At 45.4% G+C, this 70,778-nt stretch overlaps 4 protein-coding genes across 12 annotated transcripts; all 4 read left to right on the forward strand.

The window, feature by feature from the left end:
- Positions 1 to 673: 673 nt before the first annotated feature.
- Positions 674 to 2,460, forward strand: LOC116364968 (snake venom metalloprotease inhibitor 02A10-like). 2 transcript variants are annotated; one of them, XM_031817734.1, is made up of 4 exons: positions 674 to 978; positions 1,069 to 1,904; positions 1,985 to 2,019; positions 2,100 to 2,460. In XM_031817734.1, the coding sequence occupies exons 1-3, from the start codon at positions 706 to 708 to the stop codon at positions 1,992 to 1,994; spliced, it is 1,119 nt and encodes a 372-aa protein (XP_031673594.1). In that variant the 5' UTR covers positions 674 to 705; the 3' UTR covers positions 1,995 to 2,019; positions 2,100 to 2,460. The 2 variants fall into 2 exon arrangements, with proteins under 2 accessions (XP_031673594.1, XP_031673593.1); XM_031817733.1 differs by having other exon boundaries at positions 674 to 1,904; positions 2,100 to 2,329.
- A 6,919-nt stretch (positions 2,461 to 9,379) lies between these two features.
- On the forward strand, positions 9,380 to 12,010 carry LOC116364971 (autotransporter adhesin BpaC-like). Of its 3 annotated transcripts, XM_031817743.1 has the most exons (3): positions 9,380 to 10,133; positions 10,191 to 11,135; positions 11,391 to 12,010. In XM_031817743.1, the coding sequence occupies exons 1-3, from the start codon at positions 9,506 to 9,508 to the stop codon at positions 11,459 to 11,461; spliced, it is 1,644 nt and encodes a 547-aa protein (XP_031673603.1). In that variant the 5' UTR covers positions 9,380 to 9,505; the 3' UTR covers positions 11,462 to 12,010. The 3 variants fall into 3 exon arrangements, with proteins under 3 accessions (XP_031673603.1, XP_031673602.1, XP_031673604.1); XM_031817742.1 differs by having other exon boundaries at positions 9,382 to 11,135; XM_031817744.1 differs by having other exon boundaries at positions 9,383 to 11,054.
- A 12,465-nt stretch (positions 12,011 to 24,475) lies between these two features.
- On the forward strand, positions 24,476 to 27,850 carry LOC116364970 (mediator of RNA polymerase II transcription subunit 15-like). Of its 3 annotated transcripts, XM_031817741.1 has the most exons (6): positions 24,476 to 24,609; positions 24,707 to 24,759; positions 24,848 to 26,499; positions 26,590 to 27,425; positions 27,506 to 27,540; positions 27,621 to 27,850. In XM_031817741.1, the coding sequence occupies exons 3-5, from the start codon at positions 25,549 to 25,551 to the stop codon at positions 27,513 to 27,515; spliced, it is 1,797 nt and encodes a 598-aa protein (XP_031673601.1). In that variant the 5' UTR covers positions 24,476 to 24,609; positions 24,707 to 24,759; positions 24,848 to 25,548; the 3' UTR covers positions 27,516 to 27,540; positions 27,621 to 27,850. The 3 variants fall into 3 exon arrangements, with proteins under 3 accessions (XP_031673601.1, XP_031673600.1, XP_031673599.1); XM_031817740.1 differs by having other exon boundaries at positions 24,815 to 27,425; XM_031817739.1 differs by having other exon boundaries at positions 24,848 to 27,425.
- Positions 27,851 to 51,386: 23,536 nt separating this feature from the next.
- On the forward strand, positions 51,387 to 63,532 carry LOC116364969 (mediator of RNA polymerase II transcription subunit 15-like). Of its 4 annotated transcripts, none has more exons than XM_031817736.1 (6): positions 51,387 to 51,516; positions 51,615 to 51,667; positions 51,723 to 52,542; positions 61,112 to 63,109; positions 63,190 to 63,224; positions 63,305 to 63,527. In XM_031817736.1, the coding sequence occupies exons 1-5, from the start codon at positions 51,488 to 51,490 to the stop codon at positions 63,197 to 63,199; spliced, it is 2,910 nt and encodes a 969-aa protein (XP_031673596.1). In that variant the 5' UTR covers positions 51,387 to 51,487; the 3' UTR covers positions 63,200 to 63,224; positions 63,305 to 63,527. The 4 variants fall into 4 exon arrangements, with proteins under 4 accessions (XP_031673596.1, XP_031673598.1, XP_031673595.1 ...); XM_031817738.1 differs by having other exon boundaries at positions 51,756 to 52,542; XM_031817735.1 differs by lacking the exons at positions 51,387 to 51,516; positions 51,615 to 51,667; positions 51,723 to 52,542 and adding exons at positions 59,956 to 60,085; positions 60,184 to 60,236 and having other exon boundaries at positions 60,292 to 63,109; positions 63,305 to 63,532.
- The last annotated feature ends 7,246 nt before the right edge of the window (positions 63,533 to 70,778 follow it).

Here is a 70,778-nt window from a genome sequence, read left to right on the forward strand (position 1 = left end):
CGCTGAACCTCAGTGGCATCCAGCCAAATTTCCCCAGGAGCAACCCGTCCAAATGCCGCCAAGCAGAAGGAACTGACCGCCTTCACCACAACTGTGGCAATCCGCTCAAATTCCCCAGCAGCATAAGCAAACCGGCTGCCAGATTCAGCAATTGTGGCAACTGGCCCCCATTCCCCAGCAGCCTCATGACGTGTGGTATCAGCTAAAATGGTCCAGAAGCAACAAGCAGCTGCAATCAGCAGCAGAAGGAACTGACCACCATGCCCAAGAGTGGCATCCAGCTCATTTCCCCAGCACCAGAAGCAACCAGCCTCATGTTTACCGCAGAAGAAACTGCCGCCAGTACACCAGCAACCTCAGCAGTGTGGTATCCAGCTAAAATGCCCAAGAACAAACCAACCACTGAAACCCCAGCAGCAGAAGAAACCGACCGCCTTGGCCCGCAAATGGTGTCTCCAGCACTCAAAAGCCCCCCGCTGCAGAAAGCAACCGGAGCTGAACCTCAGCACGCAGAAGAACAACGGCACATGCCCCAACAAGCAGGGTATCCAGCTCCAAAGCCCCAGCTGCAGAAGCAAACCGCTGCTGAACCTCAGCAGCAGAAGAAACCGGCCACCATGCCCAGAGCAGCATGGTATCCAGCTCAAAAGAGCTGCAGCAAGCGCAACGGCTGCTGAACCTCAGCAGCAGAAAGAACCGGCCACCATGCCCCAGCAAGCATGGTATCCAGCTCAAAAGCCCCAGCTGCAGAAGCAACCGGCCGCTGAACCTCAGCAGCAAATTGAACCGACCGCCATGCCCCAGATACCTCAGCAAGTGTGGCATCCAATGCACATTCCCCAGCAGCAACAGGAACTGGCCACCATACCCCAGCAAGTGAGGTATCCAGCTCAAATGCCCCAGAAGCATCTGGCCTCCATGCCTCTACCACAGAAGCAACCGACCGCCATGCCCCAGCAAGAGTGGCATCCAGCTCAAATGCCCCAGCAGCAGAAACAACTGGCCCCAATGCCTCAACCACAGAAGCAACAGGCCACCATGCCCCCGCAAGTATGGCATCCAGCTCAAATGCCTCAGCAGCAAAAGCAACCAGCTACTGAACCTCAGCAGCAAATTGAACCGACCGCCATGCCCCAGCCACCTCAGCAATTGTGGCATCCAGATCAATTTCTCCAGGAGCAGAAGCAACCATTCACTATGCATCTACCGCAGAACGAACTGACCGCCAATCCACCACAACTGTGGCAATCCGCTCAAGTGCCCCAGCAGCATAATCAACCGGCTGCCATGCTTCAGCAAGTGTGGCATCGGGCACAGAAGCAACCGGCCCCTATGCCCCAGCAGCCTCACGACGTGTGGTATCCAGCTAAAATGGTCCAGAAGCAAGTCGCTGCGGTGACCGCCATGCCGCATACGCATCAGCAAGTATGGCATCCAGCTGAATTTCCCCAGCAGCAGAAGCAACCGGCCTCAACGCCTCTACCGCAGGAGCAACCGACCGCCGTACCCCAGCAAGTGTGGTATCCAGCTCAAATGTCCCAGCAGCGGAAGCAACACACTGCCATGCCACAGCACCAACTGACCCCCATGCCTCAGCAATTATGGCATGTAGCTCAAATGCCCCAGAAGCAACTGGCCCCAATGTCTCAGCAGAATCACTACGAAAGCACTGATGATGGTGCCTCTAGTAGCACTCAGGCCAGCATCGTTGAACAGTCGGGTGTCATCCCAATCTATTCCTACAGTTCCAAATCGCACTACGGGAATGGCAGGACTGTATTCTCCCTAACCCGCTACACTCCTAGGGACGCTATGCCTGTTGACAGTGGAAATGCTCCCAAGGACAGTTTTGTTCGTACTGGTGCACCAAGCGTATATCCATCACTAGTGAAGGATTCTGCAAGGTAATGGTTCACTTTAACCTGCTCTGAACTTTGCTCTCTGAATTTGAAGTCCTTTGTACTAACCATATATCTTTCAACAGGAAAATGTAATGGATTCATCCTCTAGAAGCTAATGGTGAGAATTGTTTTTGACATTGGTTACTTAACATTCTGTGTTGCTGACACTGCATTTCTTTCTGCTTTTGTTTTGACCAGGAAGTATCTGGTGCTCTTGCTACTCTAGCGTGAGGGAGTACATGAACAGTGCTACTTTCAAAAATGTCTCTGTGAAATAATGGTTCTCATGTCCATTGCTTGCTAATTGAGAACAGGTGGTGTGCAGTCTGTAGTAAAAATGACTGCCCAGTTAATTCTTTGGTTTTCTAGTCTTTTACCTTTGCTACTGGTTGTTCAAAATAAAAGCTTGGGTCTACATTTGTCAAGGGGTGAGTTGTCAGACATTCTTCATATGTTCATACTTTAGATGTAGGCATGCATTGTATACAGTGAGACTGTCTTCAACCTCAGTAAGCTAACATATAGGGAATGGTTTTTAGATGGTCAGACCATGGCTCATTTAGCTACTAGAATTGAGTGACCATTTAGTTTCAAACTTGCATTTGGCCTTATACTATAGCCCATACCACAAATAGCAAAGGGTCAAATCAGTTTAGGAGTCTTCCATATCTAGTTGACTCAAATGTTATTTTGGATGCTTCAACCCCTGTTGGCACATCTACCTCCATACTTCTGTTTGTATGGGTTACCTGTCTTACAATTGTGGGGTCATAGAGGGAAATGTAACTATGTTCGGGAGTCAATTTCCCATAATGGTCAGTTTGTAGGCCAAACCGTTCTGACGCTATAGATGTTTTTGAGACTGCATTTTTGGGGTGTCTGACCAACACCACCGTAGCTCGGCCCCTGTCCACCGCAGATGCGTAAGGGCGACAGGCGGATGCAGTGGATTGAGACGCAGCCCATTAAAAATGTTCTAGCTTCAACTGGATTTTGATGGGCCTTTTTCTTTGACTGCCTCAATACTCTTCACCTGTAGCCCATTCCTCCTAGTCCATTTATTGTACCACAGGCTCCTATGGAATGGATTCGGTGTATTTGATTTCTACAATGCCTGGCACGGTTTAACCGATCAATTAACAAATGTATTCTGTATAGACTGTCTTTAAACATGCACATTTTCTTTACCAATTAATAATCGAACTGCGTAGTATGAGAATTAGGCCCTTAAATGGATCCATTAAGTTCCAAAGAGGAAGCTGGTAGGCACTAACATGACAGTTTAGCTAGCATAAGATGTCACCCAGGACTTTTGGACTTGACATATTTGCCTGTTGTAGTTGACTCTGTTTGGCCAGACTCATGAACATGAATGAAATTGTATATGCATTGAATTTTTCTACAAGAAGTTGCACTTTGCTTTTGGACAATCTCTTGTCTAGCATACGTCAACAAGACAACTTCATTTAATTTGTCACAGTATGGAATTTTTGGACACGATCTCAATGTGTGTGCAACCTTTTTGCACAACACATTTCTACCGGACCACTGAGGTTGCACCTGCAAAAGCCCCTGGCAGGAACTTCATTAGCCTGCATTAAAAAGTGCTCTTGATTAAGCTCACCCAGGGCAATGGATAGTTAGATTTCCCTCTATAAAACCATTGAATTGGTCCACGATCCTCTAGACCCAAATTGCTACAGACCTAATCTATCCTACCCTGCCTATCTAAGGTCTTTGAAAGCCAAGTCAGCAAACAGATTACCGACCATTTCGAATCCCACCGTACCTTCTCCGCTATGCAATCTGTTTTCAGAGCTGGTCATGGGTGCACCTCAGCCATGTTCACTACGCGCTGTGGTTGGTTTCCTCTTCTCTTCCAGGTTTTACAGGTAGCTGTGTTTTAACTGACTAGGATAAAAACATTTTTAATATTTCTTGGATTTGTTGCCTGTTAATTGGAGAGAGAACCTGCTATCCTCCACCCAAAGGTGTGTTTGTATAGCACAAAATAATTCAGTTAAAATAACACTTTATAGTGCCAATAACTTATTAAATGATGGCATTTTACTATGCTGAATTATCTTGGTTCCTAGGTACTTATCGATATAAAAAGACACCAGCTCCTATTCTAAAGCAACAAAAGGAATCGGCTCCTATGCCCCAGCAAGAAGGCCTCCCCTCCCGAGTGGTGCAGCGGTCTAAGGCACTGCATCGCAGCGCTAGAGGCGTCGCTACAGACCCGGGTTCAATCAGGGCTGTATCACAAATGGCTGTGATCGGGAGTCCCATAGGGCAGCGCGCAATTGCCCCAGCGTCGTCCGGGTTAGGGGAGGGTTTGACCGGTGGGCTTTACAAGTAGCCGGTCACTGTAAATAAGAATTTGTTCTTAACTGACTTGCCTAGTTAAAGAAACTAAACTGTCTCTGTGTCCCAGCACACAAAAGGAACCGGCTCCCATGCACGCCTCGGCAGAAGCAACCAGCTACAATGTCTCAGCAAGTGTGGTGGCTAGCGCAGATATCTTCGGTGAAGCAACCAGCTGCTGTGCTCAGCAGCTGAAGCAACCAACTGCCATGCAACAGAAGCCTTAGCAAGTGAGGCATCCAGCCCAAATTCAGCCAGCAGCAGAAGCAACTGGCCCCCATTCCTCAGCAAGTGTGGCATCGTGCTCAAATGCCGCAGAAGCAACTGACTGCCATGCCTCAGCACCAGAAGCAACCAGTTGCATGCCACAGAAGCCTCAGCAAGTGTGGCATCCAGCTCTGACGCAAAAGCAACCTAAGCAACCTCCGCGAGTGTGGTATAAAGCTCCAAATCCCCAGCAACTGTGGCATCTGGCTCAAATGCCGCAGCAGCAGAATCAACGGGCCCCTATTCCCCAACAAGTGTGACATCTGGTTTAATGCCCCAGCAACAAAAGCAACCGGCCACTGAGACTCGGCGGCAGATGCAACCGACCGCCATGCCTTTGCAAGTGTGGAGTCCAGCTTGAATGCAGCAGAAACAACCGACTGCCATGTCTCAGCAGCAGAAGCAACCGGCCCCCATTCCTCAGCAAGTGTGGCATCCTGCTCAAATGCCGCAGAAGCAACTAGATTACTTGTTGGTTATTACTGCATTGTCGGAACTAGAAGCACAAGCATTTCGCTACACTCGCATTAACATCTGCTAACCATGTGTATGTGACAAATACAATTAGATTTGATTTGGATTTACATAGTGCCAACTAAAGTTTGGTGGAGGAATAATGGTCTGGGGCTGTTTTTGGTGGCTTGGGCAAGACCGCTTTGTTCCAGTGAATGGAAATCTTAACGCTATAGCGTACAGTAACATTCTAGACAATTCTGTGGTTCCAACTGTGGCAACAGTTTGGGGGAAGGCCCTTTGCCGTTTCAGCATGACAATGCCCCTGTGCACAACGCAAGGTCCATACAAAAACAGTTTGGTGTGGAATAATTTGATGGGCCTGCGAAGAGCCGTGACCTCAACCCTATCAAACACCTTTGGGATGAATTGGAACGCCGACTGCGAGCCAGGCCTAATCAATCAACATCAGTTTCTGACCTCATTAATGCTGTTGCGGCTGAATTTTATTTTTTTATTTTACCTTTAACTAGGTAAGTCAACAACAAATTCTTATTTTCAACGACGGCCTAGGAACAGTGGGTTAACTGCCTGTCCAGACTTATTCATCAACCTCAGTCTGAGCCTTAGGGAGAGTACTAAGCTAACATAAAACCTCTTAAGGAGGCTGCGAATTTTCGCAGCTTTTTGTTAAAAATCGCGCTACATTTCAGCGTCCTGCTGCTCATGCCAGGAATATAGTATATGCATATGATAAGTGTGTGTGTATAGAAAACACTCTGAAGTCTCTAAAACTGGTTAAATCGTGTCTGTAACATAACGTGTTTAGGAGTCAAAATCCTTCGAAAAACTGTTCACAAAAACACAAAAATAATATCCATCCGCCAGTCAATGTATTGTCTAAGGCTGAAAAAAATACATGGGGATCCCCTGTAAACGCCTACAGCTTCCACACGATGTCGCCAGTGCTGTCATTTTGGGGCTGCTTTATCCTTGGTTTGGTGACGTGTAGGCTCTTCCTTTCTTGGGGCTCACCACAGGATGTTATGAAAGTGAAAACATGGAGTATGATTTCAAGACTTGCTGCTATCGAATACAGATCGCCCCGTGATCAATTTAATAGATTATTAACGTTTATTAATACCTAAAGTTGGTTTAGAAAAGTAATTTGAAGTGATTTGTAAAAGTATATAGGCAACTTTTGTAATTTTAAAAAGTGACGTTGCGTCTTGTAAAGGGGCATTTTTCTGGATCAGACCGGTCTTCAGCAAATCACATTTTGGGTATACAATGACGGATTTAATCGGGAAAAAGACCCAATTGTGATGTTTATGTGACATATAGGAGTTCCAAGAAAGAAGCTCGTCAAAGGTAATGTATGTTTTATATTTTATTTCCGCGCCGGCTACCGCAAAATCTGTTGTTTTGTTGACGGTCTGGTATTCGGGGTGTTGCATGCTATCAGATAATAAATAAATAAATAAATAAAGCATTTTACAAATCTGACTTGGTGGCTAGATTCACAACGAGTGTAGCTTTAATTCAATACCTTGTATGTGTGTTTTAATGAAAGTTTGAGTTTTATCGAAAACAATAGGTGGCGCTCTAAAATTTCCGCTGATTTGATCCCGCCACAGGGACCTCGTCCATAAGAAGTTTTAAGGAATTGTTTTAAAGGTTCAACCATGATCAATTAGCTGCATGAATCTTTGGGACACTTTTAGCTATCAACATTTTATCGCAATGTTTTGATAAAATATTGAATTTTGCCTTTGCTACCATAGCCCACAGAAACACATTGAATAACACCTTTTCATTAATGGAGAAGTTTTGTAGTCTATCCATTATCTTGGTGATGGCACATATTTAACCCTTTATGTATGTTGGCACAACTACCTCCATACTTCCATTAGTTTGTATGGGTTACCTTCAGATGAGTACGTGAAACTTGTTGGGGTCGTAGAGCAAAACGGAACCATGTTTGTGAGTCTCCCCTTTCCATAGCGGTCATAATAGTTTGTAGGCCAAACCGTTCAGACGCCACAGACGCTTTCGTGAGAAGATGGAGTTCAGTTATGTCACATGGTCTGACAAACTCAGCTGTAGCTCGGCCCCGTACACCAGATGCGGAAGGGCGACATGGGCAGGCAGATAAAGTGGATTAAGCAGCCCATGCAAAAACCTGATATTTCTAGCTTAAATGTATAGATTTTTGTTGTTGTTTCCCATATTGATTCACATGAGCGTCAATAGATTTTTAACCTATAGCTCATTCTTCCTGCAAGTGCATTAATCGATCCACAGCGTCTTAAAAAGTGGATTCAGTGTACTTTGATCTTTACAATGCCTGGAACGGTTTAAACTATCAATAAACAAAGATATTCCCAAACAGACAACAGAACATCAATAAAGCCTCCTTCACTCATGTTGCCAAACACCCTCGTAAAACTGACTATCCTACCGATCCTTGACTTCAGTGATGTCATTTACAAAATAGCCTCCAACACTCTACTCAGACTGCATCCAATTTGCTATCACAGTGCCATCCGTTTTGTCACCAAAGGCCCATATACTACCAACCACTGCTACCTGTATGCTCTTGTTGGCTGGTCCTCGCTACATATTCGTCGCCAAACCCACTGGCTCCAGGTCATCTATAAGTCTTTGCTAGGTATAGCTCCGCCTTATCTCAACTCACTGGTCACCATAGCAACACCAAACCCTAGCACGCGCTCCAGAAGGTATATTTCACTGGTCAGCCCCAAAACCAACACCTCCTTTGGCCACCTTTCCTTCCAGTTCTCTGCTGCCAATGACTGGAACGAATTGCAAAAGTCACTGAAATTGGAGACTTATGTCTCCCTCACTAACTATAAGCATCGGCAATCAGAGCAGCTTACCGATCGCTGCAGCTGTACACAGCCCATCTGTAAATAGCCCATCCAACCAACTACCTACCTCATCTCCATGTTTGTTTTTGTTTATCTGGTCTTTTGCACACCAGTATTTCAACTTGCACATCCTCATCTGCACATATATCACTCCAGTGTAAATTGCTAAATTGTAATTACTTTGTCACTATTGGCCTATTTATTGTCGTACTTCCTTACTTCATTTGCATACACTGTATAAAGATTTTTCTATTGTATTATTGACTGTACGTTTGTTTATCCCATGTGTATCTGTGTGGTTGCTTTTGCCTCACTGCTTTGCTTTATCTTGGCCAGGTCGCAGTTGTAAATGAGAACTTGTTCTCAACTGGCCTAACTGGTTAAATAATGTCGAAATAAGAACAAGTCCATTTTTCTAAACCAAGTATTGTTGGTGAAATCATCTAACTACATAGTATGAGAACTCAGACCTTAAATGGATCCATTTAAGTTCCAATGATGAAGCCGGCAAGGCACTAGCAGGGAAGCTTAGCTAGCATAATGTGTCACATGGAACTCATTTCACAAACATTGACACAAATTAGCACAATTGCCTGCTGTAGTCGACTGCCTGTTTGGCCAAAGACTCATGACACGGGATGAAATTGTATATGCATTCTTTGTGAGACACAGAGTAGGTGAACGGATGATCTCCACATGTCTGGTTCCCACCATGAAGCATGGAGGACTAGGTGTGATGGTGTGGGGGTGCTTTGCTGGTGACATGGTCTGTGATTTATTTAGAATTCAAGGTACAATGGCTACCACACTATTCTGTAGCTATACGCTATCCCATCTGGTTTGCGCTTAGTGGGACTATCGTTTGTTTTTCAATAGGACAAATGACCCAACACATCGCCAGGCTGTGTAAGGTCTATTTGGCCAAGAAGGAGAGTGATGGAGGGCTGCATCAGATGACCTGGCCTCCACAATCACCCGACCTCAACCCAATTGATATGGTTTGGCATGAGTTGGACCATAGAGTGAAGGAAAAGCAGCCAACAAGTGCTCAGCACATGTTCGAACTCCTTCAAGACTGTTGAAAAAGCATTTCAGATGAAGCTGGTTGAGAGAATGCCAAGAGTGTGCAAAGCTGTCATCAAGGCAAAGTGAGGCTACTTTGAAAAATCTAAAATATATTTTTGCACAACACACTTCTACCGGACGACTGAGGGTGCACCTGCAAAATCCCCTGGCAGGATCTTAGTTAGCATGAAATAAAGGTGCACTTGATTAAGCTCACCCAGTGCACTGGGTAGGTAGAGTTCACTCTTTGAAACCATTGGCTTTGTCCATGAATGCGCAAACCCTTAAGCACACCAGCTGAATGAAATCAAGTGCACCTAATCTCAATTGGGAAATTGGACCAATGGAAATTATGTTCAGTGGCTTGCAGATGTACCTAATTAACCAGCCAGATTAGAAGGGTCTAGGATTCCTTTGTAAGGCGCAGCAAAAAAGACAATCAGATACAATATCAGGGATCTTCTGGTAAGGCTTCTGGCTACCATTAGTTCTGAATAGAGAGGATTTGACGAGAAAAATGGCTGTGGTGCCTCGGTAGTGGAAACAACTGGACACAGTGCCATGCCAGCGGCCACCCATAATGCCTCGGAAGTGGCCACCCACAATGCTTCATCAAGCGTAACGACTGGCCTAAATACCTTAGCTGAAGCAACTGGCCACAATGCTTCATCAAGCGCCATGACTGGCCCAAATGCCTTAGGTGAAGCAGCTGGCCATAGTGCCTCGGCAGCGGAAGCAACTGGCCACAGTGCTGCGCAAGCTGCCACCCAGAATGCCTCTGGAAGTGTGGCAACCGGCCCAAATACCTTAGGTGAAGCAACTGGCCACAATGCTTCATCAAGCGTCACGACTGGCCTAAATACCTTAGCTGAAGCAACTGGCCACAATGCTTCATCAAGTGCCACGACTGGCCCAAATGCCTTAGGTGAAGCAACTGGCCATGGTGCCTCGGTAATGGAAGCAACTGGACACAGTGCCATGCCAGCGGCCACCCATAATGCCTCGGAAGCGGCCACCCACAATGCTTCATCAAGCTTAACGACTGGCCTAAATACCTTAGCTGAAGCAACTGGCCAAAATGCTTCATCAAGCGCCACGACTGGCCCAAATACCTTAGGTGGAGTAACCGGATCCCGTGCCTCAGAAGCAGTCACCCACAATGCCTCAGCAAGTGTCACAACTGGCCCAAATACCTTAGCTGAAGCAACTGGCCACAATGCCTCAGCAAGTGTCACAACTGGCCCAAATACCTTAGCTGAAGCAACTGGCCACAATGCCTCAGCAAGTGTCACAACTGGCCCAAATACCTTAGCTGAAGCAACTGGCCACAATGCTTCATCAAGCGTCACGACTGGCCTAAATACCTTAGCTGAAGCAACTGGCCACAATGCTTCATCAAGTGCCACGACTGGCCCAAATGCCTTAGGTGAAGCAACTGGCCATGGTGCCTCGGTAATGGAAGCAACTGGACACAGTGCCATGCCAGCGGCCACCCATAATGCCTCGGAAGCGGCCACCCACAATGCTTCATCAAGCGTCACGACTGGCCTAAATACCTTAGCTGAAGCAACTGGCCAAAATGCTTCATCAAGTGCCACGACTGGCCCAAATACCTTAGGTGGAGCAACCGGATCCCGTGCCTCAGAAGCAGTCACCCACAATGCCTCAGCAAGTGTCACGACTGGCCCAAATACCTTAGGTGAAGCAACTGGCCATGGTGCCTCGGTAATGGAAGCAACTGGACACAGTGCCATGCCAGCGGCCACCCACAATGCTTCATCAAGCGTCACGACTGGCCTAAATACCTTGGGTGACATATCCGACCCAAGTGCCTCAGCAGAAGCAGCAACCCATAATACCTCAGAAAGTGCCACGACTGGCCCAAATGCCTTACGTGAAGAAGCTGGACACAGTGCCTCGGCAGCGGAAGCAACTGGCCACAGTGCCATGCAAGCGGCCACCCATAATGCTTCATCAAGCGTAACGACTGGCCCAAATACCTTAGGTGAAGAAACCGGCCACGGTACCTCATCAAGTCGGTACCTCATCAAATCTGGTTCAAATTCCTCGGCGGAAGCCACAGGCGCCCTTGCCTCGGCGGAAGCCACAGGCGCCCTTGCCTCGGCGGAAGCCACAGGCGCCCTTGCCTCGGCGGAAGCCACAGGCGCCCTTGCCTCTGCGGAAGCCACAGGCGCCCTTGCCTCTGCGGAAGCCACAGGCGCCCTTGCCTCTGCGGAAGCCACAGGCGCCCTTGCCTCTGCGGAAGCCACAGGCGCCCTTGCCTCTGCGGAAGCCACAGGCGCCTCTGCGGAAGCCACAGGCGCCTCTGCGGAAGCCACAGGCGCCTCTGCGGAAGCCACAGGCGCCTCTGCGGAAGCCACAGGCGCCTCTGCGGAAGCCACAGGCGCCTCTGCGGAAGCCACAGGCGCCTCTGCGGAAGCCACAGGCGCCCTTGCCTCGGCGGAAGCCACAGGCCTTGAACAGGAGAGCCAACTCCTCAAGCAACATGGATTTTAGCAGCAGTGGTGTTTCTCAGGATTTTGGGTCTGATGGTGACAATGAAAGCACCCAATGTCTCAGCTCCAGCAGCGTTCAAGGCAGCATCGTTGAATAGTCAGTTCTCATCCCAATATATTTACAAATCTGTGTATGAGAATGGCAAAAATGTCTACTCCCAAACCTGCCACACCACTGGGGAGGTTATACCCTTTTGATAGCGGAGATACTCTCAAGGACTGTAGTGACGTTGGCATCTCTGAACCAAGCATATCCCCACCTGCTAAAAACTCACAACCTGCTAAAGGAGCCCTGCCACAAGGGAAGTCTACTGGGATGTAATGTGCAACTTTTACACTCACCTGCACTTTGCGTTCTGATTTAGAAATCATTTGTACTAATCATCTATCAACAGAATTGCAATGGTAGATTCATCCTTTAGATGACAAATCCAAGTTGTTGCTGACACTTTCTTTAAGCTTCCACTGTATGCTTTTGCGTCGGCCAGGGAGATGCTGCCGCTCATGCTACCCTGCATTACTTGTAAAACAATAAAATATTGTACCTTAAGTGCTTCCTTGTGTTTTGAAATACTGTGTGTTTAATGTCTACCTTTGGCTAGCTGGTTGAGAACCGTGTTGGTTGCCAGTGCAATTTGTAGTAAAAGGGAATGTTCTATTCTTTTGGATTTGAAATATATAATTTATTTTTTATCTTTGCTGCTGGTTGACAAATCCCAAGATTGGCTCTACGTTAAAGCCACTGACCATCAATATCCCATTTGGGATACTAAAGTATTTTTGTGTTGACATATAAACATCTAATCCTGTTTTACATAAACCTGAGAAAGCTTGTACCCCGGAGATGGGCTACTGTGGCATGTAACCCTCAATTCTGTTTTTGTGGTGAAACGGAGCCTGCGCATACATCTCATGGTTGTCTGACTCTGTCAAATTCATTTAAAGTGGGCTACTTGCTCAGTTTGATCCACCATAACTAAGCTTAACGGCTACTTTCACCCCTAATTTAGACCAGTTTCTGCTTACTTCCTTTTGGTAGGCCATTTGTCAACTATATTTTAAAACATGCAGCTTCTCTTCTGTCAACTTGTTGCCCCAGAAGACTAAAGTAGTGCTCACAAATGTCTTACGTTGATAGAATAAATGCATTAGCAATCTTAACAGGTAAAATGATTTAAGGACCAGGTAGCATGCTAGAACACAGTGGAAACATTGGTCCTGTGCCAAATGTCATTTTGACAGATTTTAAGGAAATGGAATGCTGAGAATGTCAACTTCAGTTAGTCTTGGGTGTGTATTGAATGTGATTGAAATGCTGTCTGCTTGCAAAAGTGTCAAAGATGACACATTACATGTGCATTTTCGCCAAGAGGCTGATAGAAATATTTATCCACTCCTCTTCCCAAGACAATTTAAAGATTCCTTTTTATCATTTCACTGCAACTGAAGTTAAAATAAACTCTGCAAAAAAAGAAATGTCCTCTCACTGTCAACTGTTTATTTCCAGCAAACTGTAACGTGTAAATATTTGTATGAACATAAGATTCTACAACTAGGACAAACTGGAAAAAGTTCCACAGACATGACTAACAGAAGTGGAATTGTGTCCCTGAACAAAGGGGGAGTCAAAAGTAACAGTATCTGGTGTGGCCACCTGCTGCATTAAGTACTGCCGTGCATCTCATGGACTGCACCAGATTTGCCCGTTCTTGCTGTGAGATGTTACCCCACTCTTCCACCAAGGCACCTGCCAGTTCCCGGAGATTTCTAGGGGGAATTACCCTAGCCCTCACCCTCTGATCCAACTGGTCCTGTCTTGCAGGAAATCACGCACAGAACGAGCAGTATGACTGGAGGCATGTCAGGATGAGCCTGCAGGAAGGTTACCACATAAGGGAGGAGGATGTCTTCCCTGTAACACACAGCGTTGAGATTGCCTGTAGTGACAAGCTCAGTCCGATGATGCTGTGACACACCGCCCCAGACCATGACGGACCCTCCACCTCCAAATCGATCCCGCTCCAGAGTACAGGCCTCGGTGTAACACTCATTCCTTCAACGATAAATGCGAATCCGAAAAACACCCCTGGTGAGACATAATCATGACTCGTCAGTGAAGAGCACTTTTTACCAGTCCTGTCTGGTCCAGCTACGCTGGGATTGTGCCCATAGGCTACGTTGTTGCCGGTGATGTCTGGTGAGGACCTGCCTTACAACAGGCCTACAAGCCCTCAGTCCAGCCTCTCTCAGCCTATTGCGGACAGTCTGAGGACTGATGGAGGGATTGTGCGTTCCTGGTGTTGATAAAAAAAAAATGTACTTCACCTTTATTTAACCTGGTAAGCTAGTTGAGAACAAGTTCTCATTTACAACTGCGACCTGGCCAAGATAAAGCAAAGCAGTGCGACACAAACAACAGAGTTACACATGGAACAAACAAGCGTACAGTCAATAACACAATAGAAAAAAAGAAAGTCTATATACAGTGTGTGCAAATGGCATGGGGAGGTAAGGCATTAAATAGGCCATAGTAGCGAAGTAATTACAGTTCAGCACATTAACACTGGAGTGATAGATGAGCAGATGATGATGTGAAAGTAGAAATACTGGTGTGCAAAAAATGAAATAAAAACAATATGGGGATGCGGTAGGTAGATATGGGCTATGTACACCTGCAGCGATCGGTTAGCTGCTAAGATAGCTGATGTTTAAAGTTAGTGAGGGAAATATAAGTCTCCATCTTCAGTGATTTTTGCAATTCGTTCCAGTCATCGGCAGCAGAGAACTGGAAGGAAAGGCGGCCAAATGAGGTGTTGGCTTTGGGGATGATCAGTGAGATATACCTGCTGGAACTTGTGCTACGAGTGGGTGTTGTTATCGTGACCGTTGAGCTGAGATAAGGCGGAGCATAGAGCCAGAGGGTCTGGCGACGAATGTGTAGCGGGGGCCAGCCGACTAGAGCATACAGGTCGCAGTGGTGGGTGGTATAAGGGGCTTTAGTGACAAAACGGATGGCACTGTGATAGACTGCATCTAGTTTGCTGAGTAGAGTATTGGAAGCTATTTTGTAAATGACATCGCCGAAGTCGAGGATCGGTAGTATAGTCAGTTTTACGAGGGTATGTTTGGCGGCGTGAGTGGCGGGTGCGGGCAACGATCGGTTGAAAAGCATTCATTTGGTTTTACTAGCATTTAAGAGCAGTTGGAGGCCATGGAAAGAGTGTTGTATGGCATTGAAGCTCGTTTGGAGGTTAGTTAACACAGTTTCCAAAGAAGGGTGAGATGTATACAGAATGGTGTTTTCTGCGTAGAGGTGGATCAGGGAATCACCCGCAGCAAGAGCGACATTGTTGATATATACAGAGAAAAGAGTCGGCCCGAGAATTGAACCCTGTGGTACCCCCATAGAGACTGCCAGAGGTCCGGACAACAGGCCCTCCGATTTGACACACTGATTTGACACACTTTGTCAACACACTTTGTCTGAGAAGTAGTTGGTGAACCAGGCGAGGCAGTCATTTGAGAAACCAAGGCTGTTGAGTCTGCCGATAAGGATACGGTGATTGACAGAGTCGAAAGCCTTGGCCAGGTCGATGAAGACGGCTGCACAGTACTGTCTTTTCTCGATGGCGGTAGTGTCGTGGAGGATCGTTACAAAATATAACACCTACAAGAACTTGTGAATTCAATATAGGCTTTTAATACAGACATATCAGAAGCCTAGATGGTCCGCGGAACACACACTTTTCCAGAGCACTGGCTCTGATTTATACACATACAACATATGAGTCCATCCCACATGCAAATTAAGTTACTTCCCTCAGTCCATCTGCCACCATTATCTTTCAAGCTGTGTTTCCTGCTTGTTCACGCCCAATAACGCCCATATCTGCTTTCAGTCAAGTTATAATGGTGACAGGACCTCTTCATGTCCCAAAAATAATACATGCCCATCTTATCCTATGGGCCCCTTATATTTGGCTTGTCCTTATTAGGACTAGTAGACTATGTGTCTCTTCCCTTCATGTCCTAAAATTATATGCCCTATGTCTATAGTCCATCAGTTGGTCATTTGGCTGACCCCCTCCTTTGTATGTCCCTCTGACCTTGGTATGTCCAGCTGTCCTTTGCTCTCATGGCCTTACTTTGGCTTCCTGTCCTATACAATAGACAATGCATTTTACCAGAATGGCAAATGCACTCTAAGTGTATCTTTCTCTTGGGTAGAGTATTATGTTTCTCCCTATATGTACATCTTGCTCCCACAGTATCACTAGCCACTTTAAACTATGCCACTTTGTTTACATACTCATGTCATATGTATATACTGTACTCGATACCATCTACTGCATCTTGCCTATGCCGCTCTGTACCATCACTCATTCATATATCTTTATGTACATATTCTTTATCCCTTTACAGTTATGTGTATAAGGTAGTAGTTTTGGAATTGTTAGCTAGATTACTCGTTGGTTATTACTGCATTGTCGGAACTAGAAGCACAAGCATTTCGCTACACTCGCATTAACATCTGCTAACCATGTGTATGTGACAAATAAAATTTGATTTGATTTGATTTTTGATATCGTTTAGTACCTTGGCTGAGGTGCACCTGTGACCAGCTCGGAAACCGGATTGCACAGCGGAGAAGGTAGGGTGGGATCCAAAATGGTCAGTGATCTGTTTATTAACTTGGCTTTCGAAGTCTTTAGAAAGGCAGGGCTGGATGGATATAGGTCTATAACTTGGGTCTAGAGTGTCACCCCCTTTGAAGAGCGGGATGACCGCGGCAGCTTTCCAATCTTAAGGGATCTCGGATGATATGAAGAGAGGTTGAACAGACTGGTAATAGAGGTTGCAACAAGGGCGGCGGATAATTTTAGAGGGTCCAGATTGTCTAGGCCAGCTGATTTGTACGGGTCCAGGTTTTGCAGCTCTTTCAGAACATCTGCTATCTGGATTTGGGTGAAGAAGAAGCTGGGGAGGCTTGGGCAAGTAGCTGTGGCAAGTAGCTGTGTAACTCTGCAGTTTTTGCCATCCTGTACCTATCCCGCAGGTGTGATCTTCAGATGTGCCGATCCTGTGACGATCAGCTGTCTGTCCTGTCTCCATGTTGTGCGGTCTTAGGCGTCTCACAGTACGGACATGGCAATTTATCACCCTGACCCCATCTGCAGTCCTCATGCCTCCTTGCAGCAGGCCTAAGGCACATTCATCCAGATGACCAGGGACCCTGGGCATGGTGTTTTTCAGAGTCAGTAGAAAGGCCTCTTTTAGTGTCCTAAGTTTTCATAACTGTGACCTTATTTGCCTACTGTCTGTAAGCTGTTAGTGTCTTAACGACCGTTCAAGAGGTGCATGTTCATTAATTGTTTATGGTTCATTGAACAAGCATGTGTTTAAACCCTTTACAATGAAGATCTGTGAAGTTATTTGGATTTTTACAAATGATCTTTGAAAGACAGGGTCCTGAAAAAGGGACGTTTCTTTTTTTTGCTGAGTTTATTACATGTGAGGTTATAGTCCTGCCGTCAGTGTCCATATTTCAGTTACTATTCCATTTAACCCATACAATTAAATGAGGAATATTCTGTTTATTCATGGATACAGGGATACTCATGAGCGGGATATTAAAAGTGCATGTAAAGAGCTCATCCCGAATAAGACCTTATGTGGGATATGAGCTACAATCCAGACTGCTGTGCTCATGTTAACATGGTCAATGTCCAGTGGGGAAATGTCAGACCTTATTCATACGGTATGTTCATACTTTAGATGTAGTTATATGTAGGCATCAAATTGTATTAGTCAACTGCACCGAATGCAACAGGTCCTTACGGTGAAATGCTTACTTACGAGAACCTAAGCAACAATGCAGTTTAAAAACAAATATGACTAAGAATAAGAAATAAAAGTAACAAGTAATTAAAAAGCAGCAGTAAATTAACAATAGCGAGACTATATACATGGTGGTACAGAGTCAATGTGCAGCTGCACCGTTTAGTTGAGGTAATATGTAGGTGGAGTTATTAAAGTGACTATGCATAGATGATAACCACAGAGAGTAGCAGCGGTGTAAAGGGGGGATGCAAATAGTCTGATTAGCTGTTTGACTAGATGTTCAGGAGTCTTATGGCTTGGGGGTAGAAGCTGTTTAGAAGCCTCTTGGACCTAGACTTGGTGCTCTGGTACCGCTTGCCTTGCGGTAGCAGAGAAAACAGTCTATGACTAGGGTGGCTGGAGTCTTTGACAATTTTTAGGGCCTTCCTCTGACACGGCCTAGGAAAGAGGTCCTGGATGGCAGGAAGCTTGGCCCCAGTGATGTACTAGGCCGTTCACGCTACCCTCTGTAGTGCCTTGCGGTCGGAGGCTGAGCAGTTACCATACCGGGCAGAGATGCAACCACTCTCGATGGTGCAGCTGTAGAACCTTTAGAGAATATGAAGACCCATGCCAAATCTTTTCAGTCTCCTGAGGTGGAATAGGTTTTGTCGTGCCCGCTTCACGACTGTCTTGGTGTGCTTGGACCATGTTAGCTTGTTGGTGATGTGGACACCAAGGAACTTGAAGCTCTCAACCTGCTCCACTACAGCCCCGTCGATGAGAATGGGGGAATGCTCGGTCCTCTCTTTCCTGTAGTCCACAATCAACTCCTTTGTCTTGATCACGTTGAGGGAATGGTTGTTGTCCTTGCACCACACGGCCAGGTCTCTGACCTCCTCCCTATAGGCTGTCTCGTTGTTGTCGGTGGTCAGGCCTACCACTGTTGTGTCGTCGACAAACTTAATGATGGTGTTTGAGTCGTGCCTGGCCGTGCAGTCATAAGTGAACAGGGAGTACAGGAAGGGACTGAGCACCCACCCCTGAGGGGCCCCTGTGTTGGGGATCAGTGTGGCGAATGTGTTATTCCCTAATCTTACCACCTTGGGGCGTCCCGTCAGGAAGTCCAGGATCCAGTTGCAGAGGGAGTTGTTTACTCCCAGGGTCCTTAGCTTATTGATGAGCTTTGAGGGCACTATGATGTTGAATGCTGAGCTCTAGTCAAAAAATATCGGTGTGGAGTGCAATAAATTGCATCATATGTGGATCTGTTAGGGCGGTATGCAAATTGGGGTGGGTCTAGGGTTGCTGGGATAATGGTGTTGATGTGAGCCATGACCTGCCTTTCAAAGCACTTCATAGCTACAGACGTGAGTGGTACGGGTCGGTAGTCATTTTGGCAGGTTACCTTAGTGTTCTTGAGCACAGTGACTATGGTGGTCTGCTTAAAACATGTTGGTATTACAGACTCGGACAGGGAGAGGTTAAAAATGTCAGTGAAGACACTTGCCAGTTGGTCGGCACCTGCTCGCAGTACACGTCCTGGTAATCTGTCAAGCCTAGCGGTCTTGTGAATGTTGACCTCTTTAAAGGTCTTACTCACATCGGCTGCGGAGAGCGTGATCACACAGTCTTCCTGATCAGCTTTTGCTTTCATGCATGCTTTAGTGTTATTTGCCTTGAAGCGAGCATAGAAGTAGTTTAGCTCGTCTGGTGGCTCGTGTCACTGGGCAGCTCTCTTCTGTGCTTCCCTTTGTAGTCTGTAAAGGTTCGCAAGCCCTGCCACATCCGACGAGTGTCAGAGCCGGTGTAGTACGATCAATCTTAGTCCTGTATTGCTTGTTTGATTGTTCATCAGAGGGCATAGCGGGATTTCTTATAAGCTTCCGGGTTAGCGTCCCGCTCCTTGAAAGCCGCACCTCTAGCCTTTAGCTCAGTGCAAATGTTGCCTGTAATCCATGGCTTTTGTTTGGGGTATGTACGTACGGTCACTGTGGGGACGACGTCATTGATGCACTTACTGATGAAGCCAATGACTGGTGTGGTGTACTCCTCAATGTCATCGGAGGAATCCCAGAATATATTCCAGTCTGTGCTAGCAAAACAGTCCTGCAGCTTAGCTGCTGCTTCATCTGACCACTTTTTTATTGATCAAGTCACTGGTGTTTCCTGCTTAAATTATTGCTTGTAAGCAGGAATCGGGAAGATTAAATTATGGTAAGATTTGCCAAATGGAGGGTGAGGGAGAGCTTTGTGTGCGTCTCTGTGTGTAGAGTAAAGGTGGTCCAGAGTTTTTTTCCCCCTCTGGTTGCACATTTGACATGCTGATTAGAAATTTGGTAAGATGTATTTAAGTTTCCATACATTCAAGTCCCCGGCTACTAGGAGCACCGTCTCCCGGTGAGCGTTTTCCTGTTTGCTTATGGCAGAATACAGTTCATTCAATGCGGTCTTAGTGCCAGCCTCAGTCTGTGGTGGTATGTAGACAGCTACAAAAAATACAGATGAAAACTCTCTAGGTAGATAGTGTGGTCTACAGCTTATCATGAGATATTCTACCTCAAGCTGGCAATAGCTTGAGAATTCCTTAGATATCGTGCACCAGCTGTTATTTACAAAAATACATAGTCCACCGCACCTTGTCTTACCATACGCCGCTGTTCTATCCTGGAGGATAGCCAGCTGTATGTTGATAATGTCGTCAATCAGCCACGACTCTGTGAAGCATAAGATATTACAGTTTTGAATTAATCTTCCGCGTAGGTCATGTATTTAATTTTCCAAAGATTGCACGTTTGCAATGTGGATGTGGGGGTTTATTCGATCGCCTACTAATTCTCAGAAGGCAGTCCAGTCTCTGGCCCCTTTTTCTCTACCTTCTCTTCACACAAATCACGGGGATCTGGGCCTGTTCCTGGGAAAGCAGTGTCATGACTGTCTTGATCACGTCAGGATACAGGAGACCACAACCCTACAGATTATCTCTCAACCACAACAGAGGAGAGATCTGTGGGTCTGAAGACGTGTTTTTTTTTATTGCCCCTCACGCCCCTGGTAAATCTCAGGCCACAGAGAAATTCCTTTGTCCTGTCACTATGGAGAACCAACCTCAGAACATTTGTTGGGGATGAATCAGAATTAGTTGGGTAACATAGATAAGATGTTTTATTTTCATTATATTCTTGTGAGTTACTTCTCATTTAGAATGTATCTTGTTGTGGCCATTTGCAGTTATACTTTCTCTGTCCTGGGTTCAGTTACTTGGGCCGCAGAGAGGGGAGAGGTCAAGCTTGTCGTCATGTGTAAACATATATTTTAAACCATGCGTAGGGATGATTGAGGGGGAACCAATTATCCCTTGGCTCCACAATGTCTGTGTGCCAGTCACTCCCTACTTTTCCCATCGGGGAGAGGAGGATGGTAGTGTCTGGAACCATTCTATGTTCCCTCTCTCGTTGCCCTTACTCACTCTCCTCTCCATGAGCTTGTCCAGAATGGGTTGTATTTGGGATGGGAGTGTCTAAAATGACAATTGATATATATCAATTGTGTGAGGTAATGTCTTGGTACCATTTTGTACCAAGAACGAGATAAGAGCTTTGTTTAGGAGACCAAACTGAACGATAATTTATAGCCAATGCTGTCTGCATACTTATTTTCCACCACAATTTGCAAATAAATTCATTCAAAATCCTACAATGTGATTTTCTAGATTTTGTTTCTCATTTTGTCTGTCGTAGTTGAAGTGTACCTATGATGAAAAGTACAGACCTCTCTCATCTTTTTAAGTGGGAGAACTTGCACAATTGATGGCTGACTAAATACTTTTTTGCCCCACTGTATACACACTGCTCAAAAAAATAAAGGGAACACTTAAACAACACAATGTAACTCCAAGTCAATCACACTTCTGTGAAATCAAACTGTCCACTTAGGAATCAACACTGATTGACAATAAATTTCACATTCTGTTGTGCAAATAGAATAGACAACAGGTGGAAATTATAGGCAATTAGCAAGACACCCCCAATAAAGGAGTGGTTCTGCAGGTGGGGACCACAGACCACTTCTCAGTTCCTATGCTTCCTGGCTGATGTTTTCATCACTTTTGAATGCTGGCGGTGCTTTCACTCTAGTGGTAGCATGAGACGGAGTCTACAACCCACACAAGTGGCTCAGGTAGTGCAGCTCATCCAGGATGGCACATTAATGCGAGCTGTGGCAAGAAGGTTTGCTGTGTCTGTCAGCGTAGTGTCCGGAGCGTGGAGGCGCTACCAGGAAACAGGCCAGTACATCAGGAGACGTGGAGGAGGCCGTAGGAGGGCAACAACCCAGCAGCAGGACCGCTACCTCCGCCTTTGTGCAAGGAGGAGCACTGCCAGAGCCCTGCAAAATGACCTCCAGCAGGCCACAAATGTGCATGTGTCTGCTCAAACGGTCAGAAACAGACTCCATGAGGGTGGTATGAGGGCCCGATGTCCACAGGTGGGGGTTGTGCTTACATCCCAACACCGTGCAGGATGTTTGGCATTTGCCAGAGAACACCAAGATTGGCAAATTCGCCACAGGCTTTTTTCTTTTTTCTTAAATTTAGGAGGTGAAGCAGGCACTAGTACCTGATCCTAAAACTGAGTTGTAAAACAAACAAATAAATGAATGTAAATAATAATTGTGTCTGTTTTGGAGTCAGTATTGATTTCTGCCTGAATCTGATGTAGGCTATGTGTGTGCTCTGGTGGGCATGGTGTGTCTTTATGTGAGGACTGCCATCTGCAAGTTGACAACAGCTCAGTGGCTACTCACCACTGAGATGTTGGATCTGATGGTTACAATTGCAACTGACTGAACTCAGTAGACTAATAGGGCCTGGAGGGTCTAACAGAGAAAGAAGAATTGGAATCTGTCTTCAGAAAAAATGACAGTTGAGGATTTCAAATGCAATCGCAAAGAAACAACAAATACAATGGAATGTGATGCAGTATAATACAATATATATCTGTGTATTTTCATGCAAATGCTACATTTAAGTGCAGACCTGTATTCAAAAACATGTGTATTTCAGTATCTGAGTTATAATATCTGGGTTATAATACAAATTGTATTATTTGACAGTATTTTCAAATACTTATTTAATACATTGGAGTGTAAAATAGTGTGTGATTTGGAGTTTTTCAAACACTTTCCAAGTGTATTTCCAAATACATAACATTTAACTACTTATCTTTTCAAATAAAAGATCAGAATACTTACTTTGAATGTATGTGAAATTAATAGAAATATTTTAAATAGTATTTGAACCCGGTCTGATTTAAGTGACATGCATTTGCCTTCCAGTTACAGTAGGCCAGCCTACAGCAGTGGAAGAGGGGAGTTAGTGCAGATTTCTAGACATTAAGGGCCGTACAATAAAGTACAGAAGGATTGGAGCACTCGGGGTGAATATAAAAGACCAGAATAAAGAACAGATTGTCTGCCTGCTGTGCTGAAAGAAACAGGAGAAGAAAAGGACATTGGAATTTTCAAGGCACAGACTTTGAATCAAGTATAATTATCAGAGATGGAATGCAAGCGGAAACATCAGTCGGAATAGGGAAAACACTTTGGCAGATTTAAGGGGACTGGAGATATATGCATAGCTATCTAAACAGTTGCATTCGAGTTTATGTGTTTGTGGATGTGTACTGCAATCAAAGTTGAGACAACATTGGAAAAAAAGCTTCCACAAAGGAGGGTAGACGGTCAGAGGATGAGGAGATGGGTTGTTGTCTTGTGTTTTATTTCATCCACATGAGGGAGACATTTTATGGAGATAGTGGGCACCTTCGAGCTGATCACTATTGTCAAGTAGGTGACAATTGTTGGTCACCGCCTTTCAAAGTGTTTTGCGTTCTGGGGATAAAACATTTACCACGTGAGTCTATATGTCGACTGCATGAACTTTACGAAAATCTGCAGAATCTCCAAGTTTCTGCAATTGCTCTTCACCAACTTCATCCTGCAGCCATCACCTGTCATGTGGGGGCTCCATTGTCACCCAATCATTATTGTTTTTGTTTAACCCACGCGAACAAGAACATGACTGAAACAGGAACCAATTTGATTGAGGCTCTCTCTCATTTATTGTATAATGTAACATAAGTTATTTCAGTTTGTGAGTGGGTGTTGGAGACATGTTTTTTTGATATTATAAAGGAAACCTTTTATAAACAATGGCAACACTGCTATGGTGATCTGAGCCTTGCTGTTGGAAAAAGACAGTATCCGAATTTCGGTTGTCGCAGATGCACCTCTCCTGACTTTACTTCTTGACTTTGGTCTACAGTCAGCTTTAGCCTTACCACTCAAACGAGCCCTACTATATGTTTGCCTCTGAAAAATTAAAGACTCAGCTCATCAAAGCATATGTGTGCAGTGTTTGCATAATGTGAGTGTTTAATTGGCATCTGTCTGAATTCAGAATTTGTCCAAGATGTACTACTGTTACTATGCTGAATGAAACACACGGTTTAAAAGAAGGCATGTGTAAAATAATGGTGCCTAACTGCTCATTTAGCCTCTAATCTTCAAATGAACCAAGTAAATTTTGTACAAGCAATAATTTAAACCGATCAATGAAGTGCCAAGACAAAATGTGTTTCCTACTTTAGAGCAGGGGTGTCAAACTCATTCCATGGAGGGCCTAGTGTCTATAGGTTTTTGTTTAAGACCTAGACAACTACCGTAGGTGAGGGGAGTAATTAGCGGCCTTAATTCAGCAATCAAGTACAAGGAAAAAGCAAAATCCCACAGACACTCGGCCCTCCGTGTAATGAGTTTGAAGCATGCTTTAGAGTAAGGGCGGTCAAACCTGTCAGGAACCTGTCAGGAACTCAATTAGAGAATCAACCACACCTGAGTAAATATCCTGAATTCCAAATCAACCCCTAGCCCCTACACCTACCACTTAGTCACTTATGGGCATTTGAAACAATCAGATAGGTTATAGCAATATGGTAATTGCATCACCTTGCATTCTGATAGGCTGGATGCAATTGTTGCCATATTGCTTATACCTATTCAATAATTTCTGATGCACAGAAGTTTAGGCCAGGGTGTAGGTTTTAGGGGTCAATTTGGAATTAGGAATCAAATGTAGTTCAGGGCCTTACAGCTGTCCTTAATTAGCCAATGACATTAGAAGGGTCTGGGATTTGTTTAAAAGGAGCAACCAAAAAAGCCTGCAGATACAGCATAAGGGATATTATGCTAGGGCTTATACCAGCCATTAGTTCTGAATACTGGGGAGCTTTTGAGGTGCAAAATGGCCGTGATGATTGGAATCGCTTTCAGGTAGGTTTTTAAAAGTATTGCTCTAGTTTGTTTCCCTTGTCCTTCAGGTGTTACAGGTAGCTGTGTTTATAACAGACTTTTTTCTTTTTTTTTAAAGAGTTTCTTGGCTTTGTTGCCTGCTAATTGGCGGGATAACCTGTTCTACATCAAGTGAGTTTCTACACATTCATTTCAAGTAACAGTTGTGGTACCAATAACTTCAAAGGCTGGCATTTTACTTTTTCTTTATCTAACCTAGGTGATGGGTATCCTGCACCAGGTTCTGATGCAGCATGGCTCTATACAGGCCCACTTAGGTCTAAAGGATATGGTAATTACAACTCTCCAACAGCTCAATTGCAAGCGCAGCTGACCGAAGAGCAACAGAAACATCTGGCAGCCATTCTGCAAAAGCAACTGGCCCCCATGCCCCAGGCACCTCAGAAAATGTGGTATCCAACTCAAATGCCCCAGAAGCAACCAGTTACTGAACTTCAGCATCAGAAGGAACACGCCTCCATACCCCAGCTACCTCAGCAAGTGTGGTATCCAGTTCAAATTCCTCAGCAGCAAAAGCAACCTGCTACTGGTCCTCAGCAGCAGACGGAACTGACCACCATGCCCCAGAAGCAACCGGCTCCAATGCCTATACCGCAGAAACAACCAACAGCTATGGGTCAGAAAGCATGGTATCCAGCTCAAATGCAGCAGAAGCAACCGGCCACCGTGCACCAGCAACTGTGGCATCCAGCTCAATTGCCCCAGCAGCAAAAGCAACCGGCTACTGAACCTCGGCAGCAGAAGGAACCGGCCTCCATAACCCAGCAACCTCAGCAAGTGTTGCATCCAGCTCAAATGCTGCTGAAGCAACTGACTGCCATGCCCCAGCAAGTGTGGTATCCAGCTAAGACCCAGAAGCAACTGGCCGCTGATCCTCAGGAGCAGATATAACTGACCGCCATGCCCCAGCAACCTCAGCAAGTGTGGTATCCAGCTCAAATGCCCCAGAAGCAACCAACCGCTGAACCTCAGTGGCATCCAGCCAAATTTCCCCAGGAGCAACCCGTCCAAATGCGTCAACTGCAGAAGGAACTGACCGCCATTCCACCACAACTGTGGCAATCCGCTCAAATTCCCCAGCAGCATAAGCAACCGGCTGCCAAGCTTCAGCAATTGTGGCAACTGGCCCCCATTCCCCAGCAGCCTCATGACGTGTGGTATCCAGCTAAAATGGTCCAGAAGCAACAAGCAGCTGCAACTCAGCAGCAGAAGGAACTGACCACCATGCCCCAAGAGTGGCATCCAGCTCAATTTCCCCAGAAGCAACCAGCCCTCATGCTTTTACCGCAGAAGGAACTGACCGCCATACACCAGCAACCTCAGCAAGTGTGGTATCCAGCTAAAATGCCCCAGAACCAACCAACCACTGAACCCCAGCAGCAGAAGCAACCGACCGCCTTGGCCCAGCAAATGGTGTCTCCAGCTCAAAAGCCCCAGCTGCAGAAGCAACCGGCTGCTGAACCTCAGCAGCAGAAAGAACCGGCCACCATGCCCCAGCAAGCATGGTATCCAGCTCAAAAGCCCCAGCTGCAGAAGCAACCGGCTGCTGAACCTCAGCAGCAGAAAGAACCGGCCACCATGCCCCAGCAAGCATGGTATCCAGCTCAAAAGCCCCAGCTGCAGAAGCAACCGGCCGCTGAACCTCAGCAGCAAATTGAACCGACCGCCATGCCCCAGATACCTCAGCAAGTGTGGCATCCAATGCACATTCCCCAGCAGCAACAGGAACTGGCCACCATACCCCAGCAAGTGAGGTATCCAGCTCAAATGCCCCAGAAGCATCTGGCCTCCATGCCTCTACCACAGAAGCAACCGACCGCCATGCCCCAGCAAGAGTGGCATCCAGCTCAAATGCCCCAGCAGCAGAAACAACTGGCCCCAATGCCTCAACCACAGAAGCAACAGGCCACCATGCCCCCGCAAGTATGGCATCCAGCTCAAATGCCTCAGCAGCAAAAGCAACCAGCTACTGAACCTCAGCAGCAAATTGAACCGACCGCCATGCCCCAGCCACCTCAGCAATTGTGGCATCCAGATCAATTTCTCCAGGAGCAGAAGCAACCATTCACTATGCATCTACCGCAGAACGAACTGACCGCCAATCCACCACAACTGTGGCAATCCGCTCAAGTGCCCCAGCAGCATAATCAACCGGCTGCCATGCTTCAGCAAGTGTGGCATCGGGCACAGAAGCAACCGGCCCCTATGCCCCAGCAGCCTCACGACGTGTGGTATCCAGCTAAAATGGTCCAGAAGCAAGTCGCTGCGGTGACCGCCATGCCGCATACGCATCAGCAAGTATGGCATCCAGCTGAATTTCCCCAGCAGCAGAAGCAACCGGCCTCAACGCCTCTACCGCAGGAGCAACCGACCGCCGTACCCCAGCAAGTGTGGTATCCAGCTCAAATGTCCCAGCAGCGGAAGCAACACACTGCCATGCCACAGCACCAACTGACCCCCATGCCTCAGCAATTATGGCATGTAGCTCAAATGCCCCAGAAGCAACTGGCCCCAATGTCTCAGCAGAATCACTACGAAAGCACTGATGATGGTGCCTCTAGTAGCACTCAGGCCAGCATCGTTGAACAGTCGGGTGTCATCCCAATCTATTCCTACAGTTCCAAATCGCACTACGGGAATGGCAGGACTGTATTCTCCCTAACCCGCTACACTCCTAGGGACGCTATGCCTGTTGACAGTGGAAATGCTCCCAAGGACAGTTTTGTTCGTACTGGTGCACCAAGCGTATATCCATCACTAGTGAAGGATTCTGCAAGGTAATGGTTCACTTTAACCTGCTCTGAACTTTGCTCTCTGAATTTGAAGTCCTTTGTACTAACCATATATCTTTCAACAGGAAAATGTAATGGATTCATCCTCTAGAAGCTAATGGTGAGAATTGTTTTTGACATTGGTTACTTAACATTCTGTGTTGCTGACACTGCATTTCTTTCTGCTTTTGTTTTGACCAGGAAGTATCTGGTGCTCTTGCTACTCTAGCGTGAGGGAGTACATGAACAGTGCTACTTTCAAAAATGTCTCTGTGAAATAATGGTTCTCATGTCCATTGCTTGCTAATTGAGAACAGGTGGTGTGCAGTCTGTAGTAAAAATGACTGCCCAGTTAATTCTTTGGTTTTCTAGTCTTTTACCTTTGCTACTGGTTGTTCAAAATAAAAGCTTGGGTCTACATTTGTCAAGGGGTGAGTTGTCAGACATTCTTCATATGTTCATACTTTAGATGTAGGCATGCATTGTATACAGTGAGACTGTCTTCAACCTCAGTAAGCTAACATATAGGGAATGGTTTTTAGATGGTCAGACCATGGCTCATTTAGCTACTAGAATTGAGTGACCATTTAGTTTCAAACTTGCATTTGGCCTTATACTATAGCCCATACCACAAATAGCAAAGGGTCAAATCAGTTTAGGAGTCTTCCATATCTAGTTGACTCAAATGTTATTTTGGATGCTTCAACCCCTGTTGGCACATCTACCTCCATACTTCTGTTTGTATGGGTTACCTGTCTTACAATTGTGGGGTCATAGAGGGAAATGTAACTATGTTCGGGAGTCAATTTCCCATAATGGTCAGTTTGTAGGCCAAACCGTTCTGACGCTATAGATGTTTTTGAGACTGCATTTTTGGGGTGTCTGACCAACACCACCGTAGCTCGGCCCCTGTCCACCGCAGATGCGTAAGGGCGACAGGCGGATGCAGTGGATTGAGACGCAGCCCATTAAAAATGTTCTAGCTTCAACTGGATTTTGATGGGCCTTTTTCTTTGACTGCCTCAATACTCTTCACCTGTAGCCCATTCCTCCTAGTCCATTTATTGTACCACAGGCTCCTATGGAATGGATTCGGTGTATTTGATTTCTACAATGCCTGGCACGGTTTAACCGATCAATTAACAAATGTATTCTGTATAGACTGTCTTTAAACATGCACATTTTTCTTTACCAATTAATAATCGAACTGCGTAGTATGAGAATTAGGCCCTTAAATGGATCCATTAAGTTCCAAAGAGGAAGCTGGTAGGCACTAACATGACAGTTTAGCTAGCATAAGATGTCACCCAGGACTTTTGGACTAGACATATTTGCCTGTTGTAGTTGACTCTGTTTGGCCAGACTCATGAACATGAATGAAATTGTATATGCATTGAATTTTCTACAAGAAGTTGCACTTTGCTTTTGGACAATCTCTTGTCTAGCATACGTCAACAGACAACTTCATTTAATTTGTCACAGTATGGAATTTTTGGACACGATCTCAATGTGTGTGCAACCTTTTTGCACAACACATTTCTACCGGACCACTGAGGTTGCACCTGCAAAAGCCCCTGGCAGGAACTTCATTAGCCTGCATTAAAAAGTGCTCTTGATTAAGCTCACCCAGGGCAATGGATAGTTAGATTTCCCTCTATAAAACCATTGAATTGGTCCACGATCCTCTAGACCCAAATTGCTACAGACCTAAATCTATCCTACCCTGCCTATCTAAGGTCTTTGAAAGCCAAGTCAGCAAACAGATTACCGACCATTTCGAATCCCACCGTACCTTCTCCGCTATGCAATCTGTTTTCAGAGCTGGTCATGGGTGCACCTCAGCCATGTTCACTACGCGCTGTGGTTGGTTTCCTCTTCTCTTCCAGGTTTTACAGGTAGCTGTGTTTTAACTGACTAGGATAAAAAACATTTTTAATATTTCTTGGATTTGTTGCCTGTTAATTGGAGAGAGAACCTGCTATCCTCCACCCAAAGGTGTGTTTGTATAGCACAAAATAATTCAGTTAAAATAACACTTTATAGTGCCAATAACTTATTAAATGATGGCATTTTACTATGCTGAATTGTCTTGGTTCCTAGGTACTTATCGATATAAAAAGACACCAGCTCCTATTCTAAAGCAACAAAAGGAATCGGCTCCTATGCCCCAGCAAGAAGGCCTCCCCTCCCGAGTGGTGCAGCGGTCTAAGGCACTGCATCGCAGCGCTAGAGGCGTCGCTACAGACCCGGGTTCAATCAGGGCTGTATCACAAATGGCTGTGATCGGGAGTCCCATAGGGCAGCGTCGTCCGGGTTAGGGGAGGGTTTGACCGGTGGGCTTTACAAGTAGCCGGTCACTGTAAATAAGAATTTGTTCTTAACTGACTTGCCTAGTTAAAGAAACTAAACTGTCTCTTGTGTCCCAGCACACAAAAGGAACCGGCTCCCATGCACGCCTCGGCAGAAGCAACCAGCTACAATGTCTCAGCAAGTGTGGTGGCTAGCGCAGATATCTTCGGTGAAGCAACCAGCTGCTGTGCCTCAGCAGCTGAAGCAACCAACTGCCATGCAACAGAAGCCTTAGCAAGTGAGGCATCCAGCCCAAATTCAGCCAGCAGCAGAAGCAACTGGCCCCCATTCCTCAGCAAGTGTGGCATCGTGCTCAAATGCCGCAGAAGCAACTGACTGCCATGCCTCAGCACCAGAAGCAACCAGTTGCATGCCACAGAAGCCTCAGCAAGTGTGGCATCCAGCTCTGATGCAAAAGCAACCTAAGCAACCTCCGCGAGTGTGGTATAAAGCTCCAAATCCCCAGCAACTGTGGCATCTGGCTCAAATGCCGCAGCAGCAGAATCAACGGGCCCCTATTCCCCAACAAGTGTGACATCTGGTTTAAATGCCCCAGCAACAAAAGCAACCGGCCACTGAGACTCGGCGGCAGATGCAACCGACCGCCATGCCTTTGCAAGTGTGGAGTCCAGCTTGAATGCAGCAGAAACAACCGACTGCCATGTCTCAGCAGCAGAAGCAACCGGCCCCCATTCCTCAGCAAGTGTGGCATCCTGCTCAAATGCCGCAGAAGCAACTAGATTACTTGTTGGTTATTACTGCATTGTCGGAACTAGAAGCACAAGCATTTCGCTACACTCGCATTAACATCTGCTAACCATGTGTATGTGACAAAACAATTAGATTTGATTTGGATTTACATAGTGCCAACTAAAGTTTGGTGGAGGAATAATGGTCTGGGGCTGTTTTTGGTGGCTTGGGCAAGACCGCTTTGTTCCAGTGAATGGAAATCTTAACGCTATAGCGTACAGTAACATTCTAGACAATTCTGTGGTTCCAACTGTGGCAACAGTTTGGGGGAAGGCCCTTTGCCGTTTCAGCATGACAATGCCCCTGTGCACAACGCAAGGTCCATACAAAAACAGTTTGGTGTGGAATAATTTGATGGGCCTGCGAAGAGCCGTGACCTCAACCCTATCAAACACCTTTGGGATGAATTGGAACGCCGACTGCGAGCCAGGCCTAATCAATCAACATCAATTTCTGACCTCATTAATGCTGTTGCGGCTGAATTTTATTTTTTTATTTTACCTTTAACTAGGTAAGTCAACAACAAATTCTTATTTTCAACGACGGCCTAGGAACAGTGGGTTAACTGCCTGTCCAGACTTATTCATCAACCTCAGTCTGAGCCTTAGGGAGAGTACTAAGCGAACATAAAACCTCTTAAGGAGGGTGCGAATTTTCGCAGCTTTTTGTTAGAAATCGCGCTACATTTCAGCGTCCTGCTACTCATGCCAGGAATATAGTATATGCATATGATAAGTGTGTGTGTATAGAAAACACTCTGAAGTCTCTAAAACTGGTTAAATCGTGTCTGTAACATAACGTGTTTAGGAGTTAAAATCCTTCGAAAAACTGTTCACAAAAAACACAAAAATAATATCCATCCGCCAGTCAATGTATTGTCTAAGGCTGAAAAAAATACATGGGGATCCCCTGTAAACGCCTACAGCTTCCACACGATGTCGCCAGTGCTGTCATTTTGGGGCTGCTTTATCCTTGGTTTGGTGACGTGTAGGCTCTTCCTTTCTTGGGGCTCACCACAGGATGTTATGAAAGTGAAAACATGGAGTATGATTTCAAGACTTGCTGCTATCGAATACAGATCGCCCCGTGATCAATTTAATAGATTATTAACATTTATTAATACCTAAAGTTGGTTTAGAAAAGTAATTTGAAGTGATTTGTAAAAGTATATAGGCAACTTTTGTAATTTTAAAAAGTGACGTTGCGTCTTGTAAAGGGGCATTTTTCTGGATCAGACCGGTCTTCAGCAAATCACATTTTGGGTATACAATGACGGATTTAATCGGGAAAAAGACCCAATTGTGATGTTTATGTGACATATAGGAGTTCCAAGAAAGAAGCTCGTCAAAGGTAATGTATGTTTTATATTTTATTTCTGCGCCGGCTACCGCAAAATCTGTTGTTTTGTTGACGGTCTGGTATTCGGGGTGTAGCTTCTCATGATAATAGCTTCTCATGCTTTCGCCGAAAAGCATTTTACAAATCTGACTTGGTGGCTAGATTCACAACGAGTGTAGCTTTAATTCAATACCTTGTATGTGTGTTTTAATGAAAGTTTGAGTTTTATCGAAAACAATAGGTTGCGCTCTAAAATTTCCGCTGATTTGATCCCGCCACAGGGACCTCGTCCATAAGAAGTTTTAAGGAATTGTTTTAAAGGTTCAACCATGATCAATTAGCTGCATGAATCTTTGGGACACTTTTAGCTATCAACATTTTATCGCAATGTTTTGATAAAATATTGAATTTTGCCTTTGCTACCATAGCCCACAGAAACACATTGAATAACACCTTTTCATTAATGGAGAAGTTTTGTAGTCTATCCATTATCTTGGTGATGGCACATATTTAACCCTTTATGTATGTTGGCACAACTACCTCCATACTTCCATTAGTTTGTATGGGTTACCTTCAGATGAGTACGTGAAACTTGTTGGGGTCGTAGAGCAAAACGGAACCATGTTTATGAGTCTCCCCTTTCCATAGCGGTCATAATAGTTTGTAGGCCAAACCGTTCAGACGCCACAGACGCTTTCGTGAGAAGATGGAGTTCAGTTATGTCACATGGTCTGACAAACTCAGCTGTAGCTCGGCCCCGTACACCAGATGCGGAAGGGCGACATGGGCAGGCAGATAAAGTGGATTAAGCAGCCCATGCAAAAACCTGATATTTCTAGCTTAAATGTATAGATTTTTGTTGTTGTTTCCCATATTGATTCACATGAGCGTCAATAGATTTTTAACCTATAGCTCATTCTTCCTGCAAGTGCATTAATTGATCCACAGCGTCTTAAAAAGTGGATTCAGTGTACTTTGATCTTTACAATGCCTGGAACGGTTTAAACTATCAATAAACAAAGATATTCCCAAACAGACAACAGAACGTCAATAAAGCCTCCTTCACTCATGTTGCCAAACACCCTCGTAAAACTGACTATCCTACCGATCCTTGACTTCAGTGATGTCATTTACAAAATAGCCTCCAACACTCAGACTGCATCCAATTTGCTATCACAGTGCCATCCGTTTTGTCACCAAAGGCCCATATACTACCAACCACTGCTACCTGTATGCTCTTGTTGGCTGGTCCTCGCTACATGTTCGTCGCCAAACCCACTGGCTCCAGGTCATCTATAAGTCTTTGCTAGGTATAGCTCCGCCTTATCTCAACTCACTGGTCACCATAGCAACACCAAACCCTAGCACGCGCTCCAGCAGGTATATTTCACTGGTCAGCCCCAAAACCAACACCTCCTTTGGCCACCTTTCCTTCCAGTTCTCTGCTGCCAATGACTGGAACGAATTGCAAAAGTCACTGAAATTGGAGACTTATGTCTCCCTCACTAACTATAAGCATCGGCTGTCAGAGCAGCTTACCGATCGCTGCAGCTGTACACAGCCCATCTGTAAATAGCCCATCCAACCAACTACCTACCTCATCTCCATGTTTGTTTTTGTTTATCTGGTCTTTTGCACACCAGTATTTCAACTTGCACATCCTCATCTGCACATATATCACTCCAGTGTAAATTGCTAAATTGTAATTACTTTGTCACTATTGGCCTATTTATTGTCGTACTTCCTTACTTCATTTGCATACACTGTATAAAGATTTTTCTATTGTATTATTGACTGTACGTTTGTTTATCCCATGTGTATCTGTGTGGTTGCTTTTGCCTCACTGCTTTGCTTTATCTTGGCCAGGTCGCAGTTGTAAATGAGAACTTGTTCTCAACTGGCCTAACTGGTTAAATAATGTCGAAATAAGAACAAGTCCATTTATCTAAACCAAGTATTGTTGGTGAAATCATCTAACTACATAGTATGAGAACTCAGACCTTAAATGGATCCATTTAAGTTCCAATGATGAAGCCGGCAAGGCACTAGCAGGGAAGCTTAGCTAGCATAATGTGTCACATGGATCTCATTTCACAAACATTGACACAAATTAGCACAATTGCCTGCTGTAGTCGACTGCCTGTTTGGCCAAAGACTCATGACACGGGATGAAATTGTATATGCATTCTTTGTGAGACACAGAGTAGGTGAACGGATGATCTCCACATGTCTGGTTCCCACCATGAAGCATGGAGGACTAGGTGTGATGGTGTGGGGGTGCTTTGCTGGTGACATGGTCTGTGATTTATTTAGAATTCAAGGTACAATGGCTACCACACTATTCTGTAGCTATACGCTATCCCATCTGGTTTGCGCTTAGTGGGACTATCGTTTGTTTTTCAATAGGACAAATGACCCAACACATCGCCAGGCTGTGTAAGGTCTATTTGGCCAAGAAGGAGAGTGATGGAGGGCTGCATCAGATGACCTGGCCTCCACAATCACCCGACCTCAACCCAATTGATATGGTTTGGCATGAGTTGGACCATAGAGTGAAGGAAAAGCAGCCAACAAGTGCTCAGCACATGTTCGAACTCCTTCAAGACTGTTGAAAAAGCATTTCAGATGAAGCTGGTTCAGAGAATGCCAAGAGTGTGCAAAGCTGTCATCAAGGCAAAGTGAGGCTACTTTGAAAAATCTAAAATATATTTTTGCACAACACACTTCTACCGGACGACTGAGGGTGCACCTGCAAAAGCCCCTGGCAGGATCTTAGTTAGCATGAAATAAAGGTGCACTTGATTAAGCTCACCCAGTGCACTGGGTAGGTAGAGTTCACTCTTTGAAACCATTGGCTTTGTCCATGAATGCGCAAACCCTTAAGCACACCAGCTGAATGAAATCAAGTGCACCTAATCTCAATTGGGAAATTGGACCAATGGAAATTATGTTCAGTGGCTTGCAGATGTACCTAATTAACCAGCCAGATTAGAAGGGTCTAGGATTCCTTTGTAAGGCGCAGCAAAAAAGACAATCAGATACAATATCAGGGATCTTCTGGTAAGGCTTCTGGCTACCATTAGTTCTGAATAGAGAGGATTTGATGAGAAAAATGGCTGTGAGTTTTGAAATGTCTTTGAGGTAAGTTGTATGGCTCTAGTTTGATTCCCTTGTCTTCCATGTTTTTAAAGGTATTTAACTGACTAGGATATTTTTATTTAGAATTTCTTGGATTTGTTGCCTGCTAATTGGAGGGATAACCTGTTATCCTCCACCTAAAGGTGTGTTTTGTTCTGCACATATAATTCAGTAAAAGTAACACTGTATAAATAGCAGAACTTCAAATGATGGCATTTTACAATTTGAAACGTTCTTTTCTTTCAAAGGTAATTATAGATATATTCCCCAAAATCATTTAAAAGGAATTGGCGACAATGCAGCGGTAGCTACCGGATCCCGTGCCTCGGCAGGTGAAGCTACCGGATCCCGTGCCTCGGCAGGTGAAGCAGCCACCCGTAATGCCACTGCAAGCATCACGACTGGCCCAAATACCTTAGGTGGAGCAACCGGATCCCGTGCCTCAGAAGCAGTCACCCACAATGCCTCAGCAAGTGTCACGACTGGCCCAAATACCTTAGCTGAAGCAACTGGCCATGGTGCCTCGGTAGTGGAAACAACTGGACACAGTGCCATGCCAGCGGCCACCCATAATGCCTCGGAAGTGGCCACCCACAATGCTTCATCAAGCGTAACGACTGGCCTAAATACCTTAGCTGAAGCAACTGGCCACAATGCTTCATCAAGCGCCATGACTGGCCCAAATGCCTTAGGTGAAGCAGCTGGCCATAGTGCCTCGGCAGCGGAAGCAACTGGCCACAGTGCCGCGCAAGCTGCCACCCAGAATGCCTCGGGAAGTGTGGCAACTGGCCCAAATACCTTAGCTGAAGCAACTGGCCACAATGCTTCATCAAGCGTCACGACTGGCTTAAATACCTTAGCTGAAGCAACTGGCCACAATGCTTCATCAAGTGCCACGACTGGCCCAAATGCCTTAGGTGAAGCAACTGGCCATGGTGCCTCGGTAATGGAAGCAACTGGACACAGTGCCATGCCAGCGGCCACCTATAATGCCTCGGAAGCGGCCACCCACAATGCTTCATCAAGCGTCACGACTGGCCTAAATACCTTGGGTGACATATCCGACCCAAGTGCCTCAGCAGAAGCAGCAACCCATAATACCTCAGAAAGTGCCACGACTGGCCCAAATGCCTTACGTGAAGAAGCTGGACACAGTGCCTCGGCAGCGGAAGCAACTGGCCACAGTGCCATGCAAGCGGCCACCCATAATGCTTCATCAAGCGTAACGACTGGCCCAAATACCTTAGGTGAAGAAACCGGCCACGGTACCTCATCAAGTCGGTACCTCATCAAATCTGGTTCAAATTCCTCGGCGGAAGCCACAGGCGCCCTTGCCTCGGCGGAAGCCACAGGCGCCCTTGCCTCGGCGGAAGCCACAGGCGCCCTTGCCTCGGCGGAAGCCACAGGCGCCCTTGCCTCGGCGGAAGCCACAGGCGCCCTTGCCTCGGCGGAAGCCACAGGCGCCCTTGCCTCGGCGGAAGCCACAGGCGCCCTTGCCTCGGCGGAAGCCACAGGCGCCCTTGCCTCTGCGGAAGCCACAGGCGCCCTTGCCTCTGCGGAAGCCACAGGCGCCCTTGCCTCTGCGGAAGCCACAGGCGCCCTTGCCTCTGCGGAAGCCACAGGCGCCCTTGCCTCTGCGGAAGCCACAGGCGCCCTTGCCTCTGCGGAAGCCACAGGCGCCCTTGCCTCTGCGGAAGCCACAGGCGCCCTTGCCTCTGCGGAAGCCACAGGCGCCCTTGCCTCTGCGGAAGCCACAGGCGCCCTTGCCTCTGCGGAAGCCACAGGCGCCCTTGCCTCTGCGGAAGCCACAGGCGCCCTTGCCTCTGCGGAAGCCACAGGCGCCCTTGCCTCTGCGGAAGCCACAGGCGCCCTTGCCTCTGCGGAAGCCACAGGCGCCCTTGCCTCGGCGGAAGCCACAGGCCTTGAACAGGAGAGCCAACTCCTCAAGCAACATGGATTTTAGCAGCAGTGGTGTTTCTCAGGATTTTGGGTCTGATGGTGACAATGAAAGCACCCAATGTCTCAGCTCCAGCAGCGTTCAAGGCAGCATCGTTGAATAGTCAGTTCTCATCCCAATATATTTACAAATCTGTGTATGAGAATGGCAAAAATGTCTACTCCCAAACCTGCCACACCACTGGGGAGGTTATACCCTTTTGATAGCGGAGATACTCTCAAGGACTGTAGTGACGTTGGCATCTCTGAACCAAGCATATCCCCACCTGCTAAAAACTCACAACCTGCTAAAGGAGCCCTGCCACAAGGGAAGTCTACTGGGATGTAATGTGCAACTTTTACACTCACCTGCACTTTGCGTTCTGATTTAGAAATCATTTGTACTAATCATCTATCAACAGAATTGCAATGGTAGATTCATCCTTTAGATGACAAATCCAAGTTGTTGCTGACACTTTCTTTAAGCTTCCACTGTATGCTTTTGCGTCGGCCAGGGAGATGCTGCCGCTCATGCTACCCTGCATTACTTGTAAAACAATAAAATATTGTACCTTAAGTGCTTCCTTGTGTTTTGAAATACTGTGTGTTTAATGTCTGCCTTTGGCTAGCTGGTTGAGAACCGTGTTGGTTGCCAGTGCAATTTGTAGTAAAAGGGAATGTTCCTATTCTTTTGGATTTGAAATATAAAAAATAAATTATATCTTTGCTGCTGGTTGACAAATCCCAAGATTGGCTCTACGTTAAAGCCACTGACCATCAATATCCCATTTGGGATACTAAAGTATTTATTTTGTGTTGACATATAAACATCTAATCCTGTTTTACATAAACCTGAGAAAGCTTGTACCCCGGAGATGGGCTACTGTGGCATGTCACCCTCAATTCTGTTTTTGTGGTGAAACGGAGCCTGCGCATACATCTCATGGTTGTCTGACTCTGTCAAATTCATTTAAAGTGGGCTACTTGCTCAGTTTGATCCACCATAACTAAGCTTAACGGCTACTTTCACCCCTAATTTAGACAAGTTTCTGCTTACTTCCTTTTGGTAGGCCATTTGTCAACTATATTTTAATACATGCAGCTTCTCTTCTGTCATAACTTGTTGCCCCAGAAGACTAAAGTAGTGCTCACATGTCTTACGTTGATAAGATTACTAATGCATTTATTCTAACAGGTAAAATGATTTAAGGACCAGGTAGCATGCTAGAACACAGTGGAAACATTGGTCCTGTGCCAAATGTCATTTTGACAGATTTTAAGGAAATGGAATGCTGAGAATGGGAACTTCAGTTAGTCTTGGGTGTGTCTTGAATGTGATGCTGTCTGCTTGCAAAAGTGTCAGAGATGACGCATTACATGTGCATTTTCCACGAAAGGCTGATAGAAATATTTATCCTCTCCTGTTCCCAAGACAATTTAAAGATTCATTTTTATCATTTCACTGCAACTGCAGTTAATATAAACTCTGCAAAAAAAGAAATGTTCTCTCACTGTCAACTGTTTATTTCCAGCAAACTTTAACGTGTAAATATTTGTATGAACATAAGATTCTACAACTGCGACAAACTGAACAAGTTCCACAGACAGACATGACTAACAGAAATGGAATTGTGTCCCTGAACAAAGGGGGAGTCCAAATCAAAAGTAACAGTATCTGCTGCATTAAGTACTGCCGTGCATCTCATGGACTGCACCAGATTTGCCCGTTCTTGCTATGAGATGTTACCGCACTCTTCCACCAAGGCACCTGCCAGTTTCCAGAGATTTCTAGGGGGAATTACCCTAGCCCTCACCCTCCGATCCAACTGGTCCCAGATGTGCTCAATGGGATTTTCGCCTGCCATGACAGAACACTGACATTCCTGTCTTGCAGGAAATCACGCACATAACGAGCAGTATGACTGGTGGCATTGACATGCTGGAGGGTCATGTCAGGATGAGCCTGCAGGAAGGTTACCACATAAGGGAGGAGGATGTCTTCCCTGTAACACACAGCATTGAGATTGCCTGCAGTGACAAGCTCAGTCCGATGATGCTGTGACACACCGCCCCAGACCATGACGGACCCTTCACCTCCAAATCGATCCCGCTCCAGAGTACAGGCCTCGGTGTAACACGAATCCGACCATCACCCCTGGTGAGACACAACCGTGACTCGTCAGTGAAGAGCACTTTTTACCAGTCCTTTCTGGTCCAGCTACGCTGGGATTGTGCCCATAGGCGACGTTGTTGCCGGTGATGTCTGGTGAGGACCTGCCTTACAACAGGCCTACAAGCCCTCAGTCCAGCCTCTCTCAGCCTATTGCGGACAGTCTGAGGACTGATGGAGGGATTGTGCGTTCCTGGTGTTGATTAAAAAAAAATGTGCTTCACCTTTATTTAACCTGGTAAGCTAGTTGAGAACAAGTTCTCATTTACAATTGCGACCTGGCCAAGATAAAGCAAAGCAGTGCGACACAAACAACACAGAGTTACACATGGAACAAACAAGCGTACAGTCAATAACACAATAGAAAAAAAGAAAGTCTATATACAGTGTGTGCAAATGGCGTGGGGAGGTAAGGCATTAAATAGGCCATAGTAGCGAAGTAATTACAGTTCAGCACATTAACACTGGAGTGATAGATGAGCAGATGATGATGTGAAAGTAGAAATACTGGTGTGCAAAAAATGAAATAAAAACAATATGGGGATGCGGTAGGTAGATATGGGCTATGTACACCTGCAGCGATCGGTTAGCTGCTAAGATAGCTGATGTTTAAAGTTAGTGAGGGAAATATAAGTCTCCATCTTCAGTGATTTTTGCAATTCGTTCCAGTCATCGGCAGCAGAGAACTGGAAGGAAAGGCGGCCAAATGAGGTGTTGGCTTTGGGGATGATCAGTGAGATATACCTGCTGGAACTTGTGCTACGAGTGGGTGTTGTTATCGTGACCGTTGAGCTGAGATAAGGCGGAGCATAGAGCCAGAGGGTCTGGCGACGAATGTGTAGCGGGGGCCAGCTGACTAGAGCATACAGGTCGCAGTGGTGGGTGGTATAAGGGGCTTTAGTGACAAAACGGATGGCACTGTGATAGACTGCATCTAGTTTGCTGAGTAGAGTATTGGAAGCTATTTTGTAAATTACATCGCCGAAGTCGAGGATCGGTAGTATAGTCAGTTTTACGAGGGTATGTTTGGCGGCGTGAGTGGTGGGTGCGGGCAACGATTGGTTGAAAAGCATTCATTTGGTTTTACTAGCATTTAAGAGTAGTTGGAGGCCATGGAAAGAGTGTTGTATGGCATTGAAGCTCGTTTGGAGGTTAGTTAACACAGTTTCCAAAGAAGGGTGAGATGTATACAGAATGGTGTTGTCTGCGTAGAGGTGGATCAGGGAATCACCCGCAGCAAGAGCGACATTGTTGATATATACAGAGAAAAGAGTCGGCCCGAGAATTGAACCCTGTGGTACCCCCATAGAGACTGCCAGAGGTCCGGACAACAGGCCCTCCGATTTGACACACTGATTTGACACACTTTGTCAACACACTTTGTCTGAGAAGTAGTTGGTGAACCAGGCGAGGCAGTCATTTGAGAAACCAAGGCTGTTGAGTCTGCCGATAAGGATACGGTGATTGACAGAGTCGAAAGCCTTGGCCAGGTCGATGAAGACGGCTGCACAGTACTGTCTTTTCTTGATGGCGGTAGTGTCGTGGAGGATCGTTACAAAATATAACACCTACAAGAACTTGTGAATTCAATATAGGCTTTTAATACAGACATATCAGAAGCCTAGATGGTCCGCGGAACACACACTTTTCCAGAGCACTGGCTCTGATTTATACACATACAACATATGAGTCCATCCCACATGCAAATTAAGTTACTTCCCTCAGTCCATCTGCCACCATTATCTTTCAAGCTGTGCTTCCTGCTTGTTCACGCCCAATAACGCCCATATCTGCTTTCAGTCAAGTTATAATGGTGACAGGACCTCTTCATGTCCCAAAAATAATACATGCCCATCTTATCCTATGGGCCCCTTATATTTGGCTTGTCCTTATTAGGACTAGTAGACTATGTGTCTCTTCTCTTCATGTCCTAAAATTATATGCCCTATGTCTATCGTCCATCAGTTGGTCATTTGGCTGACCCCCTCCTTTGTATGTCCCTCTGACCTTGGTATGTCCAGCTGTCCTATGCTCTCATGGCCTTACTTTGGCTTCCTGTCCTATACAATAGACAATGCATTTTACCAGAATGGCAAATGCACTCTAAGTGTATCTTTCTCTTGGGTAGAGTATTATGTTTCTCCCTATATGTACATCTTGCTCCCACAGTATCACTAGCCACTTTAAACTATGCCACTTTGTTTACATACTCATGTCATATGTATATACTGTACTCGATACCATCTACTGCATCTTGCCTATGCCGCTCTGTACCATCACTCATTCATATATCTTTATGTACATATTCTTTATCCCTTTACAGTTATGTGTATAAGGTAGTAGTTTTGGAATTGTTAGCTAGATTACTCGTTGGTTATTACTGCATTGTCGGAACTAGCACAAGCATTTCGCTACACTCGCATTAACATCTGCTAACCATGTGTATGTGACAAATAAAATTTGATTTGATTAGATTTTTGATATCGTTTAGTACCTTGAGCGTGGCTGAGGTGCACCTGTGACCAGCTCGGAAACCGGATTGCACAGCGGAGAAGGTAGGGTGGGATCCAAAATGGTCAGTGATCTGTTTATTAACTTGGCTTTCGAAGTCTTTAGAAAGGCAGGGCTGGATGGATATAGGTCTATAACAATTTGGGTCTAGAGTGTCACCCCGTTTGAAGAGCGGGATGACCGCGGCAGCTTTCCAATCTTAAGGGAACTCGGATGATATGAAAGAGAGGTTGAACAGACTTAGAGTTGCAACAAGGGCGGCGGATAATTTTAGAGGGTCCAGATTGTCTAGGCCAGCTGATTTGTACGGGTCCAGGTTTTGCAGCTCTTTCAGAACATCTGCTATCTGGATTTGGGTGAAGGAGAAGCTGGGGAGACTTGGGCAAGTAGCTGCGGCAAGTAGCTGTGTAACTCTGCAGTTTTTGCCATCCTGTACCTATCCCGCAGGTGTGATCTTCAGATGTGCCGATCCTGTGACGATCAGCTGTCTGTCCTGTCTCCATGTTGCGGTCTTAGGCGTCTCACAGTACGGACATGGCAATTTATCACCCTGACCCCATCTGCAGTCCTCATGCCTCCTTGCAGCAGGCCTAAGGCACATTCATCCAGATGACCAGGGACCCTGGGCATGGTGTTTTTCAGAGTCAGTAGAAAGGCCTCTTTTAGTGTCCTAAGTTTTCATAACTGTGACCTTATTTGCCTACTGTCTGTAAGCTGTTAGTGTCTTAACGACCGTTCAAGAGGTGCATGTTCATTAATTGTTTATGGTTCATTGAACAAGCATGTGTTTAAACCCTTTACAATGAAGATCTGTGAAGTTATTTGGATTTTTACAAATGATCTTTGAAAGACAGGGTCCTGAAAAAGGGACGTTTCTTTTTTTTGCTGAGTTTATTACATGTGAGGTTATAGTCCTGCCGTCAGTGTCCATATTTCAGTTACTATTCCATTTAACCCATACAATTAAATGAGGAATATTCTGTTTATTCATGGATACAGGGATACTCATGAGCGGGATATTAAAAGTGCATGTAAAGAGCTCATCCCGAATAAGACCTTATGTGGGATATGAGCTACAATCCAGACTGCTGTGCTCATGTTAACATGGTCAATGTCCAGTGGGGAAATGTCAGACCTTATTCATACGGTATGTTCATACTTTAGATGTAGTTATATGTAGGCATCAAATTGTATTAGTCAACTGCACCGAATGCAACAGGTCCTTACGGTGAAATGCTTACTTACGAGAACCTAAGCAACAATGCAGTTTAAAAACAAATATGACTAAGAATAAGAAATAAAAGTAACAAGTAATTAAAAAGCAGCAGTAAATTAACAATAGCGAGACTATATACATGGTGGTACAGAGTCAATGTGCAGCTGCACCGTTTAGTTGAGGTAATATGTAGGTGGAGTTATTAAAGTGACTATGCATAGATGATAACCACAGAGAGTAGCAGCGGTGTAAAGGGGGGATGCAAATAGTCTGATTAGCTGTTTGACTAGATGTTCAGGAGTCTTATGGCTTGGGGGTAGAAGCTGTTTAGAAGCCTCTTGGACCTAGACTTGGTGCTCTGGTACCGCTTGCCTTGCGGTAGCAGAGAAAACAGGGTGGTGACTAGGGTGGCTGGAGTCTTTGACAATTTTTAGGGCCTTCCTCTGACACGGCCTAGGAAAGAGGTCCTGGATGGCAGGAAGCTTGGCCCCAGTGATGTACTAGGCCGTTCGCGCTACCCTCTGTAGTGCCTTGCGGTCGGAGGCTGAGCAGTTACCATACCGGGCAGAGATGCAACCACTCTCGATGGTGCAGCTGTAGAACCTTTAGAGAATATGAAGACCCATGCCAAATCTTTTCAGTCTCCTGAGGTGGAATAGGTTTTGTCGTGCCCGCTTCACGACTGTCTTTGTGTGCTTGGACCATGTTAGCTTGTTGGTGATGTGGACACCAAGGAACTTGAAGCTCTCAACCTGCTCCACTACAGCCCCGTCGATGAGAATGGGGGAATGCTCGGTCCTCTCTTTCCTGTAGTCCACAATCAACTCCTTTGTCTTGATCACGTTGAGGGAATGGTTGTTGTCCTTGCACCACACGGCCAGGTCTCTGACCTCCTCCCTATAGGCTGTCTCGTTGTTGTCGGTGGTCAGGCCTACCACTGTTGTGTCGTCGACAAACTTAATGATGGTGTTTGAGTCGTGCCTGGCCGTGCAGTCATAAGTGAACAGGGAGTACAGGAAGGGACTGAGCACGCACCCCTGAGGGGCCCCTGTGTTGGGGATCAGTGTGGCGAATGTGTTATTCCCTAATCTTACCACCTTGGGGCGTCCCGTCAGGAAGTCCAGGATCCATTTGCAGAGGGAGTTGTTTACTCCCAGGGTCCTTAGCTTATTGATGAGCTTTGAGGGCACTATGATGTTGAATGCTGAGCTCTAGTCAAAAAATATCGGTGTGGAGTGCAATAAAATTGCATCATATGTGGATCTGTTAGGGCGGTATGCAAATTGGGGTGGGTCTAGGGTTGCTGGGATAATGGTGTTGATGTGAGCCATGACCTGCCTTTCAAAGCACTTCATAGCTACAGACGTGAGTGCTACGGGTCGGTAGTCATTTTGGCAGGTTACCTTAGTGATCTTGAGCACAGTGACTATGGTGGTCTGCTTAAAACATGTTGGTATTACAGACTCGGACAGGGAGAGGTTAAAAATGTCAGTGAAGACACTTGCCAGTTGGTCGGCACCTGCTCGCAGTACACGTCCTGGTAATCTGTCAAGCCTAGCGGTCTTGTGAATGTTGACCTCTTTAAAGGTCTTACTCACATCGGCTGCGGAGAGCGTGATCACACAGTCTTCCTGATCAGCTTTTGCTTTCATGCATGCTTTAGTGTTATTTGCCTTGAAGCGAGCATAGAAGTAGTTTAGCTCGTCTGGTGGCTCGTGTCACTGGGCAGCTCTCTTCTGTGCTTCCCTTTGTAGTCTGTAAAGGTTCGCAAGCCCTGCCACATCCGACGAGTGTCAGAGCCGGTGTAGTACGATCAATCTTAGTCCTGTATTGCTTGTTTGATTGTTCATCAGAGGGCATAGCGGGATTTCTTATAAGCTTCCGGGTTAGCGTCCCGCTCCTTGAAAGCCGCACCTCTAGCCTTTAGCTCAGTGCAAATGTTGCCTGTAATCCATGGCTTTTGTTTGGGGTATGTACGTACGGTCACTGTGGGGACGACGTCATTGATGCACTTATTGATGAAGCCAATGACTGGTGTGGTGTACTCCTCAATGTCATCGGAGGAATCCCAGAATATATTCCAGTCTGTGCTAGCAAAACAGTCCTGCAGCTTAGCTGCTGCTTCATCTGACCACTTTTTTATTGATCAAGTCACTGGTGTTTCCTGCTTAAATTATTGCTTGTAAGCAGGAATCGGGAAGATTAAATTATGGTAAGATTTGCCAAATGGAGGGTGAGGGAGAGCTTTGTGTGCGTCTCTGTGTGTGGAGTAAAGGTGGTCCAGAGTTTTTTTTCCCCCCTCTGGTTGCACATTTGACATGCTGATTCGAAATTTGGTAAGATGTATTTAAGTTTCCATACATTCAAGTCCCCGGCTACTAGGAGCACCGTCTCCCGGTGAGCGTTTTCCTGTTTGCTTATGGCAGAATACAGTTCATTCAATGCGGTCTTAGTGCCAGCCTCAGTCTGTGGTGGTATGTAGACAGCTACAAAAAATACAGATGAAAACTCTCTAGGAAGATAGTGTGGTCTACAGCTTATCATGAGATATTCTACCTCAAGCTGGCAATAGCTTGAGAATTCCTTAGATATCGTGCACCAGCTGTTATTTACAAAAATACATAGTCCACCGCACCTTGTCTTACCATACGCCGCTGTTCTATCCTGGAGGATAGCCAGCTGTATGTTGATAATGTCGTCAATCAGCCACGACTCTGTGAAGCATAAGATATTACAGTTTTGAATTAATCTTCCGCGTAGGTCATGTATTTAATTTTCCAAAGATTGCACGTTTGCTAGGAGAATGGAAGGATGTGGGGGTTTATTCGATCGCCTACTAATTCTCAGAATGCAGTCCAGTCTCTGGCCCCTTTTTCTCCACCTTCTCTTCACACAAATCACGGGGATCTGGGCCTGTTCCTGGGAAAGCAGTGTCATGACTGTCTTGATCACGTCAGGATACAGGAGACCACAACCCTACAGATTATCTCTCAACCACAACAGAGGAGAGATCTGTGGGTCTGAAGACGTGTTTTTTTTTATTGCCCCTCACGCCCCTGGTAAATCTCAGGCCACAGAGAAATTCCTTTGTCCTGTCACTATGGAGAACCAACCTCAGAACATTTGTTGGGGATGAATCAGAATTAGTTGGGTAACAGATAAGATGTTTTATTTTCATTATATTCTTGTGAGTTACTTCTCATTTAGAATGTATCTTGTTGTGGCCATTTTCAGTTATACTTTCTCTGTCCTGGGTTCAGTTACTTGGGCCGCAGAGAGGGGAGAGGTCAAGCTTGTCGTCATGTGTAAACATATATTTTAAACCATGTGTAGGGATGATTGAGGGGGAACCAATTATCCCTTGGCTCCACAATGTCTGTGTGCCAGTCACTCCCTACTTTTCCCATCGGGGAGAGGAGGATGGTAGTGTCTGGAACCATTCTATGTTCCCTCTCTCGTTGCCCTTACTCACTCTCCTCTCCATGAGCTTGTCCAGAATGGGTTGTATTTGGGATGGGAGTGTCTAAAATGACAATTGATATATATCAATTGTGTGAGGTAATGTCTTGGTACCATTTTGTACCAAGAACGAGATAAGAGCTTTGTTTAGGAGACCAAACTGAACGATAATTTATAGCCAATGCTGTCTGCATACTTGTTTTCCACCACAATTTGCAAATAAATTCATTCAAAATCCTACAATGGGATTTTCTAGATTTTGTTTCTCATTTTGTTTGTCGTAGTTGAAGTGTACCTATGATGAAAAGTACAGACCTCTCTCATCTTTTTAAGTGGGAGAACTTGCACAATTGGTGGCTGACTAAATACTTTTTTGCCCCACTGTATATACACTGCTCAAAAAAATAAAGGGAACACTTAAACAACACAATGTAACTCCAAGTCAATCACACTTCTGTGAAATCAAACTGTCCACTTAGGAATCAACACTGATTGACAATAAATTTCACATTCTGTTGTGCAAATGGAATAGACAACAGGTGGAAATTATAGGCAATTAGCAAGACACCCCCAATAAAGGAGTGGTTCTGCAGTTGGGGACCACAGACCACTTCTCAGTTCCTATGCTTCCTGGCTGATGTTTTCATCACTTTTGATTGCTGGCGGTGCTTTCACTCTAGTGGTAGCATGAGACGGAGTCTACAACCCACACAAGTGGCTCAGGTAGTGCAGCTCATCCAGGATGGCACATTAATGCGAGCTGTGGCAAGAAGGTTTGCTGTGTCTGTCAGCGTAGTGTCCGGAGCGTGGAGGCGCTACCAGGAAACAGGCCAGTACATCAGGAGACGTGGAGGAGGCCGTAGGAGGGCAACAACCCAGCAGCAGGACCGCTACCTCCGCCTTTGTGCAAGGAGGAGCACTGCCAGAGCCCTGCAAAATGACCTCCAGCAGGCCACAAATGTGCATGTGTCTGCTCAAACGGTCAGAAACAGACTCCATGAGGGTGGTATGAGGGCCCGATGTCCACAGGTGGGGGTTGTGCTTACATCCCAACACCGTGCAGGATGTTTGGCATTTGCCAGAGAACACCAAGATTGGCAAATTCGCCACTGGCGCCCTGTGCTCTTCACAGATGAAAGCAGGTTCACACTAAGCACGTGACAGACGTGACAGAGTCTGGAGACGCCGTGGAGAATGTTCTGCTGCCTGCAACATCCTCTAGCATGACCGGTTTGGCGGTGGGTCAGTCATGGTGTGGGGTGGCATTTCTTTGGGGGGCCGCACAGCCCTCCATGTGCTCGCCAGTGGTAGCCTGACTGCCATTAGGTACCGAGATGAGATCCTAAGACCCCTTGTGAGACCATATGCTGGTGCGGTTGGCCCTGGGTTCCTCCTAATGCAAGACAATGCTAGACCTCATGTGGCTGGAGTGTGTCAGCAGTTCCTGCAAGAGGAAGGCATTGATGCTATGGACTGGCCTGCCCGTTCCCCAGACCTGAATCCAATTGAGCACATCTGGGACATCATGTCTCGCTCCATCCACCAACGCCACGTTGCACCACAGACTGTCTAGGAGTTGGCGGATGCTTTAGTCCAGGTCTGGGAGGAGATCCCTCAGGAGACAATCCGCCACCTCATCAGGAGCATGCCCAGGCGTTGTAGGGAGGTCATACAGGCACGTGGAGGCCACACACACTACTGAGCCTCATTTTGACTTCTTTTAAAGACATTACATCAAAGTTGGATCAGCCTGTAGTGTGGTTTTCCACTTTAATTTTGAGTGTGACTCCAAATCCAGACCTCCATGGGTTGATACATTTGATTTCCATTGATCATTTTTGTGTGATTTTGTTGTCAGCACATTCAACTATGTAAAGATTTCTTTTTTATTAAGAATATTTCATTCATTCAGATCTAGGATGTATTATTTTCGTGAGCATTGTATATATATTGAACTACTTTTGACATTGGTCTCGTCCCAAAAAAACACTGATTTTAGTTTCGGTTGCAGAACGTTTTGCTACGCTGTGCCCTACTGAACATAACTATGATTTATTTGTCTCAGTTCCTGTTTGTGCTGGTAAACGGGCTGAAGTCCCAAAAAATCTCTAGGCATTTACGACAGCGAGTCAGCCATGAAATGGCTCATGCCCGAGGGAGAGAACTCCACTCACTCATAAGAGGCGATCTCAAGTTCTGAGGTGAAAACAAACCTGAGTTCAAATAGCATTGGTTTTCTTTCAAATGCCTTTGAGGGATGATTGAGCCTGCCCGGAGTGACAGAAACTCTCAATTAAGAGCAGCTAAAAAAGTATTTGAAAGAAACAAATTAATTTTGAACTCATGTCTATGGAGCAGTATACGTTTAAGTGGCTTTGATAATATATAGAAAGCAGCAGTGAACTATACTGAGTTGCCTCTATATAATCTATCTACATTGCTTCTCAAATACTTTTTTCTTAATTTTAGGAGGTGAAGCAGGCACTAGTACCTGATCCTAAAACTGAGTTGTAAAACAAACAAATAAATGAATGTAAATAATAATTGTGTCTGTTTTGGAGTCAGTATTGATTTCTGCCTGAATCTGATGTAGGCTATGTGTGTGCTCTGGTGGGCATGGTGTGTCTTTATGTGAGGACTGCCATCTGCAAGTTGACAACAGCTCAGTGGCTACTCACCACTGAGATGTTGGATCTGATGGTTACAATTGCAACTGACTGAACTCAGTAGACTAATAGGGCCTGGAGGGTCTAACAGAGAAAGAAGAATTGGAATCTGTCTTCAGAAAAAATGACAGTTGAGGATTTCAAATGCAATCGCAAAGAAACAACAAATACAATGGAATGTGATGCAGTATACAATATATATCTGTGTATTTTCATGCAAATGCTACATTTAAGTGCAGACCTGTATTCAAAAACATGTGTATTTCAGTATCTGAGTTATAATATCTGGGTTATAATACAAATTGTATTATTTGACAGTATTTTCAAATACTTATTTAATACATTGGAGTGTAAAATAGTGTGTGATTTGGAGTTTTTCAAACACTTTCCAAGTGTATTTCCAAATACATAACATTTAACTACTTATCTTTTCAAATAAAAGATCAGAATACTTACTTTGAATGTATGTGAAATTAATAGAAATATTTTAAATAGTATTTGAACCCGGTCTGATTTAAGTGACATGCATTTGCCTTCCAGTTACAGTAGGCCAGCCTACAGCAGTGGAAGAGGGGAGTTAGTGCAGATTTCTAGACATTAAGGGCCGTACAATAAAGTACAGAAGGATTGGAGCACTCGGGGTGAATATAAAAGACCAGAATAAAGAACAGATTGTCTGCCTGCTGTGCTGAAAGAAACAGGAGAAGAAAAGGACATTGGAATTTTCAAGGCACAGACTTTGAATCAAGTATAATTATCAGAGATGGAACGCAAGCGGAAACATCAGTCGGAATAGGGAAAACACTTTGGCAGATTTAAGGGGACTGGAGATATATGCATAGCTATCTAAACAGTTGCATTCGAGTTTATGTGTTTGTGGATGTGTACTGCAATCAAAGTTGAGACAACATTGGAAAAAAAGCTTCCACAAAGGAGGGTAGACGGTCAGAGGATGAGGAGATGGGTTGTTGTCTTGTGTTTTATTTCATCCACATGAGGGAGACATTTTATTGAGATAGTGGGCACCTTCGAGCTGATCACTATTGTCAAGTAGGTGACAATTGTTGGTCACCGCCTTTCAAAGTGTTTTGCGTTCTGGGGATAAAACATTTACCACGTGAGTCTATATGTCGACTGCATGAACTTTACAAAAATCTGCAGAATCTCCAAGTTTCTGCAATTGCTCTTCACCAACTTCATCCTGCAGCCATCACCTGTCATGTGGGGGCTCCATTGTCACCCAATCATTATTGTTTTTGTTTAACCCACGCGAACAAGAACATGACTGAAACAGGAACCAATTTGATTGAGGCTCTCTCTCATTTATTGTATAATGTAACATAAGTTATTTCAGTTTGTGAGTGGGTGTTGGAGACATGTTTTTTTGATATTATAAAGGAAACCTTTTATAAACAATGGCAACACTGCCATGGTGATCTGAGCCTTGCTGTTGGAAAAAGACAGTATCCGAATTTCGGTTGTCGCAGATGCACCTCTCCTGACTTTACTTCTTGACTTTGGTCTACAGTCAGCTTTAGCCTTACCACTCAAACGAGCCCTACTATATGTTTGCCTCTGAAAAATTAAAGACTCAGCTCATCAAAGCATATGTGTGCAGTGTTTGCATAATGTGAGTGTTTAATTGGCATCTGTCTGAATTCAGAATTTGTCCAAGATGTGGCACTATGTGCAACTGAAACATGTTAACCATCTACTGTTACTATGCTGAATGAAACACACGGTTTAAAAGAAGGCATGTGTAAAATAATGGTGCCTAACTGCTCATTTAGCCTCTAATCTTCAAATGAACCAAGTAAATTTTGTACAAGCAATAATTTAAACCGATCAATGAAGTGCCAAGACAAAATGTGTTTCCTACTTTAGAGCAGGGGTGTCAAACTCATTCCATGGAGGGCCTAGTGTCTATAGGTTTTTGTTTAAGACCTAGACAACTACCGTAGGTGAGGGGAGTAATTAGCGGCCTTAATTCAGCAATCAAGTACAAGGAAAAAGCAAAAACCCACAGACACTCGGCCCTCCGTGTAATGAGTTTGAAGCATGCTTTAGAGTAAGGGCTGTCAAACCTGTCAGGAACCTGTCAGGAACTCACTTAGAGAATCAACCACACCTGAGTAAATATCCTGAATTCCAAATCAACCCCTAGCCCCTACACCTACCACTTAGTCACTTATGGGCATTTGAAACAATCAGATAGGTTATAGCAATATGGTAATTGCATCACCTTGCATTCTGATAGGCTGGATGCAATTGTTGCCATATTGCTTATACCTATTCAATAATTTCTGATGCACAGAAGTTTAGGCCAGGGTGTAGGTTTTAGGGGTCAATTTGGAATTAGGAATCAAATGTAGTTCAGGGATTACAGCTGTCCTTAATTAGCCAATGACATTAGAAGGGTCTGGGATTTGTTTAAAAGGAGCAACCAAAAAAGCTTGCAGATACAGCATAAGGGATATTATGCTAGGGCTTATACCAGCCATTAGTTCTGAATACTGGGGAGCTTTTGAGGTGAAAAATGGCCGTGATGATTGGAATCGCTTTCAGGTAGGTTTTTAAAAGTATTGCTCTAGTTTGTTTCCCTTGTCCTTCAGGTGTTACAGGTAGCTGTGTTTTATAACAGACTTTCTTCTTTTTTTTTTAAGAGTTTCTTGGCTTTGTTGCCTGCTAATTGGCGGGATAACCTGTTCTACATCAAGTGAGTTTCTACACATTCATTTCAAGTAACAGTTGTGGTACCAATAACTTCAAAGGCTGGCATTTTACTTTTTCTTTATCTAACCTAGGTGATGGGTATCCTGCACCAGGTTCTGATGCAGCATGGCTCTATACAGGCCCACTTAGGTCTAAAGGATATGGTAATTACAACTCTCCAACAGCTCAATTGCAAGCGCAGCTGACCGAAGAGCAACAGAAACATCTGGCAGCCATTCTGCAAAAGCAACTGGCCCCCATGCCCCAGGCACCTCAGAAAATGTGGTATCCAACTCAAATGCCCCAGAAGCAACCAGTTACTGAACTTCAGCATCAGAAGGAACACGCCTCCATACCCCAGCTACCTCAGCAAGTGTGGTATCCAGTTCAAATTCCTCAGCAGCAAAAGCAACCAGCTACTGGTCCTCAGCAGCAGACGGAACTGACCACCATGCCCCAGAAGCAACCGGCTCCAATGCCTATACCGCAGAAACAACCAACAGCTATGGGTCAGAAAGCATGGTATCCAGCTCAAATGCAGCAGAAGCAACCGGCCACCGTGCACCAGCAACTGTGGCATCCAGCTCAATTGCCCCAGCAGCAAAAGCAACCGGCTACTGAACCTCGGCAGCAGAAGGAACCGGCCTCCATAACCCAGCAACCTCAGCAAGTGTTGCATCCAGCTCAAATGCTGCTGAAGCAACTGACTGCCATGCCCCAGCAAGTGTGGTATCCAGCTAAGACCCAGAAGCAACTGGCCGCTGATCCTCAGGAGCAGATTGAACTGACCGCCATGCCCCAGCAACCTCAGCAAGTGTGGTATCCAGCTCAAATGCCCCAGAAGCAACCAACCGCTGAACCTCAGTGGCATCCAGCCAAATTTCCCAGGGTCCTTAGCTTATTGATGAGCTTTGAGGGCACTATGATGTTGAATGCTGAGCTCTAGTCAAAAAATATCGGTGTGGAGTGCAATAAAATTGCATCATATGTGGATCTGTTAGGGCGGTATGCAAATTGGGGTGGGTCTAGGGTTGCTGGGATAATGGTGTTGATGTGAGCCATGACCTGCCTTTCAAAGCACTTCATAGCTACAGACGTGAGTGGTACGGGTCGGTAGTCATTTTGGCAGGTTACCTTAGTGTTCTTGAGCACAGTGACTATGGTGGTCTGCTTAAAACATGTTGGTATTACAGACTCGGACAGGGAGAGGTTAAAAATGTCAGTGAAGACACTTGCCAGTTGGTCAGCACCTGCTCGCAGTACACGTCCTGGTAATCTGTCAAGCCTAGCGGTCTTGTGAATGTTGACCTCTTTAAAGGTCTTACTCACATCGGCTGCGGAGAGCGTGATCACACAGTCTTCCTGATCGGCTTTTGCTTTCATGCATGCTTTAGTGTTATTTGCCTTGAAGCGAGCATAGAAGTAGTTTAGCTCGTCTGGTGGCTCGTGTCACTGGGCAGCTCTCTTCTGTGCTTCCCTTTGTAGTCTGTAAAGGTTCGCAAGCCCTGCCACATCCGACGAGTGTCAGAGCCGGTGTAGTACGATCAATCTTAGTCCTGTATTGCTTGTTTGATTGTTCATCAGAGGGCATAGCGGGATTTCTTATAAGCTTCCGGGTTAGCGTCCCGCTCCTTGAAAGCCGCACCTCTAGCCTTTAGCTCAGTGCAAATGTTGCCTGTAATCCATGGCTTTTGTTTGGGGTATGTACGTACGGTCACTGTGGGGACGACGTCATTGATGCACTTATTGATGAAGCCAATGACTGGTGTGGTGTACTCCTCAATGTCATCGGAGGAATCCCAGAATATATTCCAGTCTGTGCTAGCAAAACAGTCCTGCAGCTTAGCTGCTGCTTCATCTGACCACTTTTTTATTGATCAAGTCACTGGTGTTTCCTGCTTAAATTATTGCTTGTAAGCAGGAATCAGGAAGATTAAATTATGGTAAGATTTGCCAAATGGAGGGTGAGGGAGAGCTTTGTGTGCGTCTCTGTGTGTGGAGTAAAGGTGGTCCAGAGTTTTTTTTCCCCCTCTGGTTGCACATTTGACATGCTGATTCGAAATTTGGTAAGATGTATTTAAGTTTCCATACATTCAAGTCCCCGGCTACTAGGAGCACCGTCTCCCGGTGAGCGTTTTCCTGTTTGCTTATGGCAGAATACAGTTCATTCAATGCGGTCTTAGTGCCAGCCTCAGTCTGTGGTGGTATGTAGACAGCTACAAAAAATACAGACGAAAACTCTCTAGGTAGATAGTGTGGTCTACAGCTTATCATGAGATATTCTACCTCAAGCTGGCAATAGCTTGAGAATTCCTTAGATATCGTGCACCAGCTGTTATTTACAAAAATACATAGTCCACCGCACCTTGTCTTACCATACGCCGCTGTTCTATCCTGGAGGATAGCCAGCTGTATGTTGATAATGTCGTCAATCAGCCACGACTCTGTGAAGCATAAGATATTACAGTTTTGAATTAATCTTCCGCGTAGGTCATGTATTTAATTTTCCAAAGATTGCACGTTTGCTAGCAGAATGGAAGGATGTGGGGGTTTATTCGATCGCCTACTAATTCTCAGAAGGCAGTCCAGTCTCTGGCCCCTTTTTCTCCACCTTCTCTTCACACAAATCACGGGGATCTGGGCCTGTTCCTGGGAAAGCAGTGTCATGACTGTCTTGATCACGTCAGGATACAGGAGACCACAACCCTACAGATTATCTCTCAAACACAACAGAGGAGAGATCTGTGGGTCTGAAGACGTGTTTTTTTTTATTGCCCCTCACGCCCCTGGTAAATCTCAGGCCACAGAGAAATTCCTTTGTCCTGTCACTATGGAGAACCAACCTCAGAACATTTGTTGGGGATGAATCAGAATTAGTTGGGTAACATAGATAAGATGTTTTATTTTCATTATATTCTTGTGAGTTACTTCTCATTTAGAATGTATCTTGTTGTGGCCATTTTCAGTTATACTTTCTCTGTCCTGGGTTCAGTTACTTGGGCCGCAGAGAGGGGAGAGGTCAAGCTTGTCGTCATGTGTAAACATATATTTTAAACCATGTGTAGGGATGATTGAGGGGGAACCAATTATCCCTTGGCTCCACAATGTCTGTGTGCCAGTCACTCCCTACTTTTCCCATCGGGGAGAGGAGGATGGTAGTGTCTGGAACCATTCTATGTTCCCTCTCTCGTTGCCCTTACTCACTCTCCTCTCCATGAGCTTGTCCAGAATGGGTTGTATTTGGGATGGGAGTGTCTAAAATGACAATTGATATATATCAATTGTGTGAGGTAATGTCTTGGTACCATTTTGTACCAAGAACGAGATAAGAGCTTTGTTTAGGAGACCAAACTGAACGATAATTTATAGCCAATGCTGTCTGCATACTTGTTTTCCACCACAATTTGCAAATAAATTCATTCAAAATCCTACAATGGGATTTTCTAGATTTTGTTTCTCATTTTGTTTGTCGTAGTTGAAGTGTACCTATGATGAAAAGTACAGACCTCTCTCATCTTTTTAAGTGGGAGAACTTGCACAATTGGTGGCTGACTAAATACTTTTTTGCCCCACTGTATATACACTGCTCAAAAAAATAAAGGGAACACTTAAACAACACAATGTAACTCCAAGTCAATCACACTTCTGTGAAATCAAACTGTCCACTTAGGAATCAACACTGATTGACAATAAATTTCACATTCTGTTGTGCAAATGGAATAGACAACAGGTGGAAATTATAGGCAATTAGCAAGACACCCCCAATAAAGGAGTGGTTCTGCAGTTGGGGACCACAGACCACTTCTCAGTTCCTATGCTTCCTGGCTGATGTTTTCATCACTTTTGATTGCTGGCGGTGCTTTCACTCTAGTGGTAGCATGAGACGGAGTCTACAACCCACACAAGTGGCTCAGGTAGTGCAGCTCATCCAGGATGGCACATTAATGCGAGCTGTGGCAAGAAGGTTTGCTGTGTCTGTCAGCGTAGTGTCCGGAGCGTGGAGGCGCTACCAGGAAACAGGCCAGTACATCAGGAGACGTGGAGGAGGCCGTAGGAGGGCAACAACCCAGCAGCAGGACCGCTACCTCCGCCTTTGTGCAAGGAGGAGCACTGCCAGAGCCCTGCAAAATGACCTCCAGCAGGCCACAAATGTGCATGTGTCTGCTCAAACGGTCAGAAACAGACTCCATGAGGGTGGTATGAGGGCCCGATGTCCACAGGTGGGGGTTGTGCTTACATCCCAACACCGTGCAGGATGTTTGGCATTTGCCAGAGAACACCAAGATTGGCAAATTCGCCACTGGCGCCCTGTGCTCTTCACAGATGAAAGCAGGTTCACACTAAGCACGTGACAGACGTGACAGAGTCTGGAGACGCCGTGGAGAATGTTCTGCTGCCTGCAACATCCTCTAGCATGACCGGTTTGGCGGTGGGTCAGTCATGGTGTGGGGTGGCATTTCTTTGGGGGGCCGCACAGCCCTCCATGTGCTCGCCAGTGGTAGCCTGACTGCCATTAGGTACCGAGATGAGATCCTAAGACCCCTTGTGAGACCATATGCTGGTGCGGTTGGCCCTGGGTTCCTCCTAATGCAAGACAATGCTAGACCTCATGTGGCTGGAGTGTGTCAGCAGTTCCTGCAAGAGGAAGGCATTGATGCTATGGACTGGCCTGCCCGTTCCCCAGACCTGAATCCAATTGAGCACATCTGGGACATCATGTCTCGCTCCATCCACCAACGCCACGTTGCACCACAGACTGTCTAGGAGTTGGCGGATGCTTTAGTCCAGGTCTGGGAGGAGATCCCTCAGGAGACAATCCGCCACCTCATCAGGAGCATGCCCAGGCGTTGTAGGGAGGTCATACAGGCACGTGGAGGCCACACACACTACTGAGCCTCATTTTGACTTCTTTTAAAGACATTACATCAAAGTTGGATCAGCCTGTAGTGTGGTTTTCCACTTTAATTTTGAGTGTGACTCCAAATCCAGACCTCCATGGGTTGATACATTTGATTTCCATTGATCATTTTTGTGTGATTTTGTTGTCAGCACATTCAACTATGTAAAGATTTCTTTTTTATTAAGAATATTTCATTCATTCAGATCTAGGATGTATTATTTTCGTGAGCATTGTATATATATTGAACTACTTTTGACATTGGTCTCGTCCCAAAAAAACACTGATTTTAGTTTCGGTTGCAGAACGTTTTGCTACGCTGTGCCCTACTGAACATAACTATGATTTATTTGTCTCAGTTCCTGTTTGTGCTGGTAAACGGGCTGAAGTCCCAAAAAATCTCTAGGCATTTACGACAGCGAGTCAGCCATGAAATGGCTCATGCCCGAGGGAGAGAACTCCACTCACTCATAAGAGGCGATCTCAAGTTCTGAGGTGAAAACAAACCTGAGTTCAAATAGCATTGGTTTTCTTTCAAATGCCTTTGAGGGATGATTGAGCCTGCCCGGAGTGACAGAAACTCTCAATTAAGAGCAGCTAAAAAAGTATTTGAAAGAAACAAATTAATTTTGAACTCATGTCTATGGAGCAGTATACGTTTAAGTGGCTTTGATAATATATAGAAAGCAGCAGTGAACTATACTGAGTTGCCTCTATATAATCTATCTACATTGCTTCTCAAATACTTTTTTCTTAATTTTAGGAGGTGAAGCAGGCACTAGTACCTGATCCTAAAACTGAGTTGTAAAACAAACAAATAAATGAATGTAAATAATAATTGTGTCTGTTTTGGAGTCAGTATTGATTTCTGCCTGAATCTGATGTAGGCTATGTGTGTGCTCTGGTGGGCATGGTGTGTCTTTATGTGAGGACTGCCATCTGCAAGTTGACAACAGCTCAGTGGCTACTCACCACTGAGATGTTGGATCTGATGGTTACAATTGCAACTGACTGAACTCAGTAGACTAATAGGGCCTGGAGGGTCTAACAGAGAAAGAAGAATTGGAATCTGTCTTCAGAAAAAATGACAGTTGAGGATTTCAAATGCAATCGCAAAGAAACAACAAATACAATGGAATGTGATGCAGTATACAATATATATCTGTGTATTTTCATGCAAATGCTACATTTAAGTGCAGACCTGTATTCAAAAACATGTGTATTTCAGTATCTGAGTTATAATATCTGGGTTATAATACAAATTGTATTATTTGACAGTATTTTCAAATACTTATTTAATACATTGGAGTGTAAAATAGTGTGTGATTTGGAGTTTTTCAAACACTTTCCAAGTGTATTTCCAAATACATAACATTTAACTACTTATCTTTTCAAATAAAAGATCAGAATACTTACTTTGAATGTATGTGAAATTAATAGAAATATTTTAAATAGTATTTGAACCCGGTCTGATTTAAGTGACATGCATTTGCCTTCCAGTTACAGTAGGCCAGCCTACAGCAGTGGAAGAGGGGAGTTAGTGCAGATTTCTAGACATTAAGGGCCGTACAATAAAGTACAGAAGGATTGGAGCACTCGGGGTGAATATAAAAGACCAGAATAAAGAACAGATTGTCTGCCTGCTGTGCTGAAAGAAACAGGAGAAGAAAAGGACATTGGAATTTTCAAGGCACAGACTTTGAATCAAGTATAATTATCAGAGATGGAACGCAAGCGGAAACATCAGTCGGAATAGGGAAAACACTTTGGCAGATTTAAGGGGACTGGAGATATATGCATAGCTATCTAAACAGTTGCATTCGAGTTTATGTGTTTGTGGATGTGTACTGCAATCAAAGTTGAGACAACATTGGAAAAAAAGCTTCCACAAAGGAGGGTAGACGGTCAGAGGATGAGGAGATGGGTTGTTGTCTTGTGTTTTATTTCATCCACATGAGGGAGACATTTTATTGAGATAGTGGGCACCTTCGAGCTGATCACTATTGTCAAGTAGGTGACAATTGTTGGTCACCGCCTTTCAAAGTGTTTTGCGTTCTGGGGATAAAACATTTACCACGTGAGTCTATATGTCGACTGCATGAACTTTACAAAAATCTGCAGAATCTCCAAGTTTCTGCAATTGCTCTTCACCAACTTCATCCTGCAGCCATCACCTGTCATGTGGGGGCTCCATTGTCACCCAATCATTATTGTTTTTGTTTAACCCACGCGAACAAGAACATGACTGAAACAGGAACCAATTTGATTGAGGCTCTCTCTCATTTATTGTATAATGTAACATAAGTTATTTCAGTTTGTGAGTGGGTGTTGGAGACATGTTTTTTTGATATTATAAAGGAAACCTTTTATAAACAATGGCAACACTGCCATGGTGATCTGAGCCTTGCTGTTGGAAAAAGACAGTATCCGAATTTCGGTTGTCGCAGATGCACCTCTCCTGACTTTACTTCTTGACTTTGGTCTACAGTCAGCTTTAGCCTTACCACTCAAACGAGCCCTACTATATGTTTGCCTCTGAAAAATTAAAGACTCAGCTCATCAAAGCATATGTGTGCAGTGTTTGCATAATGTGAGTGTTTAATTGGCATCTGTCTGAATTCAGAATTTGTCCAAGATGTGGCACTATGTGCAACTGAAACATGTTAACCATCTACTGTTACTATGCTGAATGAAACACACGGTTTAAAAGAAGGCATGTGTAAAATAATGGTGCCTAACTGCTCATTTAGCCTCTAATCTTCAAATGAACCAAGTAAATTTTGTACAAGCAATAATTTAAACCGATCAATGAAGTGCCAAGACAAAATGTGTTTCCTACTTTAGAGCAGGGGTGTCAAACTCATTCCATGGAGGGCCTAGTGTCTATAGGTTTTTGTTTAAGACCTAGACAACTACCGTAGGTGAGGGGAGTAATTAGCGGCCTTAATTCAGCAATCAAGTACAAGGAAAAAGCAAAAACCCACAGACACTCGGCCCTCCGTGTAATGAGTTTGAAGCATGCTTTAGAGTAAGGGCTGTCAAACCTGTCAGGAACCTGTCAGGAACTCACTTAGAGAATCAACCACACCTGAGTAAATATCCTGAATTCCAAATCAACCCCTAGCCCCTACACCTACCACTTAGTCACTTATGGGCATTTGAAACAATCAGATAGGTTATAGCAATATGGTAATTGCATCACCTTGCATTCTGATAGGCTGGATGCAATTGTTGCCATATTGCTTATACCTATTCAATAATTTCTGATGCACAGAAGTTTAGGCCAGGGTGTAGGTTTTAGGGGTCAATTTGGAATTAGGAATCAAATGTAGTTCAGGGATTACAGCTGTCCTTAATTAGCCAATGACATTAGAAGGGTCTGGGATTTGTTTAAAAGGAGCAACCAAAAAAGCTTGCAGATACAGCATAAGGGATATTATGCTAGGGCTTATACCAGCCATTAGTTCTGAATACTGGGGAGCTTTTGAGGTGAAAAATGGCCGTGATGATTGGAATCGCTTTCAGGTAGGTTTTTAAAAGTATTGCTCTAGTTTGTTTCCCTTGTCCTTCAGGTGTTACAGGTAGCTGTGTTTTATAACAGACTTTCTTCTTTTTTTTTTAAGAGTTTCTTGGCTTTGTTGCCTGCTAATTGGCGGGATAACCTGTTCTACATCAAGTGAGTTTCTACACATTCATTTCAAGTAACAGTTGTGGTACCAATAACTTCAAAGGCTGGCATTTTACTTTTTCTTTATCTAACCTAGGTGATGGGTATCCTGCACCAGGTTCTGATGCAGCATGGCTCTATACAGGCCCACTTAGGTCTAAAGGATATGGTAATTACAACTCTCCAACAGCTCAATTGCAAGCGCAGCTGACCGAAGAGCAACAGAAACATCTGGCAGCCATTCTGCAAAAGCAACTGGCCCCCATGCCCCAGGCACCTCAGAAAATGTGGTATCCAACTCAAATGCCCCAGAAGCAACCAGTTACTGAACTTCAGCATCAGAAGGAACACGCCTCCATACCCCAGCTACCTCAGCAAGTGTGGTATCCAGTTCAAATTCCTCAGCAGCAAAAGCAACCAGCTACTGGTCCTCAGCAGCAGACGGAACTGACCACCATGCCCCAGAAGCAACCGGCTCCAATGCCTATACCGCAGAAACAACCAACAGCTATGTGTCAGAAAGCATGGTATCCAGCTCAAATGCAGCAGAAGCAACCGGCCACCGTGCACCAGCAACTGTGGCATCCAGCTCAATTGCCCCAGCAGCAAAAGCAACCGGCTACTGAACCTCGGCAGCAGAAGGAACCGGCCTCCATAACCCAGCAACCTCAGCAAGTGTTGCATCCAGCTCAAATGCTGCTGAAGCAACTGACTGCCATGCCCCAGCAAGTGTGGTATCCAGCTAAGACCCAGAAGCAACTGGCCGCTGATCCTCAGGAGCAGATTGAACTGACCGCCATGCCCCAGCAACCTCAGCAAGTGTGGTATCCAGCTCAAATGCCCCAGAAGCAACCAACCGCTGAACCTCAGTGGCATCCAGCCAAATTTCCCCAGGAGCAACCCGTCCAAATGCGTCAACTGCAGAAGGAACTGACCGCCATTCCACCACAACTGTGGCAATCCGCTCAAATTCCCCAGCAGCATAAGCAACCGGCTGCCAAGCTTCAGCAAGTGTGGCAACTGGCCCCCATTCCCCAGCAGCCTCATGACGCGTGGTATCCAGCTAAAATGGTCCAGAAGCAACAAGCAGCTGCAACTCAGCAGCAGAAGGAACTGACCACCATGCCCCAAGAGTGGCATCCAGCTCAATTTCCCCAGAAGCAACCAGCCCTAATGCTTTTACCGCAGAAGGAACTGACCGCCATACACCAGCAACCTCAGCAAGTGTGGTATCCAGCTAAAATGCCCCAGAACCAACCAACCACTGAACCCCAGCAGCAGAAGCAACCGACCGCCTTGGCCCAGCAAATGTGGTCTCCAGCTCAAAAGCCCCAGCTGCAGAAGCAACCGGCTGCTGAACCTCAGCAGCAGAAAGAACCGGCCACCATGCCCCAGCAAGCATGGTATCCAGCTCAAAAGCCCCAGCTGCAGAAGCAACCGGCCGCTGAACCTCAGCAGCAAATTGAACCGACCGCCATGCCCCAGCTACCTCAGCAAGTGTGGTATCCAGCTCAAATGCCCCAGAAGCAACCAACCGCTGAACCTCAGTGGCATCCAGCCAAATTTCGTCAACTGCAGAAGGAACTGACCGCCATTCCACCACAACTGTGGCAATCCGCTCAAATTCCCCAGCAGCATAAGCAACCGGCTGCCAAGCTTCAGCAATTGTGGCAACTGGCCCCCATTCCCCAGCAGCCTCATGACGTGTGGTATCCAGCTAAAATGGTCCAGAAGCAACAAGCAGCTGCAACTCAGCAGCAGAAGGAACTGACCACCATGCCTCAAGAGTGGTATCCAGCTCAATTTCCCCAGCAGCAGAAGCAGCCAGCCCTAATGCTTTTACCGCAGAAGGAACTGACCGCCATACACCAGCAACCTCAGCAAGTGTGGCATCCAATGCACATTCCCCAGCAGCAACAGGAACTGGCCACCATACCCCAGCAAGTGAGGTATCCAGCTCAAATGCCCCAGAAGCATCTGGCCTCCATGCCTCTACCACAGAAGCAACCGACCGCCATGCCCCAGCAAGAGTGGCATCCAGCTCAAATGCCTCAGCAGCAAAAGCAACCAGCTACTGAACCTCAGCAGCAAATTGAACCGACCGCCATGCCCCAGCCACCTCAGCAATTGTGGCATCCAGATCAATTTCTCCAGGAGCAGAAGCAACCATTCACTATGCATCTACCGCAGAACGAACTGACCGCCAATCCACCACAACTGTGGCAATCCGCTCAAGTGCCCCAGCAGCATAAGCAACCGGCTGCCATGCTTCAGCAAGTGTGGCATCGGGCACAGAAGCAACCGGCCCCTATGCCCCAGCAGCCTCACGACGTGTGGTATCCAGCTAAAATGGTCCAGAAGCAAGTCGCTGCGGTGACCGCCATGCCGCATACGCATCAGCAAGTATGGCATCCAGCTGAATTTCCCCAGCAGCAGAAGCAACCGGCCTCAATGCCTCTACCGCAGGAGCAACCGACCGCCGTACCCCAGCAAGTGTGGTATCCAGCTCAAATGTCCCAGCAGCGGAAGCAACACACTGCCATGCCACAGCACCAACTGACCCCCATGCCTCAGCAATTATGGCATGTAGCTCAAATGCCCCAGAAGCAACTGGCCCCAATGTCTCAGCAGAATCACTACGAAAGCACTGATGATGGTGCCTCTAGTAGCACTCAGGCCAGCATCGTTGAACAGTCGGGTGTCATCCCAATCTATTCCTACAGTTCCAAATCGCACTACGGGAATGGCAGGACTGTATTCTCCCTAACCCGCTACACTCCTAGGGACGCTATGCCTGTTGACAGTGGAAATGCTCCCAAGGACAGTTTTGTTCGTACTGGTGCACCAAGCGTATATCCATCACTAGTGAAGGATTCTGCAAGGTAATGGTTCACTTTAACCTGCTCTGAACTTTGCTCTCTGAATTTGAAGTCCTTTGTACTAACCATATATCTTTCAACAGGAAAATGTAATGGATTCATCCTCTAGAAGCTAATGGTGAGAATTGTTTTTGACATTTGTTACTTAACATTCTGTGTTGCTGACACTGCATTTCTTTCTGCTTTTGTTTTGACCAGGAAGTATCTGGTGCTCTTGCTACTCTAGCGTGAGGGAGTACATGAACAGTGCTACTTTCAAAAATGTCTCTGTGAAATAATGGTTCTCATGTCCATTGCTTGCTAATTGAGAACAGGTGGTGTGCAGTCTGTAGTAAAAATGACTGCCCAGTTAATTCTTTGGTTTTCTAGTCTTTTACCTTTGCTACTGGCTGTTCAAAATAAAAGCTTGGGTCTACATTTGTCAAGGGGTGAGTTGTCAGACATTCTTCATATGTTCATACTTTAGATGTAGGCATGCATTGTATACAGTGAGACTGTCTTCAACCTCAGTAAGCTAACATATAGGGAATGGTTTTTAGATGGTCAGACCATGGCTCATTTAGCTACTAGAATTGAGTGACCATTTAGTTTCAAACTTGCATTTGGCCTTATACTATAGCCCATACCACAAATAGCAAAGGGTCAAATCAGTTTAGGAGTCTTCCATATCTAGTTGACTCAAATGTTATTTTGGATGCTTCAACCCCTGTTGGCACATCTACCTCCATACTTCTGTTTGTATGGGTTACCTGTCTTACAATTGTGGGGTCATAGAGGGAAATGTAACTATGTTCGGGAGTCAATTTCCCATAATGGTCAGTTTGTAGGCCAAACCGTTCTGAAGCTATAGATGTTTTTGAGACTGCATTTTTGGGGTGTCTGACCAACACCACCGTAGCTCGGCCCCTGTCCACCGCAGATGCGTAAGGGCGACAGGCGGATGCAGTGGATTGAGACGCAGCCCATTAAAAATGTTCTAGCTTCAACTGGATTTTGATGGGCCTTTTACTTTGACTGCCTCAATACTCTTCACCTGTAGCCCATTCCTCCTAGTCCATTTATTGTACCACAGGCTCCTATGGAATAGATTCGGTGTATTTGATTTCTACAATGCCTGGCACGGTTTAACCGATCAATTAACAAATGTATTCTGTATAGACTGTCTTTAAACATGCACATTTTTCTTTACCAATTAATAATCGAACTGCGTAGTATGAGAATTAGGCCCTTAAATGGATCCATTAAGTTCCAAAGAGGAAGCTGGTAGGCACTAACATGACAGTTTAGCTAGCATAAGATGTCACCCAGGACTTTTGGACTAGACATATTTGCCTGTTGTAGTTGACTCTGTTTGGCCAGACTCATGAACATGAATGAAATTGTATATGCATTGAATTTTCTACAAGAAGTTGCACTTTGCTTTTGGACAATCTCTTGTCTAGCATACGTCAACAGACAACTTCATTTAATTTGTCACAGTATGGAATTTTTGGACACGATCTCAATGTGTGTGCAACCTTTTTGCACAACACATTTCTACCGGACCACTGAGGTTGCACCTGCAAAAGCCCCTGGCAGGAACTTCATTAGCCTGCATTAAAAGTGCTCTTGATTAAGCTCACCCAGGGCAATGGATAGTTAGATTTCCCTCTATAAAACCATTGAATTGGTCCACGATCCTCTAGACCCAAATTGCTACAGACCTAAATCTATCCTACCCTGCCTATCTAAGGTCTTTGAAAGCCACGTCAGCAAACAGATTACCGACCATTTCGAATCCCACCGTACCTTCTCCGCTATGCAATCTGTTTTCAGAGCTGGTCATGGGTGCACCTCAGCCATGTTCACTACGCGCTGTGGTTGGTTTCCTCTTCTCTTCCAGGTTTTACAGGTAGCTGTGTTTTTAACTGACTAGGATAAAAAACATTTTTAATATTTCTTGGATTTGTTGCCTGTTAATTGGAGAGAGAACCTGCTATCCTCCACCCAAAGGTGTGTTTGTATAGCACAAAGTAATTCAGTTAAAATAACACTTTGTATAGTGCCAATAACTTATTAAATGATGGCATTTTACTATGCTGAATTGTCTTGGTTCCTAGGTACTTATCGATATAAAAAGACACCAGCTCCTATTCTAAAGCAACAAAAGGAACCGGCTCCTATGCCCCAGCAAGAAGGCCTCCCCTCCCGAGTGGTGCAGCGGTCTAAGGCACTGCATCGCAGCGCTAGAGGCGTCGCTACAGACCCGGGTTCAATCAGGGCTGTATCACAAATGGCTGTGATCGGGAGTCCCATAGGGCAGCGCGCAATTGCCCCAGCGTCGTCCGGGTTAGGGGAGGGTTTGACCGGTGGGCTTTACAAGTAGCCGGTCACTGTAAATAAGAATTTGTTCTTAACTGACTTGCCTAGTTAAAGAAACTAAACTGTCTCTTGTGTCCCAGCACACAAAAGGAACCGGCTCCCATGCACGCCTCGGCAGAAGCAACCAGCTACAATGTCTCAGCAGCTGAAGCAACCAACTGCCATGCAACAGAAGCCTTAGCAAGTGAGGCATCCAGCCCAAATTCAGCCAGCAGCAGAAGCAACTGGCCCCCATTCCTCAGCAAGTGTGGCATCGTGCTCAAATGCCGCAGAAGCAACTGACTGCCATGCCTCAGCACCAGAAGCAACCAGTTGCATGCCACAGAAGCCTCAGCAAGTGTGGCATCCAGCTCTGATGCAAAAGCAACCTAAGCAACCTCCGCGAGTGTGGTATAAAGCTCCAAAACCCCAGCAACTGTGGCATCTGGCTCAAATGCCGCAGCAGCAGAATCAACGGGCCCCTATTCCCCAACAAGTGTGACATCTGGTTTAAATGCCCCAGCAACAAAAGCAACCGGCCACTGAGACTCGGCGGCAGATGCAACCGACCGCCATGCCTTTGCAAGTGTGGAGTCCAGCTTGAATGCAGCAGAAACAACTGACTGCCATGTCTCAGCAGCAGAAGCAAGTGAGGCATCCATCCCAAATTCACCCACCATTCCTCAGCAAGTGTGGCATCCTGCTCAAATGCCGCAGAAGCAACTAGATTACTTGTTGGTTATTACTGCATTGTCGGAACTAGAAGCACAAGCATTTCGCTACACTCGCATTAACATCTGATAACCATGTGTATGTGACAAATACAATTAGATTTGATTTGGATTTGCATAGTGCCAACTAAAGTTTGGTGGAGGAATAATGGTCTGGGGCTGTTTTTGGTGGCTTGGGCAAGACCGCTTTGTTCCAGTGAATGGAAATCTTAACGCTATAGCGTACAGTAACATTCTAGACAATTCTGTGGTTCCAACTGTGGCAACAGTTTGGGGGAAGGCCCTTTGCCGTTTCAGCATGACAATGCCCCTGTGCACAACGCAAGGTCCATACAAAAACAGTTTGGTATGGAATAATTTGATGGGCCTGCGAAGAGCCGTGACCTCAACCCTATCGAACACCTTTGGGATGAATTGGAACGTCAACTGCGAGCCAGGCCTAATCAATCAACATCAGTTTCTGACCTCATTAATGCTGTTGCGGCTGAATTTTATTTTTTTATTTTACCTTTAACTAGGCAAGTCAACAACAAATTCTTATTTTCAACGACGGCCTAGGAACAGTGGGTTAACTGCCTGTCCAGACTTATTCATCAACCTCAGGCTGAGCCTTAGGGAGAGTACTAAGCTAACATAAGGAATTGTTTTAAAGGTTCAACCATGATCAATTAGCTGCATGAATCTTTGGGACACTTTTAGCTATCAACATTTTATCGCAATGTTTTGATAAAATATTGAATTTTGCCTTTGCTACCATAGCCCACAGAAACACATTGAATAACACCTTTTCATTAATGGAGAAGTTTTGTAGTCTATCCATTATCTTGGTGATGGCACATATTTAACCCTTTATGTATGTTGGCACAACTACCTCCATACTTCCATTAGTTTGTATGGGTTACCTTCAGATGAGTACGTGAAACTTGTTGGGGTCGTAGAGCAAAACGGAACCATGTTTGTGAGTCTCCCCTTTCCATAGCGGTCATAATAGTTTGTAGGCCAAACCGTTCAGACGCCACAGACGCTTTCGTGAGAAGATGGAGTTCAGTTATGTCACATGGTCTGACAAACTCAGCTGTAGCTCGGCCCCGTACACCAGATGCGGAAGGGCGACATGGGCAGGCAGATAAAGTGGATTAAGCAGCCCATGCAAAAACCTGATATTTCTAGCTTAAATGTATAGATTTTTGTTGTTGTTTCCCATATTGATTCACATGAGCGTCAATAGATTTTTAACCTATAGCTCATTCTTCCTGCAAGTGCATTAATCGATCCACAGCGTCTTAAAAAGTGGATTCAGTGTACTTTGATCTTTACAATGCCTGGAACGGTTTAAACTATCAATAAACAAAGATATTCCCAAACAGACAACAGAACATCAATAAAGCCTCCTTCACTCATGTTGCCAAACACCCTCGTAAAACTGACTATCCTACCGATCCTTGACTTCAGTGATGTCATTTACAAAATAGCCTCCAACACTCTACTCAGACTGCATCCAATTTGCTATCACAGTGCCATCCGTTTTGTCACCAAAGGCCCATATACTACCAACCACTGCTACCTGTATGCTCTTGTTGGCTGGTCCTCGCTACATATTCGTCGCCAAACCCACTGGCTCCAGGTCATCTATAAGTCTTTGCTAGGTATAGCTCCGCCTTATCTCAACTCACTGGTCACCATAGCAACACCAAACCCTAGCACGCGCTCCAGCAGGTATATTTCACTGGTCAGCCCCAAAACCAACACCTCCTTTGGCCACCTTTCCTTCCAGTTCTCTGCTGCCAATGACTGGAACGAATTGCAAAAGTCACTGAAATTGGAGACTTATGTCTCCCTCACTAACTATAAGCATCGGCAATCAGAGCAGCTTACCGATCGCTGCAGCTGTACACAGCCCATCTGTAAATAGCCCATCCAACCAACTACCTACCTCATCTCCATGTTTGTTTTTGTTTATCTGGTCTTTTGCACACCAGTATTTCAACTTGCACATCCTCATCTGCACATATATCACTCCAGTGTAAATTGCTAAATTGTAATTACTTTGTCACTATTGGCCTATTTATTGTCGTACTTCCTTACTTCATTTGCATACACTGTATAAAGATTTTTCTATTGTATTATTGACTGTACGTTTGTTTATCCCATGTGTATCTGTGTGGTTGCTTTTGCCTCACTGCTTTGCTTTATCTTGGCCAGGTCGCAGTTGTAAACTGGCCTAACTGGTTAAATAATGTCGAAATAAGAACAAGTCCATTTTTCTAAACCAAGTATTGTTGGTGAAATCATCTAACTACATAGTATGAGAACTCAGACCTTAAATGGATCCATTTAAGTTCCAATGATGAAGCCGGCAAGGCACTAGCAGGGAAGCTTAGCTAGCATAATGTGTCACATGGAACTCATTTCACAAACATTGACACAAATTAGCACAATTGCCTGCTGTAGTCGACTGCCTGTTTGGCCAAAGACTCATGACACGGGATGAAATTGTATATGCATTCTTTGTGAGACACAGAGTAGGTGAACGGATGATCTCCACATGTCTGGTTCCCACCATGAAGCATGGAGGACTAGGTGTGATGGTGTGGGGGTGCTTTGCTGGTGACATGGTCTGTGATTTATTTAGAATTCAAGGTACAATGGCTACCACACTATTCTGTAGCTATACGCTATCCCATCTGGTTTGCACTTAGTGGGACTATCGTTTGTTTTTCAATAGGACAAATGACCCAACACATCGCCAGGCTGTGTAAGGTCTATTTGGCCAAGAAGGAGAGTGATGGAGGGCTGCATCAGATGACCTGGCCTCCACAATCACCCGACCTCAACCCAATTGATATGGTTTGGCATGAGTTGGACCATAGAGTGAAGGAAAAGCAGCCAACAAGTGCTCAGCACATGTTCGAACTCCTTCAAGACTGTTGAAAAAGCATTTCAGATGAAGCTGGTTGAGAGAATGCCAAGAGTGTGCAAAGCTGTCATCAAGGCAAAGTGAGGCTACTTTGAAAAATCTAAAATATATTTTTGCACAACACACTTCTACCGGACGACTGAGGGTGCACCTGCAAAATCCCCTGGCAGGATCTTAGTTAGCATGAAATAAAGGTGCACTTGATTAAGCTCACCCAGTGCACTGGGTAGGTAGAGTTCACTCTTTGAAACCATTGGCTTTGTCCATGAATGCGCAAACCCTTAAGCACACCAGCTGAATGAAATCAAGTGCACCTAATCTCAATTGGGAAATTGGACCAATGGAAATTATGTTCAGTGGCTTGCAGATGTACCTAATTAACCAGCCAGATTAGAAGGGTCTAGGATTCCTTTGTAAGGCGCAGCAAAAAAGACAATCAGATACAATATCAGGGATCTTCTGGTAAGGCTTCTGGCTACCATTAGTTCTGAATAGAGAGGATTTGACGAGAAAAATGGCTGTGAGTTTTGAAATGTCTTTGAGGTAAGTTGTATGGCTCTAGTTTGATTCCCTTGTCTTCCATGTTTTAAAGGTATTTAACTGACTAGGATGTTTTTATTTTTATTTAGAATTTCTTGGATTTGTTGCCTGCTAATTGGAGGGATAACCTGTTATCCTCCACCTAAAGGTGTGTTTTGTTCTGCACATATAATTCAGTAAAAGTAACACTGTATAAATAGCAGAACTTCAAATGATGGCATTTTACAATTTGAAACGTTCTTTTCTTTCGTAGGTAATTATAGATATATTCCCCAAAATCAATTAAAAGGAATTGGCCACAATGCAGCGGTAGCTACCGGATCCCGTGCCTCGGCAGGTGAAGCTACCGGATCCCGTGCCTCGGCAGGTGAAGCATCCACCCGTAATGCCACTGCAAGCGTCACGACTGGCCCAAATACCTTAGCTGAAGCAACTGGCCACAATGCTTCATCAAGCGCCACGACTGGCCCAAATACCTTAGGTGGAGTAACCGGATCCCGTGCCTCAGAAGCAGTCACCCACAATGCCTCAGCAAGTGTCACGACTGGCCCAAATACCTTAGCTGAAGCAACTGGCCACAATGCCTCAGCAAGTGTCACAACTGGCCCAAATACCTTAGCTGAAGCAACTGGCCACAATGCTTCATCAAGCGTCACGACTGGCCTAAATACCTTAGCTGAAGCAACTGGCCACAATGCTTCATCAAGTGCCACGACTGGCCCAAATGCCTTAGGTGAAGCAACTGGCCATGGTGCCTCGGTAATGGAAGCAACTGGACACAGTGCCATGCCAGCGGCCACCCATAATGCCTCGGAAGCGGCCACCCACAATGCTTCATCAAGCGTAACGACTGGCCTAAATACCTTAGCTGAAGCAACTGGCCAAAATGCTTCATCAAGCGCCACGACTGGCCCAAATACCTTAGGTGGAGCAACCGGATCCCGTGCCTCAGAAGCAGTCACCCACAATGCCTCAGCAAGTGTCACGACTGGCCCAAATACCTTAGGTGAAGCAACTGGCCATGGTGCCTCGGTAATGGAAGCAACTGGACACAGTGCCATGCCAGCGGCCACCCACAATGCTTCATCAAGCGTCACGACTGGCCCAAATACCTTAGGTGAAGAAACCGGCCACGGTACCTCAT

This window comes from Oncorhynchus kisutch, unplaced genomic scaffold, assembly GCF_002021735.2.
Source record: "Oncorhynchus kisutch isolate 150728-3 unplaced genomic scaffold, Okis_V2 scaffold1136, whole genome shotgun sequence".
NCBI classification, from domain to species: Eukaryota; Metazoa; Chordata; class Actinopteri; order Salmoniformes; family Salmonidae; genus Oncorhynchus; species Oncorhynchus kisutch.

Excerpts from the sequence above, each read along its gene's own strand:
- LOC116364968 (XM_031817733.1), top strand. The coding sequence starts at position 706 with ATGCCCCAGCAAGCATGGTATCCAGCTCAAAAGCCCCAGCTGCAGAAG.
- LOC116364971 (XM_031817742.1), top strand. The coding sequence starts at position 9,506 with ATGCCAGCGGCCACCCATAATGCCTCGGAAGTGGCCACCCACAATGCT. Across the intron at positions 11,136-11,390 it reads TGCCTCTGCGGAAGCCACAG|GCGCCCTTGCCTCGGCGGAA; the intron begins GCGCCCTTGCCT and ends CGGAAGCCACAG.
- LOC116364970 (XM_031817740.1), top strand. The coding sequence starts at position 25,549 with ATGCCCCAGCAACCTCAGCAAGTGTGGTATCCAGCTCAAATGCCCCAG.
- LOC116364969 (XM_031817736.1), top strand. The coding sequence starts at position 51,488 with ATGGCCGTGATGATTGGAATCGCTTTCAG. Across the intron at positions 51,668-51,722 it reads GATAACCTGTTCTACATCAA|GCTGGCATTTTACTTTTTCT; the intron begins GTGAGTTTCTAC and ends ATAACTTCAAAG. Across the intron at positions 52,543-61,111 it reads CCTCAGTGGCATCCAGCCAA|ATTTCCCCAGGAGCAACCCG; the intron begins ATTTCCCAGGGT and ends GCATCCAGCCAA.